This window comes from Mastigoproctus giganteus, chromosome 7, assembly GCF_048544385.1.
Source record: "Mastigoproctus giganteus isolate SK-2022 chromosome 7, ASM4854438v1, whole genome shotgun sequence".
Classification (NCBI taxonomy): domain Eukaryota; kingdom Metazoa; phylum Arthropoda; class Arachnida; order Uropygi; family Thelyphonidae; genus Mastigoproctus; species Mastigoproctus giganteus.
Window position 1 is genome coordinate 186,843,295 of NC_143581.1, and position 72,089 is coordinate 186,915,383.

The 72,089-nt window shown below is 37.3% G+C and overlaps 3 protein-coding genes and 1 long non-coding RNA gene across 5 annotated transcripts in view; 2 read left to right on the forward strand and 2 right to left on the reverse strand.

Annotated features, from left to right (window-relative positions):
* Nucleotides 1-24,557: 24,557 nt before the first annotated feature.
* On the reverse strand, nt 24,558-32,595 carry LOC150083410 (uncharacterized). The gene is made up of 2 exons (XR_016547170.1): nt 32,423-32,595; nt 24,558-25,066 (listed from the first exon to the last, which is right to left on the reverse strand). It is a non-coding gene; the product is annotated as an uncharacterized LOC150083410 (long non-coding RNA).
* Nucleotides 32,596-34,886: 2,291 nt separating this feature from the next.
* Nucleotides 34,887-50,750, reverse strand: LOC150083411 (uncharacterized). 2 transcript variants are annotated; one of them, XM_090377254.1, is made up of 7 exons: nt 50,654-50,750; nt 44,895-45,124; nt 44,151-44,206; nt 42,956-43,060; nt 39,174-39,206; nt 36,322-36,363; nt 34,887-35,056 (listed from the first exon to the last, which is right to left on the reverse strand). In XM_090377254.1, the coding sequence occupies exons 2-7, from the start codon at nt 45,001-45,003 to the stop codon at nt 35,030-35,032; spliced, it is 372 nt and encodes a 123-aa protein (XP_090233380.1). In that variant the 5' UTR covers nt 45,004-45,124; nt 50,654-50,750; the 3' UTR covers nt 34,887-35,029. The 2 variants fall into 2 exon arrangements, with proteins under 2 accessions (XP_090233380.1, XP_090233381.1); XM_090377255.1 differs by lacking the exon at nt 50,654-50,750 and having other exon boundaries at nt 44,895-45,250.
* Nucleotides 50,751-50,894: 144 nt separating this feature from the next.
* On the forward strand, nt 50,895-60,334 carry LOC150083412 (uncharacterized). Its single transcript, XM_090378499.1, has 6 exons — nt 50,895-51,048; nt 51,681-51,736; nt 55,381-55,488; nt 55,790-55,822; nt 58,717-58,758; nt 60,272-60,334. The coding sequence occupies exons 1-6, from the start codon at nt 50,937-50,939 to the stop codon at nt 60,332-60,334; spliced, it is 414 nt and encodes a 137-aa protein (XP_090234625.1). The 5' UTR covers nt 50,895-50,936.
* A 1,732-nt stretch (nt 60,335-62,066) lies between these two features.
* The window catches only part of LOC150083413 (uncharacterized), a 10,154-nt gene continuing 131 nt past the window's right edge, over nt 62,067-72,089 (forward strand). Inside the window, exons 1-6 of the mRNA XM_090377256.1 lie at nt 62,067-62,449; nt 65,360-65,415; nt 69,289-69,393; nt 69,657-69,689; nt 69,985-70,026; nt 71,942-72,089. The exon at nt 71,942-72,089 is cut by the window's right edge and continues 131 nt beyond it. Coding sequence (XP_090233382.1) covers nt 62,362-62,449; nt 65,360-65,415; nt 69,289-69,393; nt 69,657-69,689; nt 69,985-70,026; nt 71,942-72,010 — 393 coding nt within the window. The 5' untranslated portion in view covers nt 62,067-62,361 and the 3' untranslated portion in view covers nt 72,011-72,089. The remainder of the gene's footprint in view (nt 62,450-65,359; nt 65,416-69,288; nt 69,394-69,656; nt 69,690-69,984; nt 70,027-71,941) is intronic.

A 72,089-nucleotide genomic window follows, 5' to 3' on the forward strand; every position in this document is an offset into this window, starting at 1 on the left:
ACTCGAAGACTATTTAAGTTTTTTTGGAATAACAGGCAGCAGGAAGTAATACAGCAAAGGTTATTCTGTAGGAAACGCGAGGGGGTACGCTGTATCGCATTTGAAGTGGTTAAGGTGGGCTTATGCGTTAAAGCACATCCGTGAGGCTCTACAGGGAACGCATGCCACGGCCGACTGGTCTATTGGGGATAGAACGTACTGGTCCAGCAGCTGAAATAATAACGTCATACTATAAGTTGGTAATCAAATATCTACATGAATTATCAAGAGGGGGTCTAGACATGGGGAGCAAGCTTAAAGTCTCAGAGATATACTGGAAATTGTTCGATGTAAATGTACAACAAGCGCAGTTGCCGGAAGGCTGGCTGAGACTGGATACAACCCAAATGATCGTTAACCTATATCATCATAGGTAGTGAGTAACGGATAGACCTGCCTTGGACGATAATGCATGGACATTTGCCAGTGGAGAAGAATAAGGCCAAGTTCCGAGAGCATATGAATGTAACTTGTCTACATTGCAAGGCGCGTGAAACAGTGGAATATGCATTTTTCTCCTGTCCAGCTATGCAGCGTATCTGGATTAGCGTACACAAAACAATGGGAATACCGCATCTGACCAGGGAACAAGTACTATCTCTACAGTTTCCGGCCCCGTCTCTAGAGCGACGAGTATTCTGATATACCTATTAAAAGAAGGGAAATATCAGGCTTGGAAAATCAGGAAAAGAAAAAAAGGAGAATTTGCTGTGGAAGTATCACAGTATGCCCTCCGAATGATGCAAGCTGCAATCAAAAGATTTTTGGTACTTGAATTTCTACAACTGGGTAAGCAAAAGGACCATATAGGCTACTTGATGGGTTTTAATTTTGCAGAAATATCTGAGAATCGGAAAGCACGTCTGGTTTAACCAGGATACCTATCTGCCCACTTATGAAGGTGAAATAGCCAGAAATGGCACCAGTGGGAATATTACCCGATGGTTTGGTAATAGTAGTCTTCTGTGGTGCGGGTGCATTGGCTAATCGGGGAATGGAGCTTTGAGTTTGTGTGTGTGAGGGTAAAGACTGACTATCCCTTTCATTCTTCTATGGTATCGTTTCCTATTCCTTTCTTCCTGTCACTTTCCTACCTCCTTCTTTCTTTGCTCAGTCTCATAGGGTTAGTGTGAGGATAGCTGAGATCGTCATCCCATACCAATTTCAAAACGGTGTCGTATGGATGATGGTATCCGCTGAGAATTAGTAACAATATTCTTCTCCTATGGTGAAATGTTACATATTCGAGGTAAAGTGTAAAGTGTGTTTAGTGTCAAACGGCACCAGGTGTTTCCCCAATCTCTGCCTAGTGTACATTGTGGTGTGATACAGTTCACTGTAAAGGCCAGCGATTTAGAAGTATATGGATCTTGAGGTGTGTGATGTCGTGTATCGTTGTTCTTCTGGCCATTTAACCGCCAGACCCCTCCTGAGGCTCGACGTTGCCCACACTTCGCCCCGTGGAGGCAGACCAGGAATCCAGTAGTTGTAGTTTACTCTGGCAGGTCCTGCCACACATAGTTTCCCGAGATTTCAGTGGCTAGGACCTGAAAAAAAATTACGTTTGCGTGGGTTGAAAGACCGAAATGTGGGCAAACTTCATTTCGAACTATTAAATTTTGACCTTTGGCGTATACGCTGGCGAGCAGATAGAGACGGAGAGGAGACTGAAGACTGGGGGGGAGAAAGACCGAAGAAACGGGATCAATAGACGAGACGACCCCATTATAAGTGGTGCATGCCCATGCCCCACCAGGAGGAAATCTGGGTTGGCGAGTAGGGGAGGGGGCAGGAGGGACAGCCTCCTGCTTCCTCCGCTACCGCCGAGGGAGGGGAAAAGAAAGATGGATCCAGCAGTAGTGCCGTCACCGATTACCATTATGGATGGCATATGCAGAAACCTCTGCGGTCTCATTGGTCTGGTTGGAATTCAGCTGAGTAGAGTGTCACTCATGAGGTTGCGCCCGTCCGGGGGAGGTCGACATATCCAGTGGGCACATTTCGTGGGTTAGGTCCGGTTCGTGTGATCCTCTTATCATGTTGTTTTTTTTTCTGAGGCAGTTAGTTGTTGGTTTGTATTGTTTACTGTAATAAGTTATTCATTTCATGTTTGTTGCTGTTGTGGTGGTGGATGCGGGAGAGTGCGCCTTCTTATAAAGAGATCTTGCGCATATTGAGTGAAGGCATTATAGGTATCTTTTTCAGTTAGTATCAGATATTCCTGGTCTCATAGGATTATTTGGGTGGTGGTTATAAATCGGCAGCGGATATCCTCGTACAGTGGAAAGTCGTACATCAAGCGCTCCCATGTCTCGCGTGCGTAGACCGCAGTGGCATAGGAGGGTGTCACTTAATCCGAATCCATGGTGTTTTTATCTTATGGCGGCATGGCCGGTCAACAGGTAGGTGGCGAGAAGTCCAGGAGAAAGCCAAGGTGGACAGTATGGGTACACCAGTTGGATATCGGGAATACATTTTTTGGTGATTTCACCTTTGGTTGATGTCTGCCAGCAGTTTTGCCAGCTGTGGTTGAGATGTGCGAGGAGACGCTTGCGTTCCACTTTGTGGTCGGTTTCAGGGTCCATGGTGAAGTTCAGGTGGTTAGAGTCCCGTCCCTTGCAGAGTTGAATGTTAGGCCGCGGAAGACTATTTCCAGGGAGTCCCTGTCAGGTCCTGGAGAGCGTGTTTGCGTATGCATCGCTATCCAAAGTTTGCGTAAGCATCGCTATCCAAAAGAAATACTTTGGTGCAATACGACTCACTTTGGTGGCCCAGCCTACTAGGCAGTATTGTAAGATCTTGTTATTGTAAGTAATATAAGGCCGCCGTAGCCTAGTGGTCAGGCGCGCGGGTGCATAAGTACACGTGCCTTGAGTGACCGGGGTTCAAGCCCGTGACTGCTGAATACGGTGCTGTTTCTTGTATTCTGTCTATCTTGTGAACTCCTCTGATCATTTGGTCGTCCCGGAGTATAAACAGAAAAAATAAAAAAAAAAAAATAAAAAAATAAAAATATAGGAGTGCTAACGGATTGAAAGAAGTACATGATAACCGGTGCTCACAAACGGTAAACACTGAGAAGGGGACAAAGCAAGACTCTGTCCCACCCCTTGACCCTTTACTACCGAAGGGACAGCTCTCGAACAGATGTTTGCACTGCGCACTCAACTAGAGAATTTAATGTCCAAATCAAACAGTAGAATCACCACCGGTCTCCGTTGTGAAATCGTAACAATTTGGACAAAACTGGAGACTATAGTAGTAAACCAGCATGTAGAACAGGAAAGGGCTAAGGCCAAGTTGGAGGCATACCTAGACGAGCAGAGCAACCAAATGCCACAGCGCCCCCCTCGTATGCAGACGCGCTGAGGACTGCACCCAATGGGAAACAGCTATCAAAAGTAAGTGGATCCCCTTGGGGAAGAATCCATTGATCAAACAGCCAAACCTGGTCGTTTTAAGACCAACAACGCAGGATACTGTGCAAACAAGCGAATACATTAAAATCCGCCTTATGAAAAATCTAAATGAAGAACTGAAAAATACTAAAATGAAAAGAACAAGGAAAACCAGAAACGTGGCAGTGGTCATAGAGACTGAAACCAGGGAGGAAGCCCAAGAAATTATGTAAAACCCAAAGATGCAAACTCTAGGCCTCACTGCTGCGGCCCCCAAAAGAAAAGGCCGTCAATTGTCACCTTCGACGTAGATAAAGACATCACCCCCTCCGAGATCACCGATGAAATATACCGACGTAATGTACAAGGACATCTCCCAGAGCTGGAGAAGAGTGACCTTATTATGCCCAGATACTCAACCAAGCCAAGAGTCGGAAATGGAGTAAACTGGATAGTGGAACTATCGCGGATTGTCTGGCCTATCTGAAAAGATCAAACGAGGATCTATATTAACTGGGGCAGTCACCGCTTCAGGGAGCACGTGGCCGTACCAAGATGCTATAAATGTCGCAAGTTCGGGCACACTTCACACACCTGTACCCAGGCTGTCAGGACCTGTGTCCACTGCGCTGAGAAAGGACATGAATACAACACATGCCCTAACAAAGAATCTGAGTCTGTCTTTGCAAATTGTAAAAGTAATAAACTAGACCACCACCACTCTTTTCGAGACAATACGTGTCCGTCCTATATAAAAGCCAAGAGTTTATAGCAGATGAAAACCGATTATGGGCTCACAGTCTAAAAGATTTAACTACGGAGTTAATAAATTTTTTTCAAATCAACGCACAGCGGGCCAGGGCGGTGGCCGATCAGATAAGAATCAAGGCAGACGACGAAAATGCAGATATTCTCATTATACCGGGACTGTACACTCACACGAGGCAGGTGCGACGTAACCCCCTGACCTACAATATAATTCAAACGGACCAAGATACCCCCCCCGGGCTGCAATAGTTATTCGAAATCCAGAAATCACAGCAACTAAAATCTCAGCACTGTGTACAGCCTGGGCTGTGTGCCCAACTGATCAGCTCCACGGGATCCTTTTACGTGATCTCCTTGTACTATAGACCAGGCGAAGAGATTACCTATGCTATCAGATACCTTGAAGATGTCCTGAGAACTCTGCCAAACGCAAAAATCATGATCGGAGCCGATGTCAATTGTCGATCATCGGTCTGGCATAGTTGGACACCAGACAGGCGGACCACAGCAAATGGACAACGCCTGAAGACTTCCTGGCAAACTCGACTAAGACAGTCATTAACCAACCGAACAATTCTACCACCTTCTCAACACCCTATGGGAGGCAACTATTGATATCACTATGGGCTCAAGAAACATCGTCGGCAACATTTCCAACTGGAAGGTCAAGGAGGCGTGAACTACATCGGATTACAGGGTTATTTCCTTCCAGCTAAACCGATCTGTAGCTAGACCCCGAGGCATACGAGTCATGTTAAATAGATATGCAATTGAAAAGGCGAATTGGGACGTCTTCAAGACAACCCTAACTAATGTGACCCAACCCCACCTACTTCCTGAGAACGCAGATGCCTTCCAAACACAAGTCACTGATCCGATCACAACCGCCTGCAACTTGGCAATCAAAAGGAAAAACATTCCCCTGGCGCAAAGCCCTGGCGGAACCAAGAGCTGCATAGATTGCGCCGAGAAGTCATTATAAGAAGAAAGACTTTCCAGCTTGCCCGGAGGACCTGGCCAGCACGTGAAGTGGAGGCGCTCAGACAGAACTACAGCGAAACCAGTACACGGCCCTGATCCGCAAACGAAAACAAGAATCCTGACAACACCAGGTCACCACCACTGGCAATTCCGACCCCTGGGGAGTGGTGTACAAGATCACCACAAACAAACTACACAGGGGAGAGATCACCACTGCAGCCAAGTAATTACAAGGTTACGGAAGCAATCACATGGCAGAAATCCATAACAAACATTTTGGACGCCATTCTGCAACCAGCAATAAACCCAATCACTCAGGAACAAAAATCCCTCTATGCAGAGAATGAGACTTACCACACTGAAGAGCACGAATATCTCTTTGACTTAGGAGAACTACAAACTGCTGCGGCCCTAATCAAAGATAGGAAATCCCAGGGCCGGACCTGCTGGATCCGGAGTTTATAAAGAAAACAGTGAAGTGTGCCCCCGAGTTAATACTTCACCTATTCAATTCCTGTATACGTGTTGGTCATTACCCAACAGATTGGAAGTCGGCCAACGTAAAATTAATCCTGAAGGACCCGACGAAACCACCTGAACTCCCGAACTTCTATTGTCCCATCGCTCTCCTGTCGGTACTTAGTAAACTCTATGAGAGGCTACTCTACTACAGACTTCTCAAACAGTACAACAATGCAAACATGGCTTCTCACAGACAATTTGGATTCAAAACGGGGCACTCCACAATCTCCTTGAAGCAGTAGGAATTATCCAAAAGAAATACTTTGGTGAAATACGACTCACTTTGGTGGCCCAGCCTACTAGGCAGACTGCGCCAATCAAAGCTTCCAGTAAACCTATATAACTCAATCAAAAGCTACGTTTCCAACAGGTAGTCACTGTCAATGCTCCATACATGAAAATCACAAGACAGGTCTACAGACGATGCCCACAGGGCTCGGTTCTGAGCTCATTCTTGCGGAATCTTGTCTTTGATGAATTCCTTGACATGGACCTGGGAGAAGTCACCTCTCAGTCCTATGCAGATGATCTTATTATCACCGTTACCGGCGATTCTAGGGCACGACTGGAGACTTTGGCGAATAATGCACTATGGAAGCTACAAGACTGGGCTAAACACCACAACCTCACCATTTCTGCCACCAAAACAGATTCTATTCCTCTCAAAGGAAGTCTCGATGAAGTCAGACCGCCACAGATAAAAATCGACAACAGGACCATAAAATTCTCCGCTCAACTTAAGTATCTAGGAGTTATCCTTGACAGCAAACTAAATTTCCAGCCACATCTTAAATACCTAAGAAGAAAGATATGCAATTACACCGCCCTTGTCACTAGGAGTCTCCAGACGGGACTGGGACTCAATAGGAACACTCTGTCCTTACTCTATTATACGTACGCAGCAGGTATTATCTGGTACCCGAAAGCCATCACTGTTAGTGGTAGAAGAATCCTCGACTCTCTGCAAAGGAACATCCCGAAAGAGATATAAGTTATGCGGGGTGGAGTTAATTTTCCCTTTTCCTTTTTTTTTTAGTGTGGGGGCTTGTTTAATTTTGACAGGGGTTAAACGCTAGTCGCAAGAAAGTTAGAGAGGGAAGGGAGACTGAAGACAGGGGGGGTGAAAGACAGAAATATGGGGTCAATAGTGAAGATAACCCCAAAAGTCGGCTGGGCAGGCTCATGCCTAACCAGGTGAAGATAGGGGATGGCAGGGTAGGAAGGGTACAGAGTAACCATCCCCCTGCCAAGGGAAGGGAAGGAAAGTGAACCAAGTGAGGGTACCCGGTTCAGATCGCCTAATGATGTTTCGGCAGCAAACTGCACAATGTCTTTGTAAGGTCTTCGTATGCCATTCCTGGGACTTGTTGTCCCGTCCGTGTGAGTGGTCAAGTTCAGATAATGACTCCAGTTTAAGCCAGTGGTCAGATCCAGGTTAAGTTAATAATTAGTTGTTCTTCAGATTGTAGCTGTTAGGTTTTTGTTTGGTTGACACATCTAAGGATCTTTATTATGGATGACGAGTGGTTAGTTTGTGGGAAAATTCCTGCTAAGGTTGTGGGTATGTTCTTCTTTTAGTAAAAAGATCCTGCGCAAACTGCGTTAATTGTCCTCGCTCTGCAGGAGATACTGTTCTTGGTTTATTGGCGAGAAACGTGTTCTAGTTATTAAGAGGCAGCGGAGGTCTTCGTACAGTTGGCAGTGGTGCATGAGGTGCTCCCACGTCTCTGGCTGTCCACAGTGGCAGAGAGGGGTGTCACTCAATCAGAAACTGGAGAGTTTTGCTCTTATTGCGCCATGTCCCGTGAGCAGGTAAGATGTCCGCAGTCCCGGTGAAAACCAGTTTGGGCTTTTGGGAAACACTAGTTGATTATCCTGTATGAATCTTCGGGTGACTTCCCCTTTTGTCGAAGTCGTCCAGCGGGTTTGCCAGGCCTGCTGTAGGTGGGTGAGAAGGCGTTTTTTCTCAAGTTTACGATCGTTCGCCGGATCAGTTGTGCACTCTAGGCAGGTGATTGCTTTGCCTTTGGATAGTTGATAAAGCAACCCACAGCGGACGATCTCCAGGTCCAGGGGGAAAGCGCCCAAAAGGACCTGGAGGGCGTGGGTGCTTACAGTACAGCAGGCTCTCGAGATTGTCAGTAGGATTGAACGTTGAATGGTCTCTAGCTTCCTTATGTTTACTGCTATTACCGCCTTGTGGAACCAGACTCCTGATGCGTATGTTATTGCTGGTAAGAAGACTGCCTATAGAAGAGGGCTAGGGTCCTCTTGTTAAGCCCCCAGTCGCGACGAGTGACTCTAGCTATTAGTGCGGAGTATTTTTTGATTTTGCTTCGGAGGTAAGTAAGATGGGGTGTGAATGACAGATTTTTATCCAGCAGAATACCAAGATATTTAAGTTCGGTGGAAAGCTTAATTGTCGTTTCCTGAATCTTTATCTGGGGAGGCCTTCTGATATTGAGAGAACCTTTAAGTAGGATGGAGCAGGTTTTTGTTGGGGATATCTTTAAGTGATTTTGTGTGGCCCAGTCTTGTAGGATATTTATAGCACAGTTTGCAGAGATCTCAGAGAGCGATCTCTAGTTGAGTTCTTGAGTCTGCCGCCAGCATCAGGATCAGGTCATCCGCATAGGCCTCTGACCTCACATCACCAAGGTCGAGGTTTAGAAAGCTGTCGAGCACCACGTTCCACAGAAGTGGGCCAAGTACTGAGCCTTGTGGGCATCCTCTATAGACTGGTCTTGTGACTGAACAGTACGGAGCACTGACGGTTACTGTTCTGTTTGCAAGATAGGTTTTTATACAATTGTACAAATTAGCTGGTAGTTTTGCTTTCCGGAGTCTGCCGAGGACGCTTGACCACCAGAGGGAGTCAAACGCCCCGTCAAAAATCCACTGAAATGACAAGGAAGTATTTATGGCTGGTAGTGGTAGCTGCTTTGACGATATTCTCTAAGGCGTCCACCGTGGAGGATCCCCTTCTAAAGCCGTATTGGTTGTCAGAGTGAAGGCCAGCCTTGGAGTAATGAATTTCTATTCTATTGCTTAGAAGATGTTCTAGGAGTTTGCTTAGTATGGATAGAAGAGCGATGGGCCGGTATGACTCCGGAAGGTCTTGTGGTTTTGTCGGATTCTTGAGAATAAGCCTTATATTTTGCAGATCTCCATACTGCTGGGAAATAGCCTGCTTCAAGGCGATGGATGAAGAGGTTTAGGTTCTCATTTGGGATGGTTTCAACAGTCTTCTTTACGATCTCGGGCTCCAGCATAACTTCTCCTGGAGATTTCTTGTTTTTTATTTTTGCTGCAGCGGTGTCCAGTTCTTACTTGGTCAAGCTGTCTTCCACTTTGACAGTGGTGTATATGCTGTTTTCCTCACATAGCAGTATTTGCTCTGGGGTGCTTGGTGGCATGTGGTGATGGAATATGGCGTCAAGGATATTATTTATAGGTTCGGACTATGTCTTTGTATACGTGCCTTGTGGCGTCTTGGTGGCTGGGATGACTTCTCCCCTGGGGAGTTTGTTTGTGATTACTCTGTAGACCACTCCCCATGGAGCAGAATTTCCAACTGTGGAGACTAGTTGCTCCCAGGAGGACTTCTTCCTTTGTTTAGTCAGGGCTGTGTATTCATTTCTTGCCATTCGGTACTGCTGCTTGAGATACTCTACTTCCGCTTCCGGCCATGTCCGTCTTGCGCGTTGAAAATTTTTCCGTCGGGTGTAAACCTCCCGTCGCAGTTGTTGGAGCTCTGGCCAAGGTACGGCTCCAAGAGAAGGTTTCTTCCTTTTAAAAGAGTTAATTATTCGAGGTAATGCAATATCATGGCAACTCGTTGTGAAGGTGCCGACCGGGCTAGCCGGGTGGGTAAAGTGCCTGCTTGGCAATCCAAAGGTCGCGGGTTCGAATCCTGCTTCGAGCTTGGATCAGAGTCGTGCAAAAACCTTGGGAGGTGCATTATGGCCACAGAAGCCGATGCGCCAACAACTAACAAAAAAAAAAAGTTGTGAAGGTATTCACAATATGAGATATACTTCATTATGCCAATTTATAACTACTTAGGCTATGTACAGAAATGATGTATTTGCACTTACTTGTACATTACAAATACAGAAATTATTATAATTTATGAACATAGCCATTGTTCGAGTCTGTCATGTTCTAATGATCAAGGCGGGAGAGGCACAGCGAGGAAACAGAACCAATACCAGCAGAGAGTAGAGAGAGAGAGAGAGAGAGAGAGAAAATCTTTATTGCAACTAAAAGTATTAAATATAAAGCAATCTTTATTGAAATACATTTTGTTTTGGGAATAAAGTAGTAAACAAAAATCTCTTGGTTAGATTGGGCAAGATGTTTATATACTTTTTTCTATCTGAAAACCTGTAATATTATTTTTTCGCCATTCTGTACACAGTTCAAGGTCAAATCTTATTTTCTTTTCCATAATTTTGCAGTAAATATTAACACGAGGCTTCGAAGAAGTCTAAACAAATCAGGTAATCCACGAGTGTAAATATGTTGAAACGCGTACGTGGGTTGTTTTGAACGTGACCTTATAAAGTGTAAGTTGGTCACCGTAAGGTTGTTTTTCGTTCTTTGTGCAGCAGTGGGTATTCTTCTTTAGCCGCTCCAGATTAAGGTATGGGAGTGACAGGTTTCGTTATTTTTGGCCTCGTTGCGATTGCAACAGTTTTTGGTGACAAAGAGTCAATTCGCAAGCAAAAACTCATGCTCGAGCTTTGTGGTAAGAGGAACCTTTTTAAACATGATTTAAGCGTTAAATTGTTATGCGTAATTAAAGAAAATATCACGGTTTTTGACCCCAAAAAAAAGAGAGATCATGTAAATAGATAGAAAATTATCCACTATATTTAAACGGTATCTGCCCTCTGTTTTGCCTATGAAATATTGATTTCTTAACACAATATTGACCGCCCAGGTTATTTCTTATTTGTTCTTATGTCTTAAAACATATGACCTGTGTTTTATTCTTGAGCAGTAGTGGAAGAATAAATAATGGGAAAATCGTCTCAAAAGATTTCAGATTTAACCATTTCTGATAGTCGCCTAGAAAAAGTGGTAATTTTTAAGTAGCCAAATATCATGGTGAATATATGATATTTGGCAACTTAAATTTCTTCTTACAATTTTCTCTTAATAAAGAAAGAACTGTAGAATCAAATTCGATTAATTAAACTTTGAAAATATATCATAAAATTGGCTTCATGTTCCACAATTCAAATTCTATCAGCCAGCACTTCCAATAACTGATACGCTACTACATAAAGAATCGAGATCGGTTTGCATATCAAAGTTCAACGCTGTGCGTTTTCTTCATTTTAATGTTCAATAATTTGTGATTTAAGATTTTTGTCCTCAAAACAGGACGACAAAAACAATTTTTGAATTAATACATTTGCCGTTGAGTGCTGTGTGAAACTTCATTAAAAGACGCTGTATTTATTTATCGTACTCAGTAGTGTTCTTTTGTCGATAAACAGTTCGACCTGGATTAGGTATCTCAGAAGAAGTCACCATTACACATTATTTATGGTACCGTCATTGTGGAGAAAAAGAACTAAGATTGGTTAGTGGTCGTGATTTTCATCCCGGCAGAGATTATAAAGCGAATGGTAACATCAGCTAATTTATCAGCGTTAAAATAAACTACTATTATTAATTGACTAATTTGATAAATATTAGAACTAAAATAAAGTCTTATCTTAACGATGAACGCAATGTTATTTATTTAAAGGGACTATTTATTTTTAAACTTTGTGTAACCTAAAAAAAAGTCTTGAAAGCAACGAAATGGTCGCAAAAAATATTCTACAGATTAGCTTGTTGTTGTTGTTGTTCATCTTATTGACCTTAATCCTGATATTCCAATGAATTAATCTAATTTTACTTAATTAGCTAATGAATTAATTTAATTTAACATAAATGACCATGTTCCTTTTTTTTATATTTTTTAATTCTTTAGAAAATCAAGAAATTATACAAGAATCTACAAAATGCTATAAACTGCTTCCTCAAGCGGTAAGTAAATTGGTATATTTGATCAATATTTCAATAGATACGTATAATTTTGGCAGAATTACCATTAGATAATTATAAGTAGAACTGCTTATTCCTAGTACGTGTAATTTTCTGTAGGATATGTTGTAAGAGTTTGAAAGAGTGTTTATGCGTGGGTAATGCAAACACATCATTTCTACTATAGCATTTAAGCCAGGAACACTTAACAAATATCCTACTATTCTACTGATATTGGGTACATTTTCTTTAGGAACTTTGGAAAAAAATCAAGCCACTTGTTCACATCACTTTCTGTACACTTAACATTTTCCAGCAACTTCAACCTATTCTCACAAAACTCTTCATTCAACTCGTCTAGATTTTCACATTCTTAGAGTTGAAAAATATCAATTACCGTTTCAAAATCTTGATACTTAATTTTTTCTGTTTCCAGAAAAAATCGTTTATTAACTTAGAACACTTATTTTTCTCGCTGAAGTCATAGTTTTGTTTTAGGTGTTGCAATAGATTTGAATAAAAATCACAACATTCATCAACACTATTTTTGTGTTTGCATTGGGGAAACTTTTTCAAATTTGCTTTGCGGAATTTCTGAAGTATTGATCCTGGATTCTTTGATTTATTTTATTTCTGATCATTGTCATTGATTTGCATGAATCCATAATACTGAAGTCAGTTTTCTCAAAAAAGTTAAAAACCCGCTTGCAATTTTATTTTTGAATCTGTGTCCTCATTTTGAAATAATTTGGAGAAAAATTTGGGGCAATCAACAATTTTTTTGGAAATAGCTCTTAATAGCAGGCCAGCTTTGAAGTAATCCTTTGACAGCTGGTGTTAAGGGCAACCATCTCGTCGGTACATGGCATACCGATTCAGACCAGTCCAGCATATGTAAACCACAAAGTCAAAAAATGATTCTAAGTGTTTTCTTCTTTTAGCTAATTGTGAAGAAAAATTGTAAGTTTTCAATACAATGTTTTCTATATCTACTTCAAAACTGTCAAAAGCATATTTCGTGGCATTCTGCAATATATGGTTAGCACAATTATCTTTAACAATATCGGCATTATTTGCCCTTCACAAATAAAAAAACAGTGATATTTTCCAAAATTTACATTGGTATTATCAGCACTGTACGAAGAGATATATTTTGGGTTAAGGTGAAAAGCCTCAAGTTTTACTAACAACATTTCAGATATAGAAATAGCTGTTTCATCAGCCCTTTCAAGAACACCTAACAATTTATTTTCTATATCTTTAGTTAGGATCAAAATATCTAATGCATATGGGAAAAAGCTTTGTGTTGCCCTTGTTTGAAGCATCTGTAGCTACACAAGAGAACTGACTGCATTTAGTTGGATCATTAAGAATGTCCACAAATTCTTCTACACTTTTAGGAGCTAGAACATTTTTAACTAACAGTTCAGATTTTGTTCTTCCACAACACAATTTTGATGCAATATCAGAATCATGCAATAAGGATGATGCCAGTTTGTTAACACAGTCCAAACTATTATAACTATGATTATTTTTCCCATTGTGGTAAGTTAACTCTAGTTCACATGCTGTCACACCGTTGTATTTTGTTTTTCTAAAAACTAACAAAATAGTTTGATAATATGTTTACACCCACATTTCCCTTTTATTTTTGCTGATGCCCTTTGCATTGTGCATGCTGCTTACTGTCAAATTGTCCACCATGACTGACAGAAAAATTGATGCAAAGGTTTCTTCCCATTTCTTTAAGTAAATTTGCTTATACTGCAATTTCTTCTTTTTCTTGGTAGGAGTGTTGGGAGGACTAATGGACTCTGATTGTTTACTCATTCTATCGATAATTATTCAATGGCAATCTGAAAATAATAGTAAAAAAATATTTAATAGTAAAAGTTGCCCAAATATTGTCTGTCAGCTTAACAATGCACTTCAAATGTGGAGAAAATTAAATTAACAGTATATAATAATTTGTTAATCTTACCTCATCAACAAATAATCCGAAGCCCACGTCTCTCTTAGGATCTTGTTCTCAATTTGAGAAAGAAAGAACTATTAAGAAGAAATAATGCGCATGAGTGTTTTTATATTTCAAAATACCAATAATTGCACACAATGTACATTAAATTTCTATAAAGTTCGGCATTCCTTACTATAGCTTATTAACAACTTGACATTTCAACACGTGATAAATTGCATTGATTCCTTCTCTCACACGGTGGACAAGGAACGTGAAAGAACAATATTTTCTGGGACTTCTTTCTTTCACCTTTCTCATGGTAGGCAACTATTAAAAAACGTCGCTGCCAACAGTTTTTGAATAGTTGCAGAGTCATCTGATGATTGTGTTAGCAACCACCTTTTAATTATATTTACCGGGACGCTTAAAACATGATTTTCATCGTAAAAAATATAAAAAAAGGTAGAAAACTACTTATTGGCAAACTAAAAACTTAAACAGTAAAATTAAATCAACAAAAAAAAAAAAAAAAAAACGTAAAGCTTACGGAAAAAACGTAGGACCTGGCAATCCTACATTTCAGTGACATTAAATTTTAACTTTTCCACCCTTTTAATTTTTGTTTTTATTGATTTTCAGAGCAAAGATATTTTAAAGTCATGTGTAAAGAAACATATGCCACAGGCTCTAGGCAGTGAAGAACTTTTATTTAGGGCGATGTTTAAGGCGATGTGCAAGGAAGAGTCAATTATGAAAAAGGTAGGCATTGGAAGTTTTGAGTACACGAGTTTATTGAATGTACGTACAATGTGTAAAACATAAAATAAAAGGTAAAACGTTGCGAAAATGTGGAAATGTTTGTAGGACTAACGCAGTTTATTCGAAAACAGATTGGCAACTTATGACAGAATATTTTAAAGAGCTTTAGGAAAGTTTTTTTTATGAGAGAAGCGGTTTACATAAAAAAGTTATGAGACAGGCGGTTGCACATGCATAAAGGTTTAGTGCATGTGTTTGCTATCTGTAAGTTCACATGGCACTCAAGTATCTACTTTTAAAACTTTTCTTACATTTGAAACAATCACCATTGTGCAATTTTTCCAGTTGTGATTTTCGGATCAAATAATCAGCATTAAATTTCGAAACTGATTTCAGTCGGTCGATCAGAACGAGGTGATTGAAACAGCTCAAAGTTCCCAGATCAGACCCTCGAAGCCCATTCCAACAATTTCAGATATTCGCATCATCTTTTTCAAAAACACTAGATATGGTTTCCATTGCAGCAGCAATTCTTGAGTCCTTTTTTAATGGAGAAAACGACGTATTATCCAGAAATGCGACAGAGGAACTATTAACATTTAGAAAACGAAGCCTATCCAGGAGGCGTCCAGAAGTTGCAGAAGCGTTAGAATCAGCTTACACAGTGTCAAGGAAACTATCTCGAAAGAGATCCATCAGAATAGCTTAAACTTCATGACTAACCAAATATTAGTTGTCCCCAAAATTTTTGAGCACCACTTATTATTTAATGCTTAAAGGAAGGCTCGACTTTTACTGCCATTTTTCCAGAGGGGAGGTGTCCCAATATATGCTGGAGAGAGCCAATGTATTTGAGTAAGAAATATTTTCTGCAATTAATCAGCGGCTAAACGCGTTATTATGCGCTCCTGAATTTTATGATGAAAGTGCGGTATTCAGTAGAGTTATTTGATTTTCTTGTTGACGGAGTTGGATTGTGGTGGGGTTCAGTGTATTTTTAACAACATCAGGTAGTATTTAACTACTTAAAGACATGAGTTTGTTTTGACAGTTGGAACGTTCTTCGTTCTAACGGCCAGTTGATCATTTGCCTATGCTACAGCATAGCGTAAATACTTCAAATTTTATCTGGCTATAATTTAAAATCCTGATATTAGAGACTTGGGGGACTTTAATTAATGAGGACAACCTTACTGTTCTGTGTGTCAGGGTTTGAATCTGAGGAAATATAATTAAACTTTAAAGCTTAAAAGAAGTGATTTTTGGAAATTGTAGTGGCACTGCGTACTATGATTGAATCTTGATTAATAAATATAATTGAATAAAATGAGTGCTGACAAAGATACTGTGTCAGGGGAGGATAACAAAACAAACAGGAATAGGAAATCCACCGTTAAAATTCAAGAACTCCCCAACATTGAGCCTTTTGTAAGTAATGATGAGCTAAATACAGGAATGGGTTTTTTAACGAATATGTGGAAGACAGTGACGGGTTTGCAAATTCTGATAGTAAGGGTTCCCATAAGATATTTAAGAAAGTCTTAAAGCAAGGTAATAAGCTAAAGATTGAAGGGACCAAATTTGACAGTATTAAGCATCATTTACCCTCCTTCTGTGGAACAGTACAATGTTGACTGGACTATTGCTGTTTCTGGCAGGGCCTTGGAATGTGACTTGGATGTTGACAGCTCTGCCTCCCCAAGAAGCAGAACCCCTGAGAATTATATTATGACAAGAAGTGGCAAACGTGTTTATCTTGACGAAGAAGAGAGTTCTATGGGCATTCCTACTTCGTTTAAGAGTATATCTTCTGTTTTGAGAAGGAGGGCAAGGAGGGGCAATAAATATAAGAAAAATCTGACTAATATATTAAATAAAGTAGAGATATTTAAGGATAATGGTGAAGAAATGAGACAAGTCAACAGGAATATCGAAATGTACTTAACATTCACAGTAAATATACGAATCTAGTTGAGGATATTGAAAATTTTAATAATTCTGTCAACAGTGGCGCCGACAAACATCAGTATACCTCACACACTTCTGGATATCAGTCGCAAGATTCAGTGGAAAATGAACTGGATTATGAACCAGATTTAATAGATTCTCTGCTGTTTGATAGAGAAGAACTGAATAACCAATATAAGCACAAACAAGCGCTTAACGATTTCCATAAAGAACGAATCAATGTTGTCATTACATGTATGAGAAGTAAGTTAGAGGAATTTTTATTTGATAAAGAACATGGAATCAATAATGATGCTAAGTCTCATATATTGGCTAGGTGGGGTTAGGTTATCTAGAAATTTTGGCCTTAAAATTGGGAATAGATAATAAACGCTTTAAAGATTATCTTTATTATCTGCTTTGCAGATAATGAACGCTTTAAAGAGAGTAATAGATGTTTACAGGGTTCACTAACTGAATACACAGCAATAATTACAGGTTTGAGGTGTACTCGCAAGCTATACATTGTTAAAAATGGTGTTAAGGAAAATTGGAAGGATAACATAACTAATTATGAGAGCTGTGCAAAGCAGAATAATGGGCTGAGAAATAATGTTAGTTCTAATAATGTACTTCTGATGAGGCATAAGCATGATTCTAAACTTACGTCTAGCATGGATGTAGAAAAAGCTGTCTCTAAAATCATGGAAAATTCGCTGAAAAAGGTACGAATTAGGAGAATGCGCAGACTATCTCACAAGGGGGGGGGGGCATTGTGAATGAGACTGAGTCTAACAAGGAACTTGAGGATATTAGGGCAAATGACCTCATCAAGAAATTGAGATTGAACATCACAGAGAAATTTGGTTTAAAAATAATATCATGTGATGTAATTAAGGACATAAATAATGAAGTTCTGCTTAATGAGTTATATGAAAAAAACTTAATGTATATAGGTCTATGCAGAGATGATGTCAGTGATGAGGTGAAAATACGTTTTTATAATGAAAACAAAAACAAAAATGGAATTAACTGGATCTTGGAAATATCCTGTAGAGTTAAAACGTTTCTTGATAAACAAACACGGATCTTTATTGGTAGATGTCCTACAGGTTTAAGGAATTTCATTTGGTTACCATGTATTATAATTGTCAAGGGTACGGGCACACATTTAAGGCAAGTAGAAGTGATAGGCCGGTTGCAGTCATTGTGGTGTGACGGGTCATAATTTTAAATACTGTAAAAATAAAAACAAACCTCAGTTTTGTTCCAATTGTAGTGCGAAATATAGGTCTGCTGCTCATTCGATTAGAGATAAGAAGTGTCCTGAATACATATTTGCATTGAAAGTTACTAAGGAAAGAACGTATTTTGTGCGTTACGATAATGAGCACTAGCACTCTTACCCATAGAAATAACATGTATGACGAACTCAAGATGCTCCAAATTTGGAGCATCTTGAGTTCGCCAACTCACCATTAAATAAACCAATAATAAACCAACTCACCATTAATAGTCCAAAACCGACGTTTTGGACTACTAATGGTGAGTCTAACGTAGATGTAACGTTAGCCAATAGTAAGGCCTTCAATTTCATATATAATTGGAAAGTTAAACCGGATTGGATTAACAGCGTTCACAGAGCGATTACTTTCAAATTAGACTGTGCTAGAAGTAGAATTATTGACAATTTTGGATGAAATGTCATTAGCTGAATTTAATACGATTAATGCATTTTATTTGGTTTAACTATTACAACAGAAATTATTTGATGCATCGAGGGAGTCAATGAAATTAAAGCAAAGTAAACGTGCTCCGGTGCAATGGTGGTCCTCTGATCTTACTGATCTCTAGAGATAGGTCAACAGGACGTGTAAGAAGTTCCAACGTCAGAAATTGTTGGATAATAAAGAATCTACTGCTAGGTTTAAAACTGAATAACAATTGATCAAAAAAGAAAATATACGCGTTTAATAGCTAAAAAGAAATTTGATGCATCAAAAAATTTAATGCAAACAGCTGGTAATAAGGATCCATGGGTATTGTCTATAATTTAAGGCCATCTGGGGATGTGATAATTTCTATGCGTTGAGGAGACTGAAACTAGATTTGGTCGGCAGTATTAATATTATACTTGATCACCTGATCAATGGATCTCATCATCATATGGATGAGGTGGAACATTCTGATAGTATTGATCAGTTAGATTGTGGTTGTGTTAGCGATATTCAGAAGGAACCATTTTCAATGGAAGAACTTAATTCAGCTGTTAACAATATTTGTAACAACAAGTGTCCTCGTATGGATCTCATTGAAGGGGAAATTTTTAAGCGTTTCTTCAAACTGTTTCCTGAGCATCTTCTTTTTATTTTCAACAATTCTTCCCTCGCCTTGGAAGAATGCTCTTCTTAAGATAATTTTGAAGTCACCTGAAAAACCTAAAATTGAGCCTTCTTCTTATCGTCCAATTGCACTTCTTCCAGGTGTGGGCAAGGTCTGTGTACGCATGCTTTCATAGTGAATAGTTCAATATACGCAAGAAAATTTGGTATTCTCAAATAAAAAATATGGCTTTACTCTTGGTCGTGGTACAGAGGATGCTTTAAAATCTTTCGTTAAATTGATTAGAGATTCAAATGCGAAATATGTTCTTCGCATTTTCGCTGATTTTGAAGTCACGTTTGATAATATCTCTTGGGACAGTGTGTTATTGATTCTTCATCTCGCAAAATGCTCCCATCACATTCTTTATAGTGTAGTAGTGAATTATTTAAGGAAATATCTTTTGCTTTTAGGTCTAGTTGGAATTCGGTAACTAGATCTGCTATTCGAGGATGTCCGCAAGGATCTGTTTTTAGGCCACTAATGTGGAAATTGGTATTAGACAATTGGTTATACAAGAAATGTAGTCATGTTCATATGATGGCATACGGTGATGACTTGATAATATTATTTGAAGGCTCTTCACGGCTACCAATTGAACAACGATCTACTGAAATAATAAACGATCTGAGTGGTTGGTGTGACTTCCATAAATTAACAATATCCAGGTCAAAAACAAAAATATTATTGCTAAACGGGAACGTAACTTTTCGTAGAGAACCTCAGGTGCTGATTGGTTGTGAAAGTTTAAAGGCTGTTAAGAATATTAAATATCTTGGAGTCTTCATTGACCGACGTGTTTGATTTGATACTCATATCAATTTTCTATCTGAAAAGTGTGCAAAATTTGTTAACATGATAGTATCGATTACTAGAAAGAGTTGTGGATTAGAGGTAGAGCACTATCTCTTCTTTATGACTGTGTTTTCCTTCCTATTGTTTCTTATGATATTCCAGTTTGGATAGACTGTGTTAATTTTAAAAAAAAATATATAAGAACACTGTATTCCATTCAGAGGATGAGGATCCTGAAGATGGCTCTAGTTTGTAGGACTGTCTCCACTGATTCGCTACAGATTGTCAAAAGGAAAATGCCAATTGACCTCTTTCTGATTTAGAGTGTAATGACTTGGAATATTCGGCTTAGAACTCCTTTTATTATTCGTGATCTTGAGTTGAATTTGACTAATGATCCTAAGAATGAGGTCAAGAGAATCTTAGATATTTTGATGACTCTGGAATTATAGATGGGCTAACTCAAATAAAGGTGAAATAACTCGTAGGTTCTTTCCTTCTGTTGTTAACGTTCCGCCAGAAAAATGGTTTGTGCCTAATCTGCAAATTCTGTTTTTATTAACCAGTCATGACTCATTTTTAGCAAAGCTGAATCAACTGGGTGTTTTGGAAAGGTCGCAGTGTCACTACACGGCTCTGAAAACATGGAATCATGTTGTATATTATTGTCATGAGTACTTGGATCTCAAAAATTAATTTTTATTTGCTACTCCCAATCTTGCTCACCTGACTAAGGGTGATGGGGCTCAGTCAATTAAGACTGAGGAAGATTTTCGGCCTTTTAAAAAATTTCCAAAGAAATTATTCCAGAGAAGATTAGTCTGCCTAAACTTGAGGAAAGAACAGCAGAATGCTTATAGACTATTGACATGGATTCTGTGTAACAGTTAAAGATGCTGAAATAAACAGTGTAATTGACCTGGTAGTTAATGATCATCGTGTTCCTTTGAAAACAGGCTAATCATATTGGACAATTTATGTAGTTACTTGTGATCATATTGTTATATGTCTTCATCTCATGTTGACTTTGTAAGATTAGTGGCTCCTTGCGCTACCTTAGGTCTTATTCATGTCATATGGCTCACTGTGCCAAGTGTTTGTCTAGTGGTTCCTTGTGCCGCAATTTATATTTCTGTATATCATATGAATCTGTATATAATATATATGTATATAGGGGAGTGGCCAATTTCTGGCTAGGGGCAGCTTGCTAAAAATAAAATAAAATAAAATAAAATAAAATAAAAGTAATTAATCAGCCATATGCGTGTGTGTTTGCGATACACAAATGCATTTTTCAAACATATTCACTCGTTTATTTTAAAATTATAAAAGGACATTCTGTACTTGAAAGCGATAGATTAATAGAGTCAATATTATTTTTTTTAGATGGCAACCTGTTTCGAAAAACATGTAAGTATTAATACTTCAGTACCTTGATATAATTTTAAAGTATTGCAATAATTACAACTCTGTCTTTTTTCAGTCGTAATTATGTTTTCTTTATGCCTTGAATGTCGTCTTTAACTGATATAAAATCTGTCTTTACTGGACTAGCGTTTTTCAATATAACCCCAGAAACTTCTGGGGTTATATGGAATTTATATCCTGCTCTCCCTGTGACTATTTGTATAAGTAATGACAAACAAATTATTCATGGGGTATTACAGAATCAGCCAAAAAAATCTATTTTATTTGTTCCTCCCCTTAAATAATTTACCTAGTTCTATCTTAAGTTGATTCTAACTACCCACGACACTAGATGGAAGTTTGTTTCAACAATCAATCACTCTCTGACTGAAAGGAAATTTCCATATATCTGAGCTATAACCACAGCCAAGTTTGTTTTAATGGGATATTGTCCATACCGTTGATGCTATTCATTGTAGCCTCAGCAGTATTGGACATTTCGAATGTAGAAATGTTGAAATGTTACGGTCAATATTTGAACCTTATGGGATGAACTCTAGTTCATCTAATAAGGTTCAAATATGGTGTGGGATGCGTTGGCCTGGATTCGACGTTAGCACGTCGAATCCAGGCCAACGCGTCCCACACCGGTATTGCAAGTGGTCACTGTTCGTCAATAGGAATAGATGTTGCAGTCGGTGGTGGAGTGTGTCATTGCAGTTAAAGAGGGGACCAACACGCTATTGAAATGAGTGGCAGTGATGTCAGTACGAAGCCGACATGTGTCTGAATATTTTTTTGAAAGGAAGGGTATATCGTGTTTTTAAATTGCATGTAAAATACACCTTATTTTCTGTTTCCCTGTTTTGAGTGATGAAAAATCTGAGTTCCGGGTACAAAAAAACATGCGACCATCGCCTGAATTTCATTAACTGGGACACTGCTTGAAAATAACCAATTAATAAAATTTTTTTGTTCCTATGGGAAGTATACTTTTAATTTGGGTGGCAACTGGAGAGTATAAGAGGGCAGCGACGTTATTAATTATACCATCCTCGAGGGGATCAACTTTATGAGATTCAAGTTAAGCCACGCCGGTAGCACAGTGGAAATAATCACACTTGGTGCCAGTGGCCTGTGTTCGAGTACCATCAATAACGAAATAACGAGATTCAAACGAGTAATTTTTCTGGACTTTTTTCACATCGTGGCCAATTTAGTCAGTCTAAGAAGGGATTTATAAATTTTTCAATTGTAAATTTAGAATTCTAATTCCACAAAACTGGCAGACAGACCACAAAATGCCTAAATTTCACACCCGATGCAGCGACTCCTTATGGACTTAGTTGTCTTGGAGTTTATTCTTTACAATAAAACTCAATATTAATCTATGTCTGTGTGTACAGAATAACAATCGAATGGTAGGGGCTAATCCAATATTCATGTTTTGGGGAATAACAGGAAGGGCAGATCCATTCCTTATGTATAGGGCAAGTAAGATCAGGAGCATATGAAAAAAACATGCTTATGGAATAATCTTAGGAGTAATTACCTACTTTTGCTCCTGGATTTGGTTTTTTGGTTTTTGAAGAGTTTTCTTTAAAAATTATTATTTATTAATTATTCCTCGTTGGGCTTACTAAGGAACAAAGATTGACAGTACATATTCGATGAAGCTGCTTCCTTTCCGAAATATTTCTCTGAAACTTTTCCGAAAGCATTTCGAAGCAATTTCCAGATAATTTTTTTTGGGCTTGAGACAGTGTGAGAATTTCCCACCGATGGATAGCCAGAAGACCAATGCCCTTATCCGCAAGATCATCTCCATTTAGCCTTTGTGATTTGCGTGTGATCTGATAGAGGACTTGTCGAAGTGATTGTTGATTTTTTTCAAGGACGATTAAGAAACTACTAAGAAAGTTTTAATTAAAATTGAAATTATTTCCCATACTTGGAGAGAATCAATTTAAACTTTTATTAAAGCAGTTATAACGAATTCCAGCATGTATTCCATATCTATAGTTGTCCATGTCTGCTATTTAGCATTGTAATGCTTGTTTTTCAGGGTTGTATATTAATGTAGGTTTTGTTTTTTGCAGCATCCCAATAAACCATTGCCCTCTACTGAATTTCGGGTAGGTCACTCCTCCTTCTTTATATCTTAGTCTCTCTAAGGCAATTTAAATTTGTAATGAACCATTCTTAATTTATTAAGAATTAAATTATCAATAGTTGTTTTTAATGCATTTATTAACATCTCTGTCTTAACTTTCAGAAATGCTGGGAGAAGCTTCAACGAAAAATTATAATTGGCCGTAAATCCTAATGGCAAGACACATTCTTTGTATTTTAGTCTGTAATAAATATATTTGTTCTCATTATATCGTAGTCTGTCTGTATTTGTTAGGAACGATGTTTCTTTTTCGTTTTCAGACCGCGTCAGAATGGCAAAACCTATTTGTATGGTGTCCTGACAGACACATAACTTCATATAAACTGGTATTGTTTTAGTTTTGGGATATATCTGCATACTGTCTGCTCCTAATGACTCTTTATCAATAAAAAAACCTATATTGTAACTCGCACGTAAGTACCAAAAATAATAATTTGAATCTCTATTTTGTGCATGGAGACGATAAAATATGTGAAGTTCTGTTTAGGACACTGGTTTAAGGATCAAAGAATTTAATCTGTAGTTGAAGTCGGTAAAAGAGTCGTTAGTGTTGAAGCCAGGAACAAGGTATGTTGGCTAAAAAATGCCTCAACTGCATATTGAGACTCAACTGCATACATAGTCCCCAGGAGGTTCCACATTATTTAAATCAAATCATGTTTTTATCCCTAATTCATATTAAAGCAGCATCCTTCAGAAAAATCTGATCTACCATACTTTTCCTTTCCACATATAATTCTGTTCAACGAACATGATCGCTGATAAGCGTCATTATATTTAAGTGACAGAAGCTCGAGCTTAATTTGAATCGAAAAATATCATAACATTCTTTTAAAATACTAGATGATTTGTATTCGGTTTCTTCCAGCAATAAATGCTGTTGTTGTGATTCATCCAATGGTTGCGCTTGTCAAGTGATATCCCAAAGTCTTACGTCACACAACTTTCCAACTTTTCTTCATGGTTTAATGCCAAGTAACAGTCATTACTTAGGAAATTATCATATGTTTTGTGAGGCAGAATAAATGGGCGGAAAGTGGTGTTACAAGTTAAGAATTTTCAGAAGCAGTTTCATCAAGCTCTTCGTTACGAAGTTTATGATACTAACGATCGTACTTTTTGTATAAGACAAGAACCAGAAATTAGAATTAATGCTACCTCTTGAGGGAAAATTTTCCCCAGGATGTAGCATTAATTTCAAATAGCATCGAACCATCTTGGTATCGTACCGGGATGGTTCGGTTTGATTATTGATATTAAAATAAAAATAGAATAAATTAACAACGATTTACGATTAATTGAGCATGAATTCATTCATAAAAAGTAAATTTTAATATAACATATTGAAAGCGTGCATTGTTGGCGTACTGCAGATCGAAGAATGGTATTGCTGCTAGCAATGTCCAGTACTATTGAAGTATCAGTGTCAACGATTTTTAATATGTCTTCCTCTGTGCACTGACTGGGCTGACGTTGGTGATTTCCAGGAACAACGTCACAAATTTTTATTTTTGCTGTCCATCACAGCCGGTCTTCAAATAACTTATTTGATTCCCGAAAAGTAGCAGAAGGAGAGCTCCACTTTGATAAATGGAGTGCTGTTCTAGGCAATTGTTCCAAAGAAAGGCAAAATATCAAGCTGACCTTTTAGTTCTTTTTGTATTCCAAAATCTCATTAAAGCACGGCCAACCAATCTGTGCATTCCATGAAACCTGGAGAAATGGATTCTTGGAGTGAATTCTGTGTACTGCCATGCGTCTATTAGGAATGCTGTTTATTAGAACTACTGTTGGTTCTTGTCCATCCATCTTACTCTCGGAAAATCTTGAAATCTCTTACTCTTTCACTTATCCTAGCAAAGTATGTGCCAACTTTCCGTATTCGTTTTTTGCTTTCTGAAAAATAAAAAAGAAAATAATATGAAAACAGGGCAAGAAAATTTAGAATGTTTTTTAATTTCACTTTCCTGGAAGTTCAGTTATAATTCTACGTATTAATATTGTAATATTACAACTAATTTCTTATTGAACAGGTGATATTAAGAGCTTTTCAATTTTACTTTTTCTTCATTGGAAAATAAGGCTTGTTTTTAAAATGGGTATTTGAGAATTCTGAACTCTTTGATATGCTGAATATCAGTGGCGTGGTTTTCAATTGGAATATTTCCCATTTCATATTGAAAAATCAATAATTTGATTCCTAATCACCTACTCCAGCAGTCCACAAACTGGATTTGCAAGTCGCAATAAAAAACACCTTAGTAGTCCACAGACAGGTTTATGTGTAAATCACTGTGACAACTGGATGGAAATAATTTTTTAGTTAAAACCTTCTTGGTAAAAATGCCAGACACTTTCTTTTCTTATCGCTCTCGTGGGTAGCACAGTTGGTAGAATTGCCGTCTTCCCACACCGGTTGGAATAGAGCTGAGTTCGAGTCATATAGATGATGTGAGGAATTTTTATGGGCCCTTTTCACAACGTAGCTGTGTATTCGGTTTCAGGAGTGGGGTGTATGGTTTTTCGTCAAGCAAACAGAAAATCGACCACAGAACACACTCAATTTACAGACAGTATACACGGAGCAACATGGCCTTAGTCGCTGATGCTCCTAAAACCCAACTACAATCACACAGCCAACCTGCATTTGACAGAAAAGGAGAAATTGCACTAGTGGTATCCTTTTGATATTCCATTAGCGCAACTTCAGAATATCTCCCTGTATTTACCAACATCTACTTGGTGGTACAAACTTAAACTATATGGTTATGCTAATGGAAAGTCAGGTATTTTGAGCGCAGGTCTAATGTCAGAATATTTCACAAGTTCCACACTCTCGGACAAGTGCTTTGAACAAGTGCTTCCAGGGTTACATATTCCGAAAATTATTTTGTGATCATCTTTGTTCAGAAGAAATCTATTAGCTATATTTACAAAAATTTGGTATTTGTTGATACATACGTGAAGTGTGTTAGGCACTTTGTTTTATCACAAAAGAAGATGAATCTGAACAGTTTAAATGTTTACCAAGTACAGACAATGGTTAATATACTATTCTCATGTTTCTCGAACGAAGTACTAAGCTGTGTTTGATCCTCCCTAATCTGATGACACCTGTTGTTTTGAAACATCTCAAAGCCATTGTAGAGTTGATTTATATTCTTTTCTGTTTTGGTTTCCCCTCATTTATATGATGTGAGGGGAAAAACCGCATCTTTAAATAAAACTGGTTTCATTTAAGTATGCGACAAGTTTAAGGAAAAAACTTGTTTCCTCATGAACTCTTGCACGTGATTTGATTTCTTCATCCTATTTCTTTCGTTTTCCTTATACGTTACAAAACGTCAACATCATCTGCATAACAGTAAAAACTGAGTAAGAATAAAAGAAATATTAAAAAATAACAAATAAATTCGGTACCGTTTTCTTCAAGACTCGTATCTTGAGTTTTCTAAGCAGCGATGACGTAGTTCGTTTTTGGATGAAAGTAAATCTCCTGACAGTGAGTCAGAATGTGTACGTTTATACCCTTCAAGAAGGTGTCGCTACCATCGAATATTAGACAATCCCCTAATTCTATATAGAAAGCTTAAGAGCAATAATATTTTATTTATTCAAATCAGAGAGGTGGTAGCATAACTATTGCATTGCGATATTTAAGTTTGATTAAAGAAACTATTTTTATTTTAAAATGAAACCAATCTGCTTTACTCGGGCAGGGTAGCCGAGTGGTTAAAGCGCCATACCTTGTCATGATGGCTTTCAGGGCTAAAAATTGATATAAGTATACGATGTTATATAATAATACATAGTTGACAATGTTGGGAAATGGTATTCAAGTTATGAAACTTATTTTGTGACACCCTGGTACAGAATAAACAAGGTCGAGGCTTGGTAGAATATTAATTTTAATCATTTGCGTGTTGCACGTTGGCCCTTGTGGTTAGCAAGGTTGGTAGAATTGCTGTACTCCGTTGGAAGAGACCTGAGTTTGAGTCCGTCGATGACGGAAAGAATTTTTATGGGCCTTTTCCACAAAGTGGCTGAGGTAGTCGGTCTCAGGCGAGGGTAGCATAGTTTTTCTCCCAGGAACTCGTGGTTTTCTTCCAGAAAACAGAAAATTGACCACAGAACACATGCAATTTACAAACAGCATACACGGAGCAATATGGCATTAGTCGCTGATGCTCATAAAACCCTAATATAACAACAATAACAAATGTTGCTTGTTGTTTTGGCGTGTGAAATACCTAAACAAAATTAGGAAAGTCCCTAACTTTAGTGCGTAGTTTTTTAATGCGATCTTTGCGTGATTCGGATCTTCTACTTCTTCTCCATCACTGCAGACGAGGGTTCTCTTTAATATACTTCGCAGTTATGGTCTTGAACAGGTTTGCAATTTTCCAACCAGAAAAAAATGCTACCTTGACCTAATATTCTCCTCTACTCACATAGAGGTTCGCAACACAATTCTATATTCCACTCGGATCATTCCCAACGTTACTTCTCATAACTTCAAATGCAGCTCCCGTTCTCCACGATTCAATTTCAGAATGGCTGACTGACCTCTACTCAATCTAGCTCTCGGCAATATGGACAAGCAGCTCTTTGATGCTGTTGATGACATCGATGTGTTCACCAGCAACCTGATCAACTGTGTCCACTCAGTTATATCCGACATTGTTCCTCAATCCCATCTGACGGCACGTTCTACGTACCCGCACTGGTATAACAGCCAATTAATACATAAAATTAAATCCAAAGAATTCTATAGAAATAAGTATAAGCAATCAGCTGACAGTCGATACTATGAAATATTCAGCCAACTCCGCAAAGAAGTGAAAACGCTCATATTGAAATCTTACAATCTGTATACAGAGTCAGTTCAGGACAGTTTACTTACTCACAGAGATATCAAACCATTCTGGAATTTCATGAAGCACAAGAATATAACCAGTAAAAAGTTATAACTCCATAACGCAGATGGAATTCTCTTATCGGACGAATTCAGTATTGCTCAAGGGTTTGCCAAACATTTTTTCAGAATCCAAACAAATGATACATTGAGACTTGGCCCATTTTCTAATTTCACACCTGTGACAGATGATATCCTTATCAACCTCTTTATCACAGATGAAGATTTAAAGTCAACATTAAAAAGCATGAAAAATGACTGTACCAGAGGTCCAGATGACATTCCTTATTTTGGAAAATGACCATCACTACCCTAAAATCCCTCATACTTCGGATCTTCAACTTGTCTCTCAGGCTGGAGAAGTATCCTAAGCACTTTAAGCAGGTCAATATAGTTCCTATTTTCAAAAAAAGTGATAAAAATGATGTAACTGATTACAGACTCATATTCGTGCAAAACAGCCTGACTAAACTCTTCGACACTTCAGTACACAAACATCTCTTCGAATTCTTCAGGCCTTTCATTGATCAGAATCAACATGGTTTCTGCAGTGGAAAGTCAGTAGTGAAAAATGTGCTTCCTTTCTGGCAATATACCTCTGAAGTTCTTGATAACCACCTTCAAGTTGATGCAGTCTACACAGATATATCTAAGACATTTGATAAAGTCCCTCACGAACAACTTCTGGAAAAATTTAAGCTATATGGTATCCGTTACTCTTTGCTCTCATGGTTACGGAGCGATATTACGCATCGTTCCTTGAGCGTTATCATCAATCAAGTAAACTCGGACCATTTTATGTCACTTAGTGGAGTACCTCAAGGCTCCCTCTAGGTCCTCTACTTTTCATTGTTTTCATAAATTATCTTCCTTCTTTCATCTGAACCTCCAATGTTCAAGTTGCTCTCTATTCAGATGATGTTAAGATCTACTCAGCAGTGAAGGAGATTACCATTCTCAACAGCTTCAATGTGCCCTCGATAAATTCTTTCTGTGGCTATCTCTGAATGGCTTGTCTACTAACCCCTCGAAGTGCAAAGTAATCTCTTTTTCATCCTGCAGATCTCCACAACTAATAAATACGGAGTACAGTACAATATGAACTCTGTGATCATCGAAAGGTGTGACCAAGTTAACGACTTGGGAATCCTCTTCTCCATCAATGCTAAATTTGATGCTCATGTCCTTAAAATCATCAGCAAAGCATTTAAAACACTGGGATTTATCAAACGGAACACCTAAAAGTTCAAAAACTAGAGCTATGCTGTTATCCTTTATAAAACTATTGTTCTGCCAATCCTTGAATTCAGCTCACCCATCTGGAATCCTCACACGAAAGCTTTAATTAACAAAACTGAAGCAATCCAAAAAACTTTTGTCCGTTACCTTACGTTCCATAATCCTGTATTTTATCACTCAGTGTACTATGAATCGCTGTGAGTACTTTTATCGGAGGCCTCTGTGCACTAGAAATAATAGAAGAGTTATTTCTAACATCACCCTTCTAGCCAAAGTAATCATTGGAACTTATGAAACATCTGGTATCCTTAGCAAAATCAACTTAAATTCTCCCTGTAGACAAGTCAGAAACCATACGCTGTTTCACCTTGACTCTGCTACCACTGACTTTATGAAGTTCAGTCCACTAAAGAGAATCAGCAAATGACTTTCTCATTGACTTTTTTGACAACTCCCAATCACTGATGAACTCCATCCACAAGTTTGCCTCTTCTCTTAAACCGCAAAGTGACCAGTTCTCATGTAATTATTGTATTTTATTATTATTATTATTATTATTATTATTATTATTATTATTATTATTATTATTTGTTTTACTATTTTCTATTCTCTAATTAATTTATTTATTATTTGATTTACCTGTAACTTAACTAAATGCATACCTCTTTTGTACGATTTTAATGTTTGAATCTATATCAATGTTTATCTTCCAGTTGGATTCCTTATTATTGTTTTCAACTCTGTTCATTGTTCTGCTGTCAGATACTCTCAGAACCGAGTAGTTCATAAAGACACACAAAGCAGGAATATCCTTCATCAAGGATGGTAAAAATATAATTCGTTGAAAACAAAAGGGTTACTTAAAGTCAGATTAATTTAGTGTTGTTGTTTGATACACGTATCAGTGATGTTGGGTTTCCCTTGATTATTACGAAGTCTTCCATTTCGATCCCTGGATTCCTGTTGTTTACGAGGATAGGGCCGGTTAATGAATGTTCTAAAGGGAATCAGGAAGTTATTACTGCAGAGATTAACAGAAGAACAGATACAAAAAATCTCTGCTGTGTTTCGCATATTTATTGAATATTTATAAAATATATGTTTGAGGAAACGGGTGATAAGTTATTAACACTACCAAGAAAAAAGTTTTCGCCCCTAACTTCCGATATATTTCAACACCCGTTGGTGCCTTTTTAGAAAGTGGGTTGGGAAATTCCCCCATACCTGATTTAAAATATTTTTATTCCATAAATCAGCTTAAATCGAAAATTTCATAAAATTTTCAAGAAATATTAATAAACTAAATAGAGCAATCTCTCGTCAAATGGGGATTTATCAACCCTGAACTTGAGATAAAGGAACTTTTTATTTGAATACCAAAATTTTTTAATCGGCGTTGAAATTTATTTATTATTAATTTTTAAAGTCTCCACTGTTCAGTCCAGTCTCCTTGACAATTATCGATCCCTTTCCCGTGGATTATGGGGGGGGGGAGAAAATCTGATGGCGGAGAAATCTAATGGGATATAGCAGAGGGACAGAATTCGTTTATATCCTACTCCCTCTCCATGATGCAATCGTCAGTACCATATAAAGGTACACCTCGCTTAACGTCATGCTTAGGGTCCTCGAAATCGAGTTGTTAAGCAAATGATATTCCCACACATTCCCATGTTATAATGATAGATTCGTTCCCTCAAAAAATTGTTCTAAATAATTAAGTTTTAAATAATAGTTGTTAGAGCTTAATAGGGAAAGAAGTAGACGCGCATTTTGCATAAAAACATAATAACAGCTGCTTAACTATATAATAACGTAATGATAAGAGAAGCTTGAACTTCATAGGTCCTTGGATTCTTTAACGTGCAATCATCCGTTCGGACTGTAACCACGATAAAAAAATGATAACTGTCCAATAAAAAATGAACATTTTAAAATCTTAGTTGGTTACAAACAAAGAAGATTCTTGCTTTCTAGATGTAGATAGTTGTGATCATCTATTAACATTTCCATACTCTTCTTCTGTTTATGCAAAAGCTGGTAACGTTCTCATGCATTTGCCCTTGTTAACTGTGCCGCTCCTTTGTGTGTCTTCATCTTTCTCAGCAAAGGTAGCCAATACAACTTCTAAATGGGTGAAGGCTTCTGACATTCGTTTTGGGGACTGCAACTATCGCATTTCTTTATCTCGTTTTTTATTCTTTGATTTTCAAGTTCAAGTAATTATTCAGTAGTCAAATCATTACAGAGTCATTCGAATAAATCAAACATATCAGTCTCCCCAACATTATCGAACCCAATCCCTCTTCGGCAATGTTCACCATGTGTCATGTGTCTTAGTGTATCATGTGCTGGCTCTTCAAACCAAGAATACTTCAATTCCAACGATACTATAATTTTTGACGCTCGTATTTGAATCCTTAACTCCTTTCAGGAGCGTTTTGGATCATTTGGACCAACAAAAAAAGTTAAGCACATAAGGCAAATAGCGTATAGAGTGCCTTCTGTTTTCTAAATGATTTGATGAGGAACATTGTAAGCATATTACTCGACAGCCTTCCATGATTGTTTTTAAGAATCATGGAAGGCTACTGTTTGGTGACTCATCTCTTAATATTTCTAGAAATTTTTTAAGATGTTATTATGAGTTGAGGAATGTTGCGAGCCAAATATTGGTGGTGGTATTCTAGTTTCGTTATAGTGAAATGCCTTTACGAGAACTGTCGTACAAGCGTCTGTGTATAGGCGTTTTATCCTGGACAGCATCTCTGTAGATACGGTCCACGACAACGCGCAGAAGATAAAAGTATCGTAGAGGGACAATAATAAATTTCACCAATGAATTTTAATGTATCGTGCGAAATATAAATTATATAAATTATACAAAACACTAAATGAAATTGAGCTATATTATTAATTCAAATATAATATATTCAAAAATATATATTTTTTGAAACCTAAAATAGTAAATTGTAGAAAGCATCCTTGTGAATCACGCAGCTACTAACCAAATATAATGTTATCGTTAAACTTTTGCAATAAGTTATTTACAAAAATATGGAGACAAATAGAGAGGATCTTATTAGCTACAATCTTACCAGAAAGAAAGCCTTCAAAAATCTCACCCTCTTGAACTAAGATGAACTCTATTATGATAATAGCCAGTATTTCTGTAACAAACACTATTTTCGTTCTGGTATCCATTGAAATTCAATTCAGAGAACAGATAAAGACTCTTTAAGATTCTTCTGCGGTTGTTTGATTGCGTCCAGTGTTCTCTGTCTTAAAATATAAGGAGATGAATTGTCATTCCAAAACTACTACCGGAAAATTTGCTGTTTGCACAGGAAGTAGTGAGGTGCTTTTATTTTCAAAATTCATCGGATGTTTCGTTGTTATGAGTAATCCATTGTCTTTTCACGTCTCCATGTATAGTTGGCTAATTTTCTTGTAGTTAGTTTTTTTTAAACAAGGACTTGAATGAGATCCGTCGCTGGAACAAATTGCTTTTCTTATCTACTCGCCTGAGCTGTTTCTGCTATGGCGTGCCCAAGGATTATTAAAGGTGATTATAAAACTCCCCTATTGAGTATTTAATTATATTGTATGTACATATCATAGGTATTATATACTCGTCTTTTATATAAACATTCCCTCCCACTGAAACCGATTATATTCCCATTGGAAATGAAAATAAATTATAAAAGTGATATTTTATTATGAAATTAAGATTTAAAGCATCAATGATCAGCTTAAGATGGTTATCATAAACGACTGTACAAGCAGAGTTGTATAAAAGGTTTTTTTTAGAGATCTAAAGTACTTGTACTTATTAGAGATTGTTATCTACAATATTTTTCTAAGAGATTATTAGAACTTAGTGAGCATGCTCTCCTACGATGAATTTAATTTTATAAACGGATATTTATTTATTTATTTTTATTCAGAGGTCACTATCATTTTGAATTATTAATCGTAGCAGAGGAATGAGATTATCCACAGAAATATTAGTCTATGGATCAATATTGAAAACCTGTCTTCTCATTAGAATTTAGCCTGATAATATCTAATAAGAAGCCTTAGAATTTAGTCTAATAAATTCGAAGGATGAGATTTTTTATACATATAGATCTTTCCCAGAACCACATAGCTAAGGAATAGATGGTGTTTCTTAAACAGAATTGAGGATTCGCCTCCTTCTCTTCTGCATCTGAGAGTGGAGTCACAAATCATGCCGACGATCAGAATCTACTCGTTGTTCCACGATTTCTTATTTTTACTAACGTGATTTGTAAACCATTTCTCAAACATCATTCAGAAATGTTTTATAAATACTTGAATGGTGTTTCAACACCATTAATTTAGCTTTCAGAAGGAGTTTTACTGATGATTAATCTGTTCCAGATTTATGGAATTATACTATAAATTAAACGAATATTATACTTTCTGTCTACTGTATAAGGCTTGGTTAAGATTTGTTTGAATCTAAATACTCGTATTTTGATATTTTCTCCAAATTTGTAGGAGACAACCTGTAACTTATGAAAATTTAGTTTTAAAATATCTAGAGTATTGTTAATCAGATATTCAAATATGTCTGCTGTTGTAGTAGGAGCATCAGCGACTAAGACTATATTGCTCTATATATACTGTCTGAAAATTGCACATGTTCTGTGGTCGATTTACTGTTTGTTGGAAGAAAAATCCGAGTTTCAGCTAGAAAAAGCCACGCTGCCCTCGCATGAGATCGACTAAATCAACCACATTGTGAAACAAAGACCCATAAAAATTCCTCGCGTCATTGACGAAATTCGAACCGAGGTCCCGAATTGAACCCGGTGTGGGGAGGACAGTGATTACATCAACTGTGCTACCCACGAAGGCCGAATATGTCTTTAAGTATGATTTATTTATTTACATACTGATCCCATTTTAGCCGTTTTCTACATTGTCTGGAAAAAGCCTGGGTTCCAATTTCGACTCGATAGGAGGAACTTTTATGAGTTTTTTTAGCCTGTGGTCGAGTTAGTGGGTCTCGTACGAGGATTGTACTGAACGGTTTTTGTAGGATTTTAGTAGGAAAGTAGGATTTGTCATTCATCAAAAACAAATTCGACCATAGAATTCAAGTAATTTACACTCACAATATACTGACACTTCGTGGCTTTAGTTACAATGACTCAAATTCAAATCAAAATAGCTCAATCATGATTTCCTTTTGAGGCAAGTCTTTTAAGCTCTACGAGGTTCCATTCCAATTGAGATACCCTCAAAATATATTAGTAATATTTAAAAATAGTTTTAAATTTCCGAATCTTTCCCGCGTTTGTGGCCAAATGGAGGCGACATCTGATTTAGAATCAAAAGATTCTTTGTTCGAACCTCATCGTTCACATTATTATGAGTTTATTGAATATGCACGTACGTGGCGAGATCAATAAATTAAGAACTGTTTGTGTTAGTAGTGTGAAGGTTTAATATTAACCATAAAGCAAGAAATTATCTCTTTTCTAGATCATATTTATTATTTTTTAAAAGATATTTACATTTCTTTTCTATACTCTGATTTAACTCTAACAGAAAACGAAGCCTGCTGTTGCAAGGGGATCGATAATTTAGTTCCAAGAAGTATCCATCGATAATTATATTCCAGGTTTATCCTTTTTCGGCTGTTATTTTTGCAGGTCTTCGGAAGACGAATCAGTTCATTTAAAAGCACTCATAATGCACTCCTGGAATTAAAAAAAAATAATAAATAAAATTTTTAATTTCCTTCTAAGTAAACAAATCAGAAAGTAAAGTCTTCAAATGTTTAATTTAAAAACTAGATGCGATCAAAGAAAGGAAACTTTGATAGATTTCAAAAATCAGAAACTGATTTGATTGACATCCTTTCAGATGTGACTGGGTGTACTAGAAATGGCCCATCGCAAGGACATACTCAAAAGGACAACAGATTGTTGGAACGGACTAGATGGAACACTTTACAGCAATCCCACCATGTAGTACCTTCAGATTTCTGTTTCTTCACTCATTGACACCTTATAAGAAAACGTTTCTTTAACAATAATGAGGTTATACCAGCCGTGCGACATTGATGTTGTCGGTGTCACGACATTCAAACAACACCAGGCTTTCGCAAATCTCATCAAACGTTGTGATAATGTTCCAATGTTCATGGTGACTATGCTAGTAAATAGATTACGTATGTAATTTTAGCTACATTTATTTTCTGGATCTATTAACTTTTTTTAAAATAAGACATTGAAGATCTTACTTTCCAATTTCCTTATTATAAAACTTGATAGTATGAATCAGAGCTGTAATACTCAATATGTTCTACGTTGATAATGATATAGTAAATTAATAAGAGGAGTTTACCTCAATATAGTACGTGGAACACTTCCGTATGATACCCTCCAGAAATTAAAACGGAAAAAACGAAAAAATCGACAACTTACCGGTACATTAAAGTAAAATATAAATAATTAAAGTAAATTATAAATAATTAAATAATCAATTTAACACAATTCAAAATCAATTCAAAACAATTAAAATTCAAATTAACGCAATTAAAAGAATCTAACGAAAATATTCAAAACGATTTCGTGAAAATCGTTTTGAATATTTTCGTTAGATTCTTTTAATTGCGTTAATTTGAATTTTAATTGTTTTGAATTGATTTTGAATTGTGTTAAATTGATTATTTAATTATTTATAATTTACTTTAATTATTTATATTTTACTTTAATGTACCGGTAAGTTGTCGATTTTTTCGTTTTTTCCGTTTTAATTTCTGGAGGGTATCATACGGAAGTGTTCCACGTACTATATTGAGGTAAACTCCTCTTATTAATTTACTATAACCTTATTATAAAACGTATATTAATAAAACAGTCTAAATAAAGCGATTTATTGCATATTTATATATTTGAATATTTAGAATTGTAATAAAAGAATATCGATGGATATAATCAAGTTTAAAAAGATAACTTACCTGCATCTCGTAAGGAGTGTAGAGGAGGTGATAATCATCAGTCTGAAAGAAATCCAGATTATGTCAATAATGTAGCATCACTTCTCAAATAACAAAAAATACATATTAGCATTAGTAGAGGCATACGATGCAAGAAAGCAAACTTATATATCATCAGCAAAAAAAATCCTAATTTCACACATCCATTCACTCTAAATGTTTGTCCACTTCTTCCTTGAATTTATTTAAGCTATTACAGACAGATCACAACGACAGATGGAACTTTGTTCCAGCAATTAATCACCCGCTGGCTAAAGGCAAATTTCCGCACATCTATTCTACAACTGTCTTTCCTCAATTAGAATGTATGCTCCCTCAGGTTCTTAATCTGTGCAAGAGGAAGAGTCCCATCAGCATTCAGCGTGCTCATCCCATTCAAGGCCTTATACACCTCAATCAGATCACCTTGCAGGTGCCTAGTCTCCAGCCGCTGCAATTTGCAGAATTTAAGCCTTTCTTGGTAAGATGACCCCTTCATTCCCCTCACCAATCTTGCTGTCCTTCACTGTACTCGTTCTAGGAAATTTACATCTTTACTAAAATGAAGTCTCCAGATTTGTCGCAGTACTCAAGGCGTGGCCTGACCATTGTCTTATAGAAAGGGATAATCACCTCCTTTACCCTACTGGAAAAATTCCTGTATATCATTGACAAGACCCCATGACCTGATCTGGCAGCCTGTCTGCACTACTGCATATGTCTGTTATAAATAAATAATTCTTTTATTATATGGACAAGAACTCTGCACTATGAGACGCTAGGGGTTTTATAAGATTATTATAGGGCAACATAAATATTAATTAGCACACATAGTAATCAAGAATTATGATAACAATTACAGCTAATTAATAATAATTAATTTACAAGATAGAGTAGAAAGAATTTTATCATTACGAACTCAGCAGCAATTCATCCTAATTCTTCCATCTAATTGTAATTACAGTTAGAATAATAATTTCAAATAATATCCGCAAAGAAAATAAAATATAAAATCACATTGATTATAAAATTGTCATTAACCTTGAATCTATTCCTTGCACTAGTTTTTCGGATGAGTCCAAATATCTGGTGTAAAACGACGGACGTCTTCGTGTGAGGCGCAAGCAACACGAGTCCATGGACTCATCACGCATGGTGCCCACTACCCAGGCAGGTGGCGGTAGTTGCTTAATATGAGCCAAGTTTTACTGGCAAGAACTAGGATTCCTTGTGCGAATGGACGAACGTTTCACTGGTGAGGTCTACTGGCAGCTCTTAGGAGACCACGTGCACCCTGCCATGTTGCATTTTTTTCTGGACAGAAACCGGTTCATCCAAGACGAGGATGGGCCGTGTCATCGGGCTGCACTGTACACGAGTGGTTCCAGAACCACAATGGAGGTATCAGCTATTTTGATTGGCCTCCAAATTCGCCTGACTTCAATCCAATTGAACACCTGTGGGATGTTTTGGAATAGGAAGTCAGGAGTATTGACAACCGTCATCTGTTCTGAAACTGTGGAAAGTCTTGTGGGCAGCTTGGCTGCAGATCCCTGCGGACGACTTCAGAAAATCAGAAACAATAGTGGTGCCCAGAACCGATCCTTTTCACCATATTTCCAGAATCCTACGCGTGCTCCCAACATTTTCCAGCTGATACAGTAACCTGTCAGGAGGGATGAGTATTTGCATAAACATTGTTTGCACATGCTGTGATCCTAACTATTTTGACTAGTGCGTTAGATAACTGTTATATCTTATAAAAATGCTATTCTTGCTATTCTTATAAAACATTTTACCTTTCATCTGTGCCGGATAAAACATCGCGCTGGTGGAGGCAAGCTCCAATCAGGGAAATCATTCTTAGTCTATGACCACTATATACACTGCCCTACCATTAATATCCGGACACCTGCCTTTAGACAAAAAAAAGAGCTTTTATTGTGTCATTTACTACTTTGTGCTGAAACATTTTATGACGGCCTTCAAATCTTCGCGGCATACTCTCAACCAGCTTTTTATAAATGTCAGGTGATATGTTCCTGCACTCGGCCTTTAACGCAGCAACCAGTTCGGCCTTGTTCTTTGGGCGATCTCGACGTCCACGTACCCGACTGTCCAATACGCCCGAAAGATGTTCGATAGGGTTCAGATCAGCACTCTGGGCTGGCTAATCCAACGTTTCCACACCCATGTCCTCAGACCACTCTGTTACGCCCGAGCAGTAGGACATGGCGCGTTGTCTTGCTTATACAGGTATGGGCCTTCCTCGAAGTTGTGCCATAATGTTGGAAGTGCATAATTGTCCAGGCCGCCCTGGTATTGCACAGCATTCATGGTTTTGTCGATAACGACTAATTGGCCCAAGCCAAATCATGAAAGGAACCCCATACCATGACACTGCCTCCACCAAACTTCATTGTTGGGAGGATACAATCAGGAAGGAACTTTTCCCCCTGGCATTCTGTCCATAGGACCGTTTTCGACTACTGAACAGTCCAAGATTCGCTCTCCCTACACCATGTTAATCGGCGTCTAGTATTTGTTGAGGTGATCAATTCTGTTGAACTGATGATTCTATTGAACGTGTCGTCTTGCATGCCCAGTTTTGAAATTGTCTGTTTGAAGCCCAGTGTGCATATTTCTAGCAGGTTTTGTGACGTGTTGCGTGCATACCATCTGTTTTCCCATCCATGGAGGGGTGTCCGGATATTGATGGTAGGGTAGTGTAGTTCCATATAAATGTATTATATTACTATCTGTTTTATCAACTGATGTGGTTATAATTTGTGATCACTCTTTACAACTTTAAGGACACATTTTTCAGTACTTACGCCTTTAAGCTTTTCCTCCATGCAGTTTTCGAACTATAACAAAAATAAAAATTATTAGAGTAATTTATAACTATTATTTCGAATTATTATTAAATATTTAATAATTAATATATAAATTATTAAATAAAGAGACCATAATATTTTTACAAGATTTTCGGATATATTTTAGAAGCTAATGGGAGAAATTTCATTATATTCATTGAATTTTATTATTTTGACAATTAATCTAAATATATATATCAACTTGATCATTTTCTTTGTTGCATCTCTTTTAACACTAACTTATTATTTGTTTAACAATAATACTTTTCTTTAATTTGTAAGAAAAGCCACGAAAAAAGAAAACATAAATTAAAATGTAAAAATACAGGCAGGAAAACGGGCGATTTTAAAAATTCAATAATTAAATTAAAAAATTGTATTTTCCAGATGAAAGTATATGCCATGTAAATGTACATATTATGCCGTTTATTTTTCGAAGATGATATCCTCGAGGTGACTTCCATCTCCATCTCCATCTCTAATCTCCTCCCATGACGAGGCGTACATCTCCAAAGGAATTTCAGCAATTTCTTCACGAATTCAGTATTTTTATGGACTTAAAACGCACACCTGTGTATTGAGTCCATAAAAATTCACGTGCTGACAGGTCTAGGAACCTTGGAGGCCAAGAAATGTCGCCATTTCCTGGAGACGATTTGCTTAGGAAAAAGCAGTCGTACAGCGTCCACTGGGACCCTGGCAGTATGAGACTTCGCACTATCTTGTTAAAACCAATTGGCCTCATTAACTTGAGGAAACCTAGTAGCGAGTTCACCAGTCAGAATTTCGATCATGTTTGCATAGCTGCCCGATATCACAATTCCATTCCAATATCATCTTCAAAAAAAACGGGCAGACAATACCGTAAGATGAAATTGCACACCACACTGCTACTCGGTTACTGTGCAATGGTTGCTGATGGCACTGGCCAGGGCTTTCTTCCGACCAATGACGAAAGTTTTGCTTGTTCACAAAACCATTTAGATGGAAGTGAGCTTCATTAGACATCCATTGACTCTGAATAAAATCTTCATCAGGATGTATTCGAGTTATTATTTCTTGACCAAATTTTTTGCTGGTAAGGAAATAGCGAGGTTTTAATTCTTGCAGTATCTGTACCGCATAAAGATGGAAATTTAATCCATAGTACCAATATTTGCCGTACACTCTTATGGATAAGTTCAACGACCGCATGCAGAAGTGCAGAACGATTTTGATTCCGCATGAGAGCGATCCTGACAGTTGCGATGCTTCCTGGTTTACCCGGGCTTCTTATTTCATCCAGAGGATTCTTTTTTGAGAGCAGAACCAGTTTCTTCAAAATTACATACCTATATTTCAATGGCATGAGCAGGCGGTACAGTATCTTGACGCTTAAGTTTAAAAGTGAACACGAAATAAATATCGAGCAGCCTCGTAACTGTCTATGGTTACTAAATGACACGACATGGACAAGAGTATGTCAGGTGACGCGCTCCTTACGACCACACCGGTACCCAGAAAACCGGTTTTTAAAATAGTTCTATATAATCAGTATCATACAAACTAAGTTCGGCAGAATCACATTGTTAATATTAAAGGAAACAGGAAAACTAATTACATCTTTAATAAATTAACTTTATTTTTAAAGAAATAATCTTGTTTAATTGCACAGTTGATACACTGGTGTGCAAAACTTAAGGACCAACACTATTTCTAAAGGTTACAACCACAAAATCTTCACTTAAGGTACTCTTTACTGATGAGAGTAGATTCAGTATCAGCAGCGATTCTGGACGTCAGCTAATCTGGCGAGAGGTTGGCACATGGCATCACCCCACAAACATCACTGAAAGCGATCGATATGACGGTCCAGGTGTTCTCGTCTGGGGAGGCGTTATCTTGGATGGACGTACACAACTCCAGATACTGGAAGGCAGTACTGTAATCGGTGCACACTACTGTACTGAGGTAATCCTTCCCCGTGTGCGTCTGTTCCGAGGTGCCATTGGCCCCGCGTTCGTGTTTATGGATGATAACGCCACACCCCATCGCACTGCAGCTGCAGTTATGCTTTTGGAAAGTGAGGACATTGTTCGTATGGATTGGCCTGCCCGTTTCCTTCGATCTAAACCCCATCGAACACATATGGGACGCTCTGGGGAGACGCCTACACCAGCCGAAGATTGCGCTGACAGAGGAATGGCCGATGTTACCGCAAGAACTTATCAGCAACATTGCTCTAAGTATGGACAGGCGGTGCAAAGCCTGCATCGACATTAGGGATGGTCATATCTCCTACTGAGGACCACCTCTTCCCTTTGTTCCATCTTTGGCAGTGATGCATCTGATCATGGCAACCAGTATTATGTTGCCATTTTTGAATAAAGTCCCTCTGTACCGCTTTGTTTCCGTTGTTGTTTCCTTCATCATTTCTGTACCTCACGAGGTTCCTTTGGTATGCTTTTCCCATATCCAGGCCACTTCTATGAGAAGCTACAGTTGAAAACTTGACTGGTCCTTAAATTTTGCACACCAGTGTGTCTTTCATGCATTCTTAACTACAGTACAAACGTTATCAAATGCAACAATGTTTGGTTACTTAATTTTTGGTTATAAACATTAAAGCTATCAGAGTTCTCTAATATGTTAAATGAATTTTGGAGTTCTTTCTTAGAAGGCAGTGAGTGTGATTTTTGATTTTCACTATGATCACCAATGACAGCGAAGGTCAAAAATCTTTCTCTGGGGCGGTTCTAATGGTTTCCCATCGCTTTCATTACCGATAAAACAAACCATCATTTTACTCGATGGCTGTTTGGTTATTGTAGAGTTTTAGGCGCATCAGCGACTTAGATCACATTGCGCCGTGTATATTATGTCTATAAATTGTGTGTGTTCTGTTGTCGATTGCTTCGTTTTTCTCCCAGAAAACCTGAGTTTTTGTGAGAAAACCATGCTACCCTCGCCTGAGACTGATTAAGTCAGCCACGTTGTGAAAAAGGTCCATAAAAATTTCAAGCTTTATTGACGGGATTCGAACTGCGGTTTTTTCCATCCTGTGTGGGGAAGACAGTAATTATACCAAGTGCGCTATCCACGAGGATCGCTTGATCATCAGCAGTAATTGTGGCATGCCGTAATGTAATATCATCATCCACCTTAGCAAAACTCTTTAAATTCTCAACAAAATCGATATGCTCCTTCAAAGTCTTCCGTTCCTCAATTTTACTAACTCATTCAATTGGACCATTTCAATGAGTCTTACTAAGGCTACTTTTCTTGACGCAGTTGATTATTACATTTGATATAATGCCGTCCTAAGCAATGATAATTATAAATAGAATCCAAGACATTCCACTCTGACCGTAAATTGCTCCTTCCTTTTATCTTGCAGATCAAGTACATTATCAGGCAGGCTTTATATAGCCAAAAGAGGTTATAAACCATGTTTTGATTCAGTTGCTGAATAAAAATGGTGGTATGAGAAGATATATTCTTCGGTTAATACATTTCAGCAGAACGTGCTGTATGTCTAGATTCTGTCCACTCTCTCAATATCCAATTCGGAAAAAATGAGCGATAAAATGGGCTCTTCACCTTCACAAAGGCCCTTCTTCGGAAGAATTTTACATTGTTTCTTTTTAGGCTGATTTGTGCAGTTTTAGTATTTGTAATAACATAACCATTATTCATCTACGCGCGCATTTATTCCTTGCAATAATGAAGCATATTATTGAAATGGTAAAACAGCTACATACCCAGCCTCTTGATGTTGTACTACAGATGTGATTTATATACGCCAGGAAGATATTTTCGGTCACAGACAGATTTTCGCTGATGCATTCTTGAGCTTTGGTTAGTAACTGAAATAAACAAAAAATAATAATAGTGAAAATAAATAAATAAACCTGAAAAACTGAAGTAAAATAATAGATAAGCAAAAAATAAGAGAAAGGTCTTTGTGCCAAAAATGGAACTTTCACTTTCGTGATATTACTTTTATTTTAGTAGTAAAGTTTAAGGACCATCAGCGACTAAGGTCATATTGCTCCTCCATGTATATTGTCTATAAATTTCTGGTTCTGTACTTGATTTTCTGTTTGCTGGACTAAAAACCTGAGTTTCCGGGATAAAAAAAACATGCTACCCTCAATATCTGAGATCGATTAACTCAGGCATGTGAAAAGGCCCATAAAAATTCCCCCGTCATCGACGTGACTCGAACTGAGGTCTTTTCCACCCGGTGTCGGGAGGATGGTGATTCTACCAACTGTTCTACCCACGAGGGCATTTTAGTTGGGCTATCCAGATTGTTTCCTACTAGTAAAAACCAGAAAATTGAGTAGACACAGGAAAAAAAATTTGATTTTTAAGGTACTTCATGTATTTATTTGAACAAACATCCATAAAAGATGCAGAAGATATTCTTCATCATTGGAAAGGCACGCACACCCGTTGGGCGAACACATATGTTCTCGACAACACTTAAATATATCTTGGGTAATGTCATTAACAGACTTGGTAATGTTGTCGTTTAATTTATGCTGGTACAGGGGTTAATTATGTAAACGTGACCTTTCAAAAATCCCCACAGGAAGTCAAGCGAAATGAAGTCAGATGACTTCGCACTACTCAATACAATGTTAACTTTAAACAATTCTCCACCCACACATACCTACACTGTGTGTGTGTGTGTGTGTGTGTGTGTGTGTGTGTGTGTGTGTGTGTGTGTGTGTGTGTGTGTGTGTGTGTGTGTGTGTGTGTGTGTGTGTGTGTGTGTGTGTGGAGAATTGTTTGTACCAGCATATCATAATTTCAGGTTCATATGACTATTCGTTCTGAGGTTATGGCAAATATTCTGGATGGCCTAACTAATGAATCGTCCTTTATTTATCGAAAGGCATGTCAGAATTTTACTCAAAGAAAATAGATTTGTACATAAATTATACTTACAGGTTCCCTAAGTAATTGAAAACATTGCGATACTGTGATTTTCTTCTTCTCAGAACCTGAAATAAGACAATAAATAATACAATTAAAAATAACAAACAACACAACGAATATGAAGCTTAATAATTTTCATTTTGAAGATACAAAGCGCGCCCTTTATTGACTTAAAAAAGATGGTGGAGAGCTATGCATGGACACGAATCATCCACTCAGTCTTGGCCATCGAACATGGATGATTTTAAGGAACGACTCACACAGATCTGGATATCAATAATCCGGTATCTGATGGACTCAATTCAGCACTTGTCTAAGCTCTGAGATCTTTCACTCTATGAAACAGAATGTTACCAGACACTAAAGGACGAATATGATGTAAACATAGTTCTGTTAATATATTTTTAAGTATATTAGAATTAAACTTACTTTATCGGTGTTTATTTTATTTTGACCGGCCAGAGTACAGAAAAGTGGATCTTATTTTAATATTAGTTTTTAAAATATATTGGGTCAGAAGTAGTCGTACAATGACTTTGCCATTTACAACGAATTTGGAAAGGGACTGTTTCAACTCGAGGCTTCGGGTATTGGAAATTAAACGACGTTTTTACCATGTACTAAGTTGGCCAATTTCAGACGAAGAAGAAGAGGGAGTTTAAGGTAAAAGTGTATATAAACAACATCTAAGATCTTTATATACACTTTTACGGAATATTGAAGTTGGATTGAAATAGTAAATTTGAAACTTACTGCATATAGGATTGGTAGCGTCTTGTTGTTCGGAGCCTTCTTCAGCATTCGCTCCTCGTGAGCAAACCGTTGACACAAGCACAATGGTAAACAATAATTTGAGTTTCATTTTCAATCGCAAGCTGTAACAGAGAAAGTCCCAAATGGATTGATCAGAAAGATTGTGGTGACTGGCGTCTTCAGTTGTTTCTATTTTCCATCGCACGTGGCTCGCTGATTTAAAGCTTTATCTAAAAATAAAAAAAAAGAAAAAGAAAAACCAACAACAAAATATTAAAAACCCAGTTACCCGAAAGTGGGTTTATTTATTTTTGTACTAACATGGACATAATGACTGGGAGATCAGCAAATGTGGCAAATACTTTATCTGCGTACATCATTAACAATTTAGTGAATTATGGGTAATTTTGCACCGGTGGTGTAACACTCCTTGCCGATCCGGAAATGAATTACATGTTGGCTGCTACGCAACACCCTCTTTAAGGAAATCCAGTAAGGATATTTCAATTAGCGAAAGGAAATGAAAATTCCCCTGTGGCAAAATGATTTAGCACTCATGTTGATAAAAGAACGCTTGGAGAATTTTATGGAGCCGCACCGGGGACTTTCCCAGTGAAAAAAAGGGGTTTTTTCCACTAAGAAAAACTTTCGGTTTCAGCAATGAAAATGTCGCTAACCATTTAACTTAGTGTTTATTAAAATATTTTTAAAGTTATCGTGTGTTGCTAACTATAGTTTTATATTGACTGAAAATATTCGTTTTCAGTAATATTTGATTTTCTTGCATTGCCTTCATAAGAAGTTTTATGTATTTTGCTCAGTATTCAATAATATACAATTGTGGGAGGGGGAGGATTTTTTTTGTTTCCGTTTTTTATCCATTTATTATCTTTCTTTGTCTTATTATACATTTAACTCAGGTTTTCTTAGGTGCCCTCACACCTAAAAGACCCCACTCTTTGCCACCTGACTGCTATGCTCTGCAAATATCACAGAAGATTCCCAAGCTCTTGAGGGTAATTTCCATTGATTCCCCTTAATCAGAGACCAGGACTCTCTCGCCTAATTGCGGGAGAGCAAGCTCTTAAAGAGGCAAGCAAGGCGTGTGTTGATTAGACTAACAGGACTCAAGTGAAAACAAAACATGAAATTTATTACATGCACATATACAAAATTATATACAATTGAATAAAATAAAACATACATTCTTAATATACAAAGTCGACTCAGTGATACCTTGCATAATCATTCTAATTACAGTTTCCATTCACTAGATAATCTGAGTTTACCATTATATGAAAACACCCGATTCATTCTTCTTGCTCTAATTAACTCCTAACACTTATACATTCGCTATACTCATTTCATTACTCCTGGATACAATTCCGTTTCTTATATTAACAATCAAATATACTACTTTCATCATTAGGCTCTGTGGTCTCACCACTCTGTTACAATATACTTGTAGACCAGTCTTAACTTTCCTAAAGTCTCTACTTGTCACTAGTCATTCAGATAAACCAACCATCTTCATCAATAAAACATTACATTCAGAGTTTCTCATACAACTTACTTGTCTATAACTTTAAAACATATTCAGAATCTTTCTTTGTAAGTTTTCTGCCCTTCCTAACACATTATATCTGTTATATCAATCTCATCTACTATTCATTCCTTAGTTTCCCTTCCATTATACACTAATCCCTTTTTAATATAATAAACTCTGTTAGTATTTATACTTCAGAGATAAATTTTCTTTCTCTTTACTTTCTAGTACTATATCCCCTTTTCATTAATTATTATACTATTTCACTAACAGTCCTTCTTGCTAACTTAGTGTACTTAATATATTGCTCACCTACTGCTACCTTTTTCTTTCCTTTCCAGGGAGGTTTCAGACTTCCATCTTAGGCTATCTTCTATGGCTCTCCTTCATTCGCTTTCTCTTGAATCTGCTTCAGATAAATTTCCAGAACTCTTGGCTGCATGGGTCTGGGGTCCCTTCTCCGTTTTGAATGCGCAACTCCTCCCTTACTAAAGATCATTCTGATGCATCTGCTCCAAGAAGTTGTTACCTTTCCTGGCACACTTAACTGTCTTTCATAACTCCTTTTCCTTATCATCCTTGCCCTTCCCGTTACTCCTACCATTAACTACTTTTTCCATTACAGTCTAGGCCCCTTTCTATCACTCCCTACATTTCTGCACTGCCCGACTTACTTTATTTTTCTCTCCTCCGACTTCCCCCCCCCCAAACTCCTTCTTTCCTGTTTTTCGAGAGAGGACTCCTTTCTTTCCTGCGCTCTCTCTTTTTGTTCCCTTGAACCCCATACCGCCCCTTTTTTCTGGCCCATCTCCGTTCGGGACTTCAACCAATCTTCCCCTTTCTATTTAAAATACGTTCCGTTTCATTCGCTAATATCATTTTCCCATGCTGTCCCTTTAGCGCGTGATTCAACCTCCTTTTTGAATATCTTTATTTTTCTTCCCAGGCAGTATGCCCCTTTGATGTCGACCGGCCACCCCCACAACCACTCACTTCAATTTCGCACTTTTCCTTCTAAAGCATCAGAAACCTTCCATCACAGACAGCCAGACGCCAGTCTTAATTTGAAACCGAAAATTTGAAGTGCACCTACTTCCTGTTTAGTCTGATGGTGTAACCGATCAAAGGAAACGCTTCGACTAATCCGGTCTCCCGTCCTATTGTTTGCTCCCGAGCAACCCTTTTCACAAATTGCCCCCGCTACCTATTCCTGCTGTCCCTGTTTGTTTTCGTGTATATTGGGAGCTGCAAGTTTATCCGTCTGCTACTAGTTCTTCTCATGCTTACCCCATCCCCTCATTAAATTTTCTCCTGATTTAATTTCACCTTGCGAAAAACCCGCTAACTTTATATAATTATAATTAACTTTATATAATTAAAACAGATCAGTCCATGTTGGACTGATCTGTTGCAACAGATCAGTCCAACATGGGTCAGTCAGTTGTAACAGATCAGTCCAACATGGATCGGTTGTAACACTTCAGTACAATTGGGGAATGTTGCCAGTTATACTGGTTAGAGATTTTTTATATTCGATTCAATGATAGTATCTTGTATGCGTGACAGTTGAATTCGTTATTTTTTTATATAGCGGTTGGCGTTTATCCAGCTGTCACAGGGGTTTAAAAGAAAAATTACTATGAATACTGTAGTGCGTGATGAACGCTCGACGTACGATCGTTGGAGAAACGTATCCGATCCTGAGTAGATAAAAAGAAACAGCGGAAAATAATCCATAGTGTGTGTGAATGGCGAGAGAAAAAGTTTTCTTATTTTAGAGAGAGAGACAGACACTCTTTTTGGTGTTTTATATCTTATATTACAAATATCAAATTTATACAGCTTTCAATTTCAATGAGGTCAACTTTTTGAAGATTAGTACTAATGATGGGGATGGTACAAGGAAACGTACGCTGCACCAGCCAAAAAAAAAAAAAAAGAAAGAAAGAGTAAAATAATTATAATTAAAAAAGAAAGAATAAAAAGAGTAAAATAATAATAATAATAATAATAGTAATAATAAATTTAAATAAAATAAATAATACAAAAAAAGGAAATGGACAATATAATGTCCAGCTATCCAGCTGATCTTCGAATTTCCCCAAACTGTCAGCCTCTACCACCCATGTAGGTAATTTATTCAGATAATTTATAACTCGCTGGCTAAAATAAAACTTCCTGCAGTCCAATCTAAACATCTCCCCCCGTAACTTGAAATGATGACCCCAAGTTCTAGAATCATTTATAACCGTGAAATTTTCATCCTCCTTCATTTTGCTTATGCCTCTCAGAGCCTTAAAAACCTCAATCAAGTCTCCTTTAAGCTGTCTAGTTTGCAAGCTCTGCAACCCCACATATCCCTATCTTTTCTCATATAGATGCCTTTTTTCCGAACTCACCAGGCGAGTTACCCGTCTTTGGACCCTTTCAAGAAGCTCGATGTCTTTGTTTTAGGTGCGGTTCCCATACTTGAACACAGTATTCCAAGTGTGGTCTAACAATAGGCTTGTATAATGGAATTATCACGTCCTTATCTCTACTAGCAAATGTTCGATAAATCATCGACGGGCCTTCCTTGAAACCTGTCTACAATGCTCGTTCTAAATTACCGGCATACCTTTTACCAATATGGCGCTTGACACATCGAAAATTTCCACGTGTTTAACGTGATGCATCCTGGGAATTAAAGTTACTATAAATAAATGACTATCTTCTGCTTGTATCACATAACCAACTGACGATGATAAGATCGAAAGTCTTACATTTAGGCTCATGGTTATTGACACTCCGTTCTAGTCCTTTTAATGCAGTTTCTTTTATAGACAACAAACCCTGGAGAAAAAGTAGTGCATTTCTTCTTCCTCAGGGCATGTTCTTATTTATTTTAATGTAGTTAATCCTTTACCTCCATTTTTTCTTTTTATGAATTTTAAACCTTAAACACGGATCTTAGAGGTAAGTACTGAAATAATAAGCTTTTGCTGGAAATTTGATGAATAAATCAACAGTACTTAAAGCTCTAGCTGCAAAATTATATAACTACTGACTTCAGTTCAACTCCACCAAGTGTATAAGTTATTTTGGAGTTACTTTTCTCCAGGTGTAAGATCTTGCGCTTTGCTGGATTAAAGCATAGCTGCCATTTTTCTGATCATCCCTAAAGTCTACCTAGGTCTCTCTGAAGAAGCTCTGCTTGGCAGTGATAAACTACTCTACAGATCTTTACGTCATCTGTAAATTTAGACATCACGCCCTCTATCTCTTCATCAATGTCATTTAAGAAAATCATAAACAACAGTTGTCCCAATATTGATCCCTGGGGAACACCACTTCTTATATCAACCCGATCTGAGGAATAACTATTTATTACAACCCTCTGCCTCCTTCCCTGAAGCCATCCTGCTGTCCGTGTAAGAATTTTTCCAATGATTCCAATATGTTCCAGCTTATAAAATAATTGCTCATGTGGAATGAGTCAAATGCTTTTGCTGAAATCCAAATAAACAACGTCGAAATTATTCCCAAAGTCCAGGTCATGAGTGACTCTGTCAAAATAGCTAACCAGATTAGTTAAACATGATTTTCCCTTTACAAAACGATGTTGCGTATCCTTTAGAATTCCATTTCTATCTAAATGATCCTGAGTTCCACCCTTGATGATTGCCTCAATGATTTTCCCTACTATTGAAGTTAGACTGGCCGGTCGTTAATTTAAAACGGCCGTTTTGTATTGGAGATACATTGGCACATTTCCAATCAAATGGAATTACGTGAAAAGGCCGTACCCACCGAGAATAAGCAATAATAGTCTTGTCCACTGAAGTGTCACTTATTCGAGGTAGTACAATATAAAGCAACTGGTTGTGAAGGTATTCACAATATGAGACATGATTAAAACGATGCATTTTGACCAATTTGGTAATTTACTTACGAAGAAACATGATGCAATTGCACTAACCTTTTCGTTCATTTTATTAATTAAGCCAAAAAGGGATCCGGACCTCGATGAGGTACAAGTTGACTAATACAAACTACGAAGAAAATTCGTTACAAAGTCTGTTATACAAATATAAAACCCCGTTATCTAAAATCCGCGGTTGGAGAGGGATCCTTGTACCGATGCCTCAGTTGCCTCTGAGGTTACCTTAAAAAAAGAAGAAAACTCAGCTTAACACATATCTCTCTCTCCTCCCTATCACATGCTCGAACTTACCTTCTTTGGTGTTTAATGTTTTAATTTAACAGATGCAGTGAGTGGACCAAACATTTTCAATTGTTCTCCAACCTCACGTTGCTTGGCATAACAAAAATAGTCCAGTTCAGTGATTCCATTGAAGTACGTACATATTGTGAAACGGTAATTAGTTCCGGTTGAGGTAGCATTTCCCCAACGTCACTCTGCTCACGTGGATATATGCAAGCGCTAAAAATGAGTTCTTCTTCCGTTTTTCCCATTCTTCGTCATCCCGACTAACCACACGTGTGTCGTAAGAGCCATGATTTTAAAATTCGCCTTTGCCGTAGTGTGGTGTGCCGCAGGTTGTACAGTCAGAGCAGAACCCACGGACAGCGATGATTTTGAAAGAAATAATCTGGTAGTAATATGCAGTAAGTTTTAGTTTCAGCCAACTGCTCTTTCAAAAATTTCTTTAATTTGTATCCATTATGCTAAAAAACAAAATCTTAAAATAACTTAACCGTCTGGTTAATTTATTTTAAGATTATTTTCAAATTATTAGCCCCAGATGGCACCATCTGGTTTCGATATTTCAAATAGCGTATTTAAAACTAAACAAAAGTTAGGGTAATTTAACTTGCAAGGGATGACTTAGCTACAGAATCCCATGCTTCATACACGAGTCCACCGAATAATAGAAACTGGATACATTGACATTTCGATGTATCCAATTTCTGTACTATAAAGTACTCTAAATGTCTCGCGAAAAGGAATGATTTTATTTCCATGTTTGGAAATTATTAATGGAACATCATCTCCTTCCCTACCACCCATTTACGGTCAGCTACCCTCAGCGAAACACCCAAAAAGTACCGAATTTTGAATACCGAATTTAGAACCATCTTATTGATTTTCAGAATATGAGCTACAAACAATTACAATTAGAATAGTTTTTCCTGATTGTAGGAGTTTACTTTATTTAGCATAATCAAGTAAGATCAAATGACGTAATTGTGTGGCGCTTGTAGTGAAAACTAAATGTGCAATCACGCTTTTTTTTCAGTGTCAGAAGAGAACAAAGCTAAAACAGTTGACTGCTTGAAATTAATGAAGGAACCCGTAAGTATTTATTTTCGGAGTAACATAACTTATATAAGAAATGAACTTTCATTTCGTGTTGACTAAGAATATTAGTATTAAGCAGTGGCCAAGGATACAAGAAAGCAAACTTATATGTCGTCAACCGAAAAAAAAAAAGCCTTCCAACAGATTGTTTGGTTCTTCCTGGAATTCATTAAACTATCCACATCCTCAACAACGGATGGAATTTTCAAATTGGACAGTAAATGGATGTTGACTGGTTGAGACACGTGTTCGAAATGCTTTGAAAGAGAGAGTGGGAATTATAGAAGCCAATTCAGTAGAACGGTGCCCACGGAAGTATGACAGGACGTCTATGAGACAGCGAGTGGAGAGACTGTTAGAGATGAATCATTAATTAACCTAACTGCTCTCTTCTGAATGGAATCTAGAACCCTGAGAGAGGTTCTGAGGGCACCACCAGAACCATGTGGGAACAATATTCCATGGCAGGGCGGATTTGCGATTTATACAGAGTGAGCAGCTGTTTGGAAGAAAAGTAACGTCGAGAGCGAAAGACAAAACCAAGTTTTTTAGATGCAGAGGAAGCAATATTTGTAATGTGCTGGTGCCAAGAGAGATCAGAAGTCAGGGTAATCCATAATGGAAATGTGTGATCTTGTCTAGAAATCTGAGTGAAATCGAATATAAGCAGAAGAATCCTTTTTGCGAGATATAAAATAGGACTGAGTTTCAGAAGGATTGAAATCAACTAAGTTGTGTTTGCCCCACTGGAGAATTACCTGGAGATCAGCATTTAGGGAATTCTCGACTACTATTTGGACAAAAAGCAAGTTTTCTGCTCTTAGCTCTTCAAAATCTAGTTTGCACTGATTTATAACTACTTTACACTTGTTGCAGGCTTTCGTGTAGGCAGAAAATGAACCTGGAGATCTGGATGCAAGACGATGCAACATTCTTATCTTGAACAGAATTAGCACATTTTTCTTTGAAAATCAGGGTTTAGATAAAGGACTAGATTTTAAGGTGGAGTGGGGATTAAAGGATTTCATCCTTACATGAATAATCTCACTGACATGATCTTAGCTAACGTTGGCATCAGAAGATTTGAAACAGTAACCCAAACAAGGAAAAGAAAAAAAGAAATCACGCAGATCATTCTATTTTGAATTCTTGTTATGTCAAACAACACGAGGTTGAGCATGGCCATGAGGGAAAGGCCCCATTGGAGAAGAGACCATCACCAAGTTGGAATTGTGAACATTAAAATCACCAAGGAAAATTGCCTCACTGTTAGGAAAGTCGGACTGGAGATAATCACGTTTCAAACAGAGGTAGTCAAAGGGTTCCAAGTGATTAGTGCAGTTAGGAAAACGATAGGGGCAACAAACGAATTTAACAGAATGTGATATAGAGATTTTAAGCCAGAGAAGATCGAAAAAAGGAGATTCCAAATTACTGTCTCTGACAGGGAATCTCAGAGCGGACATATGCACAAGTACCACCTTTGAAGCGAAAGGAATTATACAGCGAATAATTTGGACAACTGAGATGAGCAGTAGTTGAATCAACCGATAACTGAGATTCTGTCAGAAAAAGTACATGGGGTTTGGCAGACTAAGTGGAAATGGACATCGTTGAGATTAGAACTGAGACCACGTATATTTGAGAAATGCACTAGGAAGTGTTTGGGAGGTTTAGACCTTTTCGCAGATAAGTTAGTTCTGCTAGTTGGACTATTCATGATGTATTCAATAGTAAGAAAAGGTGGGAGAACATGTATGAAGTAATGAAGTTTTTGGATATGGTGTACACACGGCAAGTATATACACAGATACTTGACGTAACGGACCTCAACAATGCATCCGTCGCACACATACTATTTGGACTCCCTCCGTTCACTATCAGAGCAGAAGCAGTGAGATTATACACTAATTGATCCGGAAGCCTCCTGGAGAGATACCAATAGGCTCGGTCCTATGGACTATCTTGCGGCCGGTCTGCGAACACTATTTTCGAACTGTACCCTCGAAATATAAGGACGATTGGATTTCGTCATTATGTCTATCATAACCTCAATAGACATCAATCATACTGCATGACGAAAGAGGTAGGCGGGTTGCCGGATCTTTGCTCTGTACACTAAATATGGGTTCAACTGCTTCAAGCCTCCAAGAAGCAAAGTGGTGGTATTACACCGGTTGATGAGAGTAATCTACCACCTTGCATTGCCTGGTGATATAGATGAGGGCAATCCTCCGTGTAGTGCTGACACCACTCCTCGACCACTGCATACGTTGGTTCGCATCTCCAATATATACCTCCACATACAGGTCACCTTCAGTATACTAGGTGACATATTTCAGGACTTGTACATGAATTATACCCAGAGTTACTGACAGCAGAGGATTAGGTGGCACAGAACGACTGAACTTCTCCGAAATTTGGTCCATTTGACATGAGTGTCACCTGAATATCACTTCCATCAGCGTTTTAGACTCCCAGGTATTAAGTCTAGCTTGTCATCCCCGAGAGAATGCGTGTGACAACCGCAAGTGCGAAGTATTTCAGGTGAGGACAAATTGTGTCCTTCTTGGCAGCTTAGTCGGTACAATATATCATCTTCTGGCACTCGTTTGGAGACGTTTGGACGGACTCGATTTTCCTTGACAATTGCAGGAATTGATAAAGTCATCTTCAACTGAGGATGTAGTTCACTGATCCCAGACGGATTGTTGTTCCCTATTTTTCGTCCTGCACAACATGGAGAGAGGTTCAGTTTACGGCTTTACACTCATAACATACTTCCTGTAGTGAGCGCACGCTTGGGGCCATTGTATACATAGGTTTTATATGCTGTATTTTAGGTACGCGGCTACCGAAGAGGGCGCTCGCAGTTAGCACAATGGTTAAAATCAACGTCTTTCTACAATATCATCCTCTGCCACTCGTTTGGAGACGTCTGGACTCGATTTTCCTTGACAATTGGAGGAATTGCTAACGTCATCTTCCACTGAGGATGTAGTTCACTGATACCAGACGGATTGTTGTTGTTCCCTCTTTGTTATTTTCAGTTTTTCGTCCCGCACAACATGGAGAGGCCTGGGTTTGAATATTTTCAATGACGCGAGGATCTTATACGGGTTTTTTTTCACACCTTGGCTCTGTTAGTCGGTCTCGGGCAGGGTAGTGCAATTTTTTCTCTTGGAAACTCCGGTTATTTTTGTCCAGCAAAACAGTTAAACTGATTGGAGAATAGACGCAATTTACATCCAGGTTACACTTGGTTTGTAAACTGAGTGTAATCTGGATTACACTTGGCGTGTACGAATTACCGCTCGGAAATCAATAACTCAAAATGTACCTGTGGGTTCCTTTGCTTTTTGAGAAAGGTTAAAAAGCACTTTAACGGGGCACACTCATGAGGTTAATATACAAACAAATAGCGAGCAGCAATAGATTTTACACATATTAGAAGTTTTACCATTTCTATTAAGGAAATGAGTTTGAACATCTGACTTGTCTGCTCTTTGATTATCAGATCAAATCCTGAAATAAAAATTTCTGGATTTAAATTTTTACTGTAACTTTCAATGAATAATTGTATTTAAAAATTATAAATGTTTAATGTACTGCATTCTTAAGTGGTTTATTATTTGTAGGTGAAATCAAAAGCTGAAGAATGCATTACAGAAAATCTTCCTGCTTCTGGAGAAATCTTCGCCACTTATGTGTTCCATATGTGTAAAAACTACACTTTGGCACCTTGGGTTTGTGTTAATTTCCCTTAATAACTATTAACTTTCATAAAATGCAAATGATGAAATAAATAATTAATTAAATATATAAAATCTAATTAAAAACACATAATAAATACTGCATTCATAAGAGTCTCCTCTCCCTCTTCTGTAATGTAAGGAATTCCTCTCCAGATATAAATTTAGTTTATAAATACTGATAATTTCGAGGTGGAGATGACAATAGTAGTAAACATTTTGTCAAAATGGAGAAGAATAAACAGTAAATTAAACTGGCAAAATCTGACATTTCTATTCCTGTATTCTTTTACAGGGCCCCGAGTGCACAGAAGAAAAACTGAAAGGGGTAAGTAACAATGCAATTGCATCCTTCCTTGAAGTTTCAAAGTGTCTTTTGATTGCGTTAAAAATTGTATTAAACATTTCTGTGGATTGCTGAATGTTCAAATGATTAAAATCTTTTGTGAGCATCTCACAGAATGCCCTCATGAAACTCTATTTTTATGGTATCCATCTGTTGTTACAAAACATTCCAGAGATGGCCAAATGAGTTGTTATTTGACATTTATGTATTATATAGCTGGATTCAGCTGTGGGCCGGAAGTGGCAATTTCACCATATCATTCTTCTCAAACGACCATTGAACCGATCGTGATTTGTGGCACAGACTGTTGTCCCTTGGATACATATACAGAGTATTAGTAGGATGCTAATCCCAAAAGTGTTGGAAATGCCAGGAGCAACTACTTGGATTTTTCCGAACCAGAATATCGCCAATGGATTGACACGGACGGAATCCATTTTGACGATCATTGATTAGATGGAGGGTTTCTAGAAAGATTGGAGTTGACAGTATGTGGATTTTTCCATATCTTTGGAAAGAATGGATGTAAGAGCAATGGTCCGATAATTGACAGGAAGGAAGTGGCTAGATGTGAGAAAATTTCCACACAGAAAGAAACCCAGTGGAAAACTTTATATTTTCCACTGGTGTTGTAAAGAAGCGACAGAAAAGGAAGAGCAATCTGAAGGGCATAGGTTTCAGAACAAGTGGGGAAACGCCATTAAGACCTCAAAAAGTTTCTTAGCTTCAAGACTGTTCAGAATTCTTCGAACATCTTTTATTTCGGAAGACCACAGGAGGCATTGAATGGAGTGTTCTAGGTATGGTAGGAAATGATTTACCGAGATCTTTGATAAGCACAGGGTTAGAAGAAAAGTAGGACGATACTAAGTCAGTATTATATTTAGCTGAGGATGAAACAGAACCAGGTTGTAATAGAGGTGGCAGCATAGATGGATAGAGGTGGTCAGAAGTTGAGACCAATAGCTTTGGGAAGAGACCAGAACGCTCGATGTGCGCACGAAACTAGTTTTCTGTCTTTACCGTGTTAAAAATGAAGTCTGGATTGATTAATAACTGTTTTACAGGTGTTGCGGTCTTTGATATAGGGCAGAAAATTAAGCTTGAGATGTGGATACAAGCAATTTTCAATATGCTATCTCATCTTGAACCTTAGCACGTTTATTGGAAAACAAGCGTTTAGATAAGGGAAGAGATTTTAAGGAGGAATGTGGAATCAAAGATTTCAGTCCTACAAGAATAATTTCACTGACCCCATCGGAGAAAACATCAGGATTACAAGACTTAAAACAACATTGTAATCAAGGAAAAGAAGATTAAAAATCACGCAGATCATCCCATTGCGCATTCCTGTAATGGCAAAAAACACGAGACTGAAAATAATCATGAGAATCTTCAATGGAGAAGAGACTGTCACCAAATTGTAATCCAAAGTTCCTAGAGGACCACTTACGTTGATCGTGTAATCTGAAGAGTTCTTGATTAGAAAAAGATTAAGAGTGTTAAGTTTGTGATTAGGATTGTCTGCTATTTGTGTAATTAAATGCACAAGTTATGTAAGATCATCAAAAGTCACAAAAGTCTCATTCTGGTGAGTAGCACTGTGCGTATATCTATCGTCGTCTTCACACCAGGTAGAAAAGGCCTGTATTCGAATCCTGTCAATGATGCGAAGAATTTTTAAGGGCCTTTTTCACAATGTGGCTGAATTAGTGGGTCTCAGGAGACGATTGCATTATTTTTCTCCTTGACATTCAGGTTTTTCGTCTAGCAAACAGTCAAATGGATCATAGAACATACAAAAAAATTACAGACATAATATACTGTACATGGCGCATTGTGGTCTGAGTAAATGAAGCACCTAAAACCCTACAACAACTAGAACACAGCAACAGTTTTAGTATTTCGACTAAATGGATCTCTGTAACTTAAAAAAAATAAATGAAATATAATTGAAAATATTTAAAAATCGACAAATAACTAAAATATAAATTGTAAAAAATTAAATAAAATAATATATTAATTTAATATGCATTTCTAATTTATTGAAATTTATTTTGTAATTTATTGAAAATGATTTATCCTATCATTTTTATCAGATAAATCAATGAATAGCATTAAAGGGATGCTTTGCTTACATCAAGTAGTTTATATGTGTTTGTAACTAAATTAATACATATAATGTTCTTAACAATTACAACTTACCCATATGTCTCAAAGTTCCCGGAGTGGTTTCGCAAGAAGAATATAAGATATGAATTATTGCCATTAGGTTCCTTCGACGTAGTCGCTCCCCTCCCTGCATTTACACATCATCTGGAAACATAATGTGGAATACCTGCCATCAGTTCTTTCATGGTCCTTTGACTGGCTGTAATCTGCACTTTTGATTGCTCATTTCAACATCGAGAACAAAACGGTGGGGTTAGATGACAGAACCCTAATAACGTTTATTGACCTAAATTGTTGCATACGTAGCTGCATGTGGTGGAATGCACAGAAGCAACCACTCCTGATGTCTACAACTCTGGACTTCTGCCATCTTCTAACATCAGAGTAATGAGATGGTTGTTCGTAACAAGTTTGTCTCTTGGCTGGATCCAGAAAAATTTAACGTTCGTTCGTTTGCTAGTCCAGTTTTATACTCGCTGTAATGAGGTGAAGCTCTCAGGTACAAAAGAATATATCTCCCCGCACCTCAGCTGCAAGAATGAAGTGGTCTTGAGTGGAGGATGAAAAAAGTTCAGTTTACTCTCCAGTTGAAGGTTCTTCATTAAAAGTAGTCCAGGAACTTTTAAGGCAGGAATTGTATTCTAGATTTCTAGATTCATTGCAGGGAATGTTGTTACTAATATACATGCGTTTCTCTGTTTCAGACTGCTCACCAACATTTGGTTCATGAACAACACGAAGTTCAAGTAAGTTGAGTTAGTTTCGTTTTTTGAAGTTTTTTGCATAGTAAAAAATAAACAATGTGAGGAGCGATTATTAAACAAAGCTTAAATTTAACCTATTTATTCTATAATAATTATTAGAATCACATACGTCTCGGACTGAAGGACTCCATGTGCTTAACAACTATACTTGTTTCCAAAACGATCCCTATTTTCCCATAAATTTCAAACATACCAAAAGTGAATCATTACCTAACCAGGTCATGATGCTTTTCTCACATATTTAGTCATAGCTCATTTAATAGTGAACCAACTGGTCACATCAAGTTGTCGATGTGTTAAGAATGTGTTAAAGAAACTGCTCTGGACATTTGCACTAAAGAGCCATTGAAAGGCTGGAAGCTGATCATTGTCTAACACATATAGCCATATAGCTAACACTGAGCCATCTGGCACATCAACCGAGTGTTCATCGTGCCGTTATCCACAGTTTTAAGGCTCAGAGACTGGATCCAGAAAAGGTGGTACTATTAAACACAAGTTGACAACGCCATCTCAACTATGCCCCGACTGCATGGCTGCCACAGGAAAGTTTGTGTCTGCACCTATCGTACGAAGGAAGTTGCGCGGAGGTGGTCTTTAACCAGAGTTTAAGGTCACCTTATGCAGGTTCAATAGGTGACAATTCATCTTACAGGATGATAATGCTCATCCACATCAAGGCAGACTATGATCTGGAAATGAACACCGTTATCCATATGGCGCGATCTTTCAACCATAATCCTAAACAAAATGTTCAAGACGCTCTTGGGAAACATTTTGCTAACCTTCTGGGCTTCTTGACATCTTTAACGTTATGAAGCTTCACTGTAAGTTCTGTATTTCAGTGTTGGGGGGAGGAATCCCTGTGTCCCTATTGATCAGAAATTGACATTCAGTTCACGACTTTAGTCTTGAACAGTATTCCTTTCTTCATGATTTTTGCATGTACATTCATTATCATTTTACTATTAATTGTCATTTTTTGTTTGCCAATCTATAATACTAATTAAAGTTCATTTAGAGTATTTGCTAAGTTGCAGTCGAATAGCCTTCTTTGGTAGCACACCAGCCGGAAAAAACCTGAGTTTGAATTCCGTCAATGACGCAAGGAATTGGAATTTTTATGGGCCTTTATTAACGTGGCCAAGTTAGTCGGCCTCAGGCGAGGATAGCATTGTTTTCTCTCCAGGAAACTCGGGTTTTTCGCCCAGCAAACAGCAAATCGACCCACAGAGCACACGCAATTTAGAGATAATATATACGGTGCAATATGGATTAACTTGCTGATGCGCCTAAAATCCTACACCAACCAACCAACCAGCAGTCGAATATTTCCAGGGATTTCTTTCGACATGCTCTTTTTCGTGACTTGCTTAAGTTTTGGAAACAGTATGGTTGTGATATACGATACACTTATGTTCAACAGCTCACAGTTTTAGCATTGATGGCGCTACTGATTATTTTAATATAATTGACTCCATATTCTTTCTTACAGGACTGTATAGAAACACTGATGCGTGAACAAAGGGAGTTAATTCGCAGACAGAGGCAAGAATAGGGACTGAATACACATGAGTTTACTGAAGAAGCAGAAGAAGGGGTTTTTATTTCTTTTTAATGTATTTTGCATGTTTTTCACATTTTTGTTTCATTAATAAAGACACAAACTAGTTTCACTTGAATTCCATATAGAGCAGTCTGACTTTATCTTTGAGTCTGGTGTACATAAAATGTCTTGAACCATTTTTTATTTGCTACTCAATTTTCATAAAATAGCATACATCACATAACTCGAATGCTAAGATTTCTGAGAAAGACTCACAATTAATTCTATTGCTTGCTGCTGAGACATCATCCTCTTTTGGAACTTGGGAATTACAAAACATATCGTGTTTGTTTTGTGTTTACCACTCTCAGTAGAATGAGGACAAAATCCAATATCACCATACTGGTCATGATGGTTAAAGAACCCGCATTTAAAAGAGATCGGTCATCTGGATTGAGATAAACTTTTCATTCTTCCGGACATTTGGAGTTGTAAAGATACTTGAGTTGAGTCACAAAAACTTTCAAGTTACCATCTTTCAAGATGGTTAATTGAAAGACAAGCATCCTGGACATGATATCCTAGAATGTACTTATGTGTATTCTAAATTTAGTTTGGATCAGATTGTAAACAAAAATATTATTAGTAAGGAGAGCCATCCGCTTATCGACCTAGACACTCGGATGCATGGGGATCGCGTAAGCAGGCTTTCTATTTTTGTAAAGAATGGTTTAAATTTTTAAAATTTTTCCCAAAAAAATTCATTGACGAGAATGTAGCTATGATAATTACTGAGGGTGGGGTGGGTGACCCTTGTTTATTTCTCTCAATAAGCCATTATTTAAAATTTTGAATTCATTCTGGTGTTAAGACGGGGGAAATTTTTTGGTTTCAAGTTGAATATCATAGAATTTCAAATCATATAGTAATCATATATTGCGGTCGGGGGTGTTGTATGGATTTCCTCTTCCGGAAATTCCGATTTTTCATTCAAAAGGCAGGAAAACCTTAGAATTCACAATCACCATATACAGGGACCGTGGCCATGTCTGTCCTGGAGCCAATTTCAAACACACAACCGCGTTAAAATGGCAAACGCTACAAGCATTCTCAGTGGCTCCATCTCTCGGATCATTTACATATTGGTAGAATGACGTAAGGAACCAAGCCTCATTATCAGCCTTAAAAAAAATAAATAATCAAACAGATTTAATAATCTAAGAAAGGTTGAATCGTAACTGTTTATAGATAATACTAAACTGATTAAAATTAGTAACCAATCTTATTGATATTATAAAGAGTAAAATTAATTGAAGGTTTCTGATAAACTTTTCGGGCGCATACTTCTGCGCACAATGGTTGCCACCGCTATATATGGCTCATAAATCGTAAAACAAAACAAAACTTTTTTTATATAATACAAAACTATTTATTGATGGCTGCATGTCTGCATTCCTCACGGAACATGTACTGTAGATTCGCCATCCCTGTTTTAGGAGAACAAAAAAGAGTTGATATTTGAACCAAACACTCCCAAAATGGGACATCGGTTCTTGTTAAACTTCTCATTTTCTGTTTTGTTTTAATTAATCTTATGGAATCGTATGTGCAATTCATTAGCGGAAATAATTTAACCCTCACAGAACTCCTACAGAAGTTCTCTCCGATAAGGTTGGCCTTTTCCTGCTTCCTCCGATGAAGGTCAGTAGTGAAAAGCAAAGAGAGTGTTACTCCAATTCGTAAGAAGCGCAGTTAGAATGAAGGGCTCTTCTAGTTATTTAAATTATAAAATTCCTCTCTGTTTGATATCATCCTACAGTGGTAAAAGTGTTTACAGCTTCGCTCAATGAACTTGTCGATAGGGAAAATAATGGAGATTCGGATAATGGGTCTGTTTTTGGTTGTCTTTATTTTTTCTCCTTCCGTTCCCATTGCGAAATAAACGTGAAGGTCACGTGATAAACTTGTGGCGATAAAGGCAGTAGGTTCTTCGACAAAATCCGTTATGTTCGTTTAACTTTTCGAAGTAAAGCAACAAGATGTCATGCGTAAAATTAGCAATTGTCATACTCCTCTTTGTGGCCACCTGTATGAGTGACGAAGATACCCAAATCGATCTATTGTGCTGTAAGTTTTGATTGTACTCTTATTCATTAGTCGAAAGCCCGTTTTTGGCTGGATTTTCTTAATTTCTTACACAAAATTATATTATGTTATTTCTCTTTTTGTCCCTTTATGTGATAACCTTACGTCATTCACTGAAACAATTTTAAAAAATCTGTCAGCAGCTGTTTCGATTTAAAGATAAATAATTTTCTAATAATTTTGTTTGAAGGTGGCAGCAGTAACTCCAACCATATAATGACCTCACCAATATTTCTTTTCTTTCAGTTCAAACAGTTGATATTTGTAGGTTATATATCGATATAAACAAAACTGCCATTATTTTTCAAGATGGTGGATGAAAAAAAAAGAATCTAATTGAATATACATTTCTCTTAGCTTCGAATCTCACTTGTTTGAAATTGTATATGAAAAAGTCAGAGAAGTATCAAGATGATACAAAAGGTGCCCAGACAGAGGGCGCAACTGAAATGAGGAAGCCAATAGAGTCTCTTAAGCTGTGACGAGAAAAAAAATATTGTTTTTCGCACACAGGGCATAAAATCGGTTAGCTGCAGTTCTGCATTTAATTAAGGCTGACGAGCCTGAGTTAATTGCATTTTATTGTTTAGGATTAACTTCAAAAATACAAACTTTTTTTTTTAAATTACCAGATGAGGGATAAAGATGAATTTCATACGAATATAATCCCAACTACCCAAAGAAATATCTTGTCCCGACTTGAGTATTCCTGTGGGTATTAGAAATTAAGATTAGAAAGTAAATCATTGATAAAGTCAATCAGAATTCTCGATTATATCCCAAATTACGTTGAGGAAAAATTTTTAATTTAATCAATGATTTAATATAATATTGAATCCTATGGGATTTCTTACAAATAAAATGGATTGGAAATTATGGATAATTTTGAAATGACAAAGGACTTACTTCAAAATGTTATTATTATATTAAATTGAATGATATTCCCTTGGTTCAGATGTGAAACCGGTAAGTTTTTGGGCTGAGAATTAAAAAACCTGTGTGTGTGTATGTGTGTGTGTTTGTTTGTTTTTTGATAAAGATCGATTAACTATAAAACCTCGAGTGAAAAGACTTTTAAGAAGTTCTTCCAATATGGTGTGACTTTAGACTTTTCGAAACAAGTGACAGGTGACGACTGGTCGTTGTATGTTTAGGTACAATGTCTGTAAATTGTGTGTGTTCTGTAGTCGATTTGTCGTTCGCTGACGAAAAACTCGAGTTTCCGGGAGAAAAAACCATCACCTTAGACCGCCTAACTGAGTCACTCTGTGAAAATAGCCCATAAAAATTCCTGTAATTTTTATGGGCTATTTTCCTGGAATTGACGGGATTCTAACTCAGGTCTTTTCTCCTTCCAGTGTGGGGAGGACGGTGATTGTACTAACTGTGGTGATGAAATTACTATACTATCCACAGAGACAGAAACCTATAAACACTAAAACATTGATATTTCAAGTTAAACTCTGGTAAACGTAAGTCTACAATTCTTACCTTCATAAATAATTGTGAAAAATTATACGAGAGTTTCTCGTTTGAAAAACAGGTTTATTGAAGAAAAATTATGAGGAATATTGATATTACCATCCAGGCGACTTATTTCAGTTAAAAAACAGAAAAAGAAACGTGATTTTCTGACCACCAAGTTTCAAACTTTATATTCCAAAATGAGGCATTTGTTTTACATACAGAAAAGTTTAGACAGTTTAAAGTTTAGAGCGAATTATTTAAAGTGAAATAACAGGGTTTCTTATTTGTTACACAACTCATTGGTTAATGATGTGTACTGCAGTTAAAGAGCACGATGCCATTGGACACGGAGTCAGGTATATTTGGATAGTTTCATTGTGAAAGCAGTAAGAGAGATCGGGATAAATTGTAACATTTTTTGCATTTATTTATATAATAAATAAAATTATTTATATAATGAAATGATTGGTAAATTTATATAAAGAAAAAATTGTTCTTTTGTGACTGAAGATTATTTCAACAGAACCATACTAGTAAAGAGAAAACTGTTAAAAAGTAGGTATATAAAAATGTGCAATTTAATAATTCTTTATAATCAGGTTAATTTATATATTTGGTTCATATTTAAAAATTTACCTTCTTTATTTGTAAAATCACGAATTAATTCTTTAAGGTTCAACTTTGGTACCTTTTTGTGCTCAATAGCTAATATATAACGAGATTATATAATCTGGTTTTCTCTATAGAATTTCTTTTACAGTCTTTTATTATTTTTAATTTACTAAATCCTTCGAAGTTTTCTCTCAAATTATAACAAAAATCTACGAACGTCTGCAAATACAATATAAATATTTCGAATAAATTTTAATGTTACAAATTTCCTTATTTGAAATTTTACACTGTCCCCACGACGAATTTAAAGTGTTATAATTGACCAGTGTTACAATTTACCCCATCTTTCCTACAACGTTTAGTGAGATGCATAAAATAGGATTTTCCTAAAAGAATGTTTTTTTGGACCATTTTTTGCTCTAAACCATTTTTGTAATGACGAGAGACATTCAATAATCAGAATCGAAACAGGCCTGTACCAAATTAGACTGAAATAAAACCCTGAGAACCCTTTGAGCCATTTATGAAAACATTCTTCGTAGCAGTGCATCAAGCACACTAAAAACAGGTAATATTTGTCTATATGAGCAGTTCTGACGCTTCCACCTCTCATGCAGAAAGACATTTATTAATTTTATTATTAATTACTATTAATTCCGTTATTAATTTGATTCACAGTTAATTTTGTATTTATTTTTAATAAAATGTTGTTGTACTGCAAAATGGGTTGCATTTAAATGGATTTTTTTGCACGGATTTTCATTTACAATTTAGTTGCATTGAGTTCTGATGTCAACGGTCTTTTTATTTCAGCGTCTGAAGAGTCCCGAGCGAAAACAGCTGGATGTTTGGATTTACTTACCGAACCTGTAAGTACCGAAGGGTAGGGGCGTAAGTATATCACGTTCCTTCACAATCTCGAATATTTTTGCTATTTAAACTAGTCCAACATAATTAAAGGTTAATCTGATACTACATTGACGCGAATTCATTCGTTTTTCAGTCTCATAAAGCGCTGGTAAGACGAATTTCATGAAAAGTATGATGCATATATACACTTCTGGACAACATTTGTAATTTTTCAATTAATAACGTGTAACCCCATTCTTTAGCACGATTCGCTTCACGAATTCTCTTTGGTAAGGATATAACTAGACTTTTAAATAGTTCAAATCAATAATAGGGCATTCTGAAAACAGTCGAACCCCTAATTCATTCAGGTTTCATGGATGCTGTTGTTGTGGTTTCACTTTCCGTTCCGGATAATCCCATACGTTTTCAATCGGTTTTAAATCGTGGTGACTTGATTAGCCAATTTAAATGCTCTACCTTCCCTTGTGTTCCTCATGGCAGTGTAAAATAGTAGCGGCACTGTGAACCGGAAAGTTGTCATCCTGGAATGTAGGAGTATCCTCAGAAAAAGCACAACGTGATCTACGAGAATATTTGTATACCCTTCCTGATTTAACTTGATTGGTATTTCAATTAGGGGACTCAGCTTATGATGGTTAAAACACTCCAAAGCATCTTTGATCCGCTACCATCTTGCATGACACCTTTCATACAGTCTGGGTGAAATGCCTCATTGCTTATCCTGTGAATTCGGTACTTGGCTTCATTACAGAAGGCAATATTTGTATTCGTCAGACCACATCACAGCTTCCCAATGATCAACAGTCCAGTGTTTATGCCATTTAGCTCATATTATTCGGGCCTTTTACACAGCTATTAATATTGGTCTTTTTCGGAGGTTTTTACTCCCGATATCCACGTTATGCAATCTTCGCAGCGCTCTCTCAGAAATCAACTGATGAGGTCCTCGGTTAACTGTTCTCAGCAGCTCTTGTCTTATTTGAAATCATTTTTCATTTACTGGGCGCGATATTCATCGCCGATTATGATCACTTAGCAGAAACTCCCGACCACAATAATTTTGATTGATTTCGAATCACACCATTCCTTAAAAACTCTTTTTACTGTGCTTTCTGAAAACTCAGCAACTTCAGCTGCCTCCTAATAGAATGTCCTTTAGACCTGCTAAATTCTATCACTCCTCTCTGCAACCCATTAACTGCGCCTCAACTATCGTGTTAGAAATCTTTGCTTCTTCACTCACTGGTGGTACACCTCCAAACAGAGAAAACGGGTTAAACTTATAGGATAATTTCAGTGCTGTAAGCAAACAAGCGTGAAAGATACTCGTGTTCAATCTGTTATATGCTTTAAATACCATAATTCACTAATTTTTTTATCCAGTGATGGAATATTATAATAAACTGCAGACTATTCACGGTTTAAGACGTACTCTGCAATTGCGACCATGTGCATCTTCAAGGAAAACGTGTTAACTCTGATTAAAAAGAGATCTTTGCTTTCGCACATAGTTTTTCATCCAAACAAGTTAGTTTAAGTTTCCCCTTTGTTCAAACTGCGTTCGCGAATTCGTTTTGTTCAAAATCTAAATCTTGTTATACACAGGCAAGCTGAAATATTAATTAGTATTATTAACATGGAAGGTCAACCTTCAGTCTTCAAACAATAAAACAGCGTGTCAGTGAATGTTCTTGTGAAATGGTGTTATTGCACACAGGAAATGAAATCATTTATCCATTCATTTCTCTGTAGCAGCGTTTATACTCTGAAGGCCTTTGCATTTATTTGTTTAAAATGCGAATCTCTCATTCAGCTTCTAAATTCATACGGTACTTTCATAAATTCATATTTTTCAGTTATATCAACTCTCTTATATTAAATAAATGAAAAAAATAAATTTTTTAGCAATGCTCAAATTAAAAACATAAAAAAAAACACAAAAAACAATAAGACATAATAAAAGGACTCAAACGAGTTCTGTTATTGTGTATTATATATATTAGCTGTATTTAACTCTAGCCTTCTGTATATTTTCGATTTCTCTAATTCAATTAAAAATCCAAGCTTCTTTTATCGGTAAATGTAAGAGGACGTTTTAAAAGTTCGTGAGTATAAAAGGGTAGGGGAATAAGCGATAAAAATTTCTGTACTTAATGAATAACACTTCAAATAATAACCTACCAAGATTCATGCAGTTTCAGTAAAGTCTATTTTTAAATACAGGTCCTGAATTCAACAAAGTTGTGTGCATGAGGAAAGATGGACAATATCCATCACCGTGCAGGCATCCAGTATTTCGATAAAAGGGGCTAACTCCAAAGGCAGTTCATGAGGATATGGCTATTTCATTGTAAAGAAGTGGGCAGCAGAATTTAAACAAGGTAGAGAACTTGGAAGATGACTCACCGTCCGTCACTGTAGAAGTTGTTGACAGTGTGCATGATCTGGTGATGAGTCAGCGATGAGTGATATTTCGGTACATTGCCAGTGTATTGGATATCTCATGTGAAAGTGTGTACCACATAATAAAAGAGATTCTCGCTATGAAAAAGGTGCCACACCATGAGTCCAAAAGAAGTTGTTGACAGTAGATCAAACACGCACAAGAGTTATCAAGTGAAGTGAATATTTGCAGCGTTTTCAAGCAGATCCAGCAAATTTCCTTGCAAGGTTTGTAGCTAGGGGTGAGACGTCGGTCCATTACTATACTTTCAGCCAGAGACGGAGGAATAGTCCAAACAGTGGAAATACAGCCCTTCTCCCGTCCAAAGAGAGTCATGTTGAATCCTTCTACCGGCAAGATGATGGAATCGGTTTTTTAGAATGTTGATGAGGTGTTCCTAGTGGGTTACCTTCAGAAAGGCCAGACAGTTAGAGGGACTTATTATGCAGGCCTTTTGTGGTCGTTCTGCGAAAATATCAAAGGAGAACGTCGAGGAAAACTCAGAAAAAGAGTCTTGTTCTACCAGGCAACGCCTACTCACAAGTCTGTCATTGCCATGGCTACACTGCATTAATGAGGATTTCAATTCGACCATCCCCATTCATCAGATCTAGTATCACCGAACTTTCACCTATTTCCTAATTTGAAAAATAATACCTGGCTGGCATCCATTTTCCCACCAACAGTGACGTCATTGTTGCAGTAGCTGCATTCCTGGAGGCCGAAAAAAAGGTTTCTCTTGAAACCTTTTTTTCGTAGTTGCAATCAATGAATTGCAGCATCAGTGGCAAAAGTTTATTAACACCAAAGGGGACAATTTGAAATCCCAGCAACAAAATTCTTGCCAATGTTGCACGGTTGCATTAAGGTTGGCGTTGTCGTGTTGAAGAAACTAATATATAGCCAGGCCTTACTCCGTCAATTATTTTTTTGAACTTGTTAAATCTCTCAGTGTATCGGATTGAAATAATTACAGTTCCCTCTTTCCAAAAATTTGTCTTGGATAATACATTCTTGAATTCCAAAACACAGTTAACGTTACTTTGACACTGATGTTTGGACTTTGAATTTTTTTGGACATGGAGATGTTTTATGGCAAAATCTTAGGATTGTCTCTTATTTTCTGGATCACAGTGGCGAATCTAGGATTAAATTGCTAAAATAATATTTAAAATTTCATTGTTTTCAGCAGTCAAAAACTTAATAACTGCTCGTTGTTGAACAGCGTGTTCCAAGAAGATGCTTCCATTTAAAACATTGCAACTTTTAAACGATCAGCCCGGAAAGAATGTGAAGAGGAGGAAAAGATCAGGGGGATAAATCCGTTACAAACAATTTCGCTTTAAGATGCTTCTACTAATTACTGTAAAATAATTAAAATAAATACAAATACTTCATTGGATGCGTTTAATAATTTTTTTTTCAGGTAAAAACCAAGGCTAGAGAGTGTGTCGCGGAACGTTTCGCTACTGAAGACCATTTCCCAGAGTTTGTACATCAGATGTGTCTCAATTCATCTTTGTCCTTCTGGGTATGTGTCAGTTCTAATTTCACGTCGAAATAGATAACAATTAGAGTCACCTATAAGATATTGATTATATAATTGCAATATTTATCAACACACCTAAACTTAAACATTATGCTAAAAAACAAAATTTTGTATGAAATTTTCAAATATCGATGATGACTTTTATGATTTAAATATAAATTTATTTACAATTTTATTAATGTGAGCTGAATTTTATTAATTCAGTTATAAGATATGAAATTTTGTATTTCATATTACTTTTACAGATAGTGAGATGTTCAGAAGAAAAATTAGCAGGTGTAAGTATCTAAAGTATCTCTTCTAAGCGAGCTTCCACAGGCCAGAGTTTGCAAAATAATATTTAATCATATTTATCCTGATTTGAAAATTTATCTACTTTTAAGTACAGTTTTGATTATTCTAAGAACAAATTTTGATTAATTGATCATATTATTAGATAAAACATTAACTCAGATATTTAAAAACTTAATCGTATTGCAGAAATAACATTTACCAGTCACCTATTCTTAAATATTTTTCTTATATTGGAGAAACTTATTGCATCTCTGAAATGAAAATACTTTCCTCTTTCAGACTCCCGATCAGAGAATGATATATCGACAAAAAGCTGTTCAGGTGAGTTCATTTATTTTATTTTGTACTTGTAGCGCATAAGGACACATTTAGAAACATTTGACCGACTTGTGATAGTAGAAGAAATGAAGGAGCTTTCCATAACATACATCTTCCATGTAATGTTGTAGTCTGCAATTCTGTACGGTGGTGAAATCAGGGATTTGGCCGTTATGACTTCACTATGACAGCCAGTTGAATATTTGTTATTGAAATGGCCAGTACAGAAACGTGGTCTCCAACCAATGCACCATTCATCCGATATAACGAAAGTTCTCTCAAATATATCGCTTTACACTAGAATTTCCTCAATCCACCCAGCAACCCATTTGATGGGCTGCTGGATGAATAGAAGCATCTCTATTCCAGGACATTTGCCAGTGGGGGATCGCTCAGACACGCTCAGAGCCAAGCCAGTCTTATGGCTCAGACCCTAGCCAGCCCTCACAACTCAGAACCAAGGGACTCCAATTCGAGATCGCCTCGAACTTGCTTGCTGATTTCTCCCAGTTCCATTACTGACAGGACCTTATAGTTTATATGTGAGGCCAACAACTTTGTTGTTGGCCTCACATATAAACTTTTTCTTTAATATCCAACTGATGATAGCAAGGTGTTGACATCGCTAAATAATTAAATTTCACTGTAATTTGTTTACATTCTGTGATATTGAAATTGCAGCACCCAAGTTGGTTTGTTGTTGGTGGGTTTTAGGCGCATCAACAACTTAGGCCATATTGCATCGTATATAATATGTCAGTGAATGCTGTGTGTTCTGTGGCTAATTTTCTCTTCGCTGGACAAAAAGCGGGAGTTTCCCGGAGAAAAACAACGCTACCCTCTCCAGAGAAGATTAACTTAGCCACGTTGTGAAAAAGGCCCATAAAAATTCCTCGCATCATTGACGGGATGCGAACTCAGACCTTTTCCACTCGGTGTGGGAAGGATTTTAATCATTTATATCTCTTCTCCAAGATATATAAATGATTAAAATACAGGACCAATCAAGCGGAAGCATCGGCTGATATGAAAACGAACGTAGAGATCGTGGAGTTCAAAGGAACACGTGAGTGACGCAGTTAATTGGCTCTGTCTCGCAGAAACCAATTTCAGAATTAAAGGAGAATGCCCAGACGTCACGTTTGACACCGATATCAGCAACTCAGAGATTTCGACAGCGGGTGGATTTTCGGCCTTCGAGAGGCTGTTCGGTCGTTTCGTTGTGGTTCCATTGGTGTTCGTCAACAGAAATCTAACTGCTCGCCGAGATTTTGGGATCCGTCTCCTTTCCCTTTCTTACTGGGGTGCCTGACGCCATTTTTCAGCAGGAAAACGTCCGAACACATACCGCAGGGGTTTCCTCTGAGTGTCTTTGCGGTGTGGGTGTACAAACTGCAGCGTCTTGCGACTAAGTGATTGCGAGGAGATCTGATTAAGGTTGTTTAAGGCTTTGAGTCGATGGACCAAGCTCAATACTGATAACATTCTTCCTCTTGGTCAGACTAAGCACATGAGGAGGCATAAATTCGAATTGAGGAAGGATCGTTGAAGGATAGATGTGCGGAAATTTGTTTTCAGCCAGCAGATGGTTGAGTGTTGGAACAAACTCCCATCTGGTGTTGTAGAGGTGGATAGTTTGAATAAATTGAAGGAATAACTAGACAAACTGTTAGAGAGGGACAGAAAGGAGATACGGGAAGTGTTGGTTGTTTTTTGTCTGTTGCCATATAAACTTTATTTCTGACATCATTTGCCGCTAGTAATACTATTGAGAATTACGTGAACTGAATTGGTAAATTTGCGATGGACAAAAAGTTTAATTGATTACATTAGAACGTGTAATTTTTTCTTAATAAAATCTAAATAAGATGTTTTGCAGACACTATTATTTAAAGCACTGTGTTTTCTTGTCTTACAGAAGTGTTCCGATGAAGTTGCGTCAGAACAACTTGAAAAAGTGGTTATGTCACTTCTTTCCTCCGCATAGCGAACAGCACTTCGAAGATATAAATATAACTCGTGCCAGAGACTCTCCCTTGAATTCTCCTCCGCCCCAAGATACTATT

Bases quoted from the DNA above. Each gene is read 5' to 3' on its own strand.
- LOC150083411 (XM_090377254.1), bottom strand. From the start codon at position 45,003: ATGAAACTCAAATTATTGTTTACCATTGTGCTTGTGTCAACGGTTTGC. The intron at 36,364-39,173 runs GTAAGTACTGAA...GATTTCTTTCAG, and splicing joins TGGAGGAAAAGCTTAAAGGC to ACTGATGATTATCACCTCCT. The intron at 35,057-36,321 runs GTAAGTTATCTT...TTTTAATTCCAG, and splicing joins ACACTCCTTACGAGATGCAG to GAGTGCATTATGAGTGCTTT.
- LOC150083412 (XM_090378499.1), top strand. From the start codon at position 50,937: ATGATTTTAAAATTCGCCTTTGCCGTAGTGTGGTGTGCCGCAGGTTGT. The intron at 51,737-55,380 runs GTAAGTATTTAT...TATTATTTGTAG, and splicing joins TGAAATTAATGAAGGAACCC to GTGAAATCAAAAGCTGAAGA. The intron at 55,489-55,789 runs GTTTGTGTTAAT...ATTCTTTTACAG, and splicing joins ACTACACTTTGGCACCTTGG to GGCCCCGAGTGCACAGAAGA.